The 72089-nt window shown below is 42.4% G+C and overlaps 1 protein-coding gene, 1 long non-coding RNA gene and 1 other non-coding gene across 5 annotated transcripts in view; 1 reads left to right on the top strand and 2 right to left on the bottom strand.

Annotated features, from left to right (window-relative positions):
• Nucleotides 1–32182: 32182 nt before the first annotated feature.
• On the top strand, nucleotides 32183–32309 carry LOC112586304. Its single transcript, XR_003110770.1, has one exon. It is a non-coding gene; the product is annotated as a U6atac minor spliceosomal RNA (small nuclear RNA).
• A 16866-nt stretch (nucleotides 32310–49175) lies between these two features.
• LOC102396469 (serine protease inhibitor Kazal-type 2) lies at nucleotides 49176–58262 on the bottom strand. 3 transcript variants are annotated; one of them, XM_006058360.3, is made up of 4 exons: nucleotides 56429–56579; nucleotides 55556–55599; nucleotides 50907–51016; nucleotides 49176–49500 (listed from the first exon to the last, which is right to left on the bottom strand). In XM_006058360.3, exons 1-4 carry the CDS (start codon nucleotides 56484–56486, stop codon nucleotides 49455–49457), a joined length of 258 nt encoding a protein of 85 aa, XP_006058422.1. In that variant the 5' UTR covers nucleotides 56487–56579; the 3' UTR covers nucleotides 49176–49454. The 3 variants fall into 3 exon arrangements, with proteins under 3 accessions (XP_006058422.1, XP_044801790.2, XP_025145791.1); XM_044945855.2 differs by lacking the exon at nucleotides 56429–56579 and adding an exon at nucleotides 56037–56134; XM_025290006.3 differs by lacking the exon at nucleotides 49176–49500 and having other exon boundaries at nucleotides 50911–51016; nucleotides 56429–58262.
• A 13558-nt stretch (nucleotides 58263–71820) lies between these two features.
• Nucleotides 71821–72089, bottom strand: part of LOC123334555 — a 2278-nt gene continuing 2009 nt past the window's right edge. The window contains exon 2 of the long non-coding RNA XR_006552577.2: nucleotides 71821–71989. This is a non-coding gene — a long non-coding RNA (uncharacterized LOC123334555). The remainder of the gene's footprint in view (nucleotides 71990–72089) is intronic.

Here is a 72089-nt window from a genome sequence, read left to right as displayed (position 1 = left end):
AGTTTTCATTCTTTTGTCTGCTTTGGAGGTGTTAGAATTCAGCATTAAAAGCCTCCTCCTGTCTGAGGTCTGACAAAGCAGAAGAGAAGCACAGAGGAGGTATCACCAGACTCACTACATCTGGAACAGAGATCAAGCCAGCTGCTCTTGAAATTCAAAGTGTCTATTTCCTTTCTTGCCTCCTCTCGATTAACAGCAAAAGTTAAGCAATCAGGAATCGGACTGGTGAATGACACATTCATCAAAAATCTATCTGGGGACATTTTCCTTATTTGCTAAAACTATAATTAACCCTAATTAAAAGCTCACCTATCTCTTCTCCCTTACCCCACCCCTACCCACCTCCACCCACAGAGGAAAACCCAACCCTCTCCCCCACCTGTAACTCAGAAAAATAGAAACTGCTTTATGAAAGCATGTGGACCCAGAGCCCTTTATGGAGTAATCATGTGTGTTTTGTTCCCTATAACACTGGCCTGGACTGCAGGCCATGGAAAACAGGTTGACATCTGGAAGAGATGTAGGAAATTTATCAGTCCCAGCTGGAAAGGTGGGATCCTGGCCCATTTTCCTTCCTACCAAAGATTGTCTTTCTTTGGTTGCTCCAAGGATTCCTGGCTCCTGCTTGACTTCTTTATTTTCTTTCATTTGTCCCATGAATATTTATTGAGCAGTTAATATGTGTCATGCAAAAATGTCTTGCATGAGTTCTTTCTAAAATGACACAGTAAAAAGGAGATGCAAGAGATACAGATTGGATCCCTGGGTCAGGAAGATCCCTTAGAGGAGGAAATGGCGACCCACTCCAGTATTCTTGCCTGGGAAATCCCATGAACAGAGGAACCCAGCAGGCTTACAGTCCATCGGGTTACAAAGAATTGGACATGACTTAGTGACTGAGAACACACACGCACAACAGAAAAAGCATGAATTCTGAAGTTTAAAGACCTCTGTATTGAGTCCAAGAGATTTTACATGCCTGGAGCAAAACACTTTACTTTCCAGAGATTTGATATTGGCTTTGGCAATCTAAAGGCTGCTCTGAGGATCAAATATAGTGATGAATATTAAAGTTCTGTAAATTATATTAATAAAGTGATTCAAAATGATAGTTGGGTTTTGAAGATATTGCATTTTTAACATGGAGCACTTTATGGTCACTCATAACCTCTAGCCAGGGGAAGCTCATGGAGGTTAAGCTTCACTGGTACACGCCCATCCAAAACCCACTAAGGAGCCCTAACACTGTATTCCAATAGTCTCATGCCTTTGTAAAGTTTAGAAAATAGGATATTTTAACAGCAATGGTTTAAGACCACTATGTCTTTCCTCTCTGACTTTCTCACCATCAATCTTTTCCTACTGGATAATTCAGTAGGCATTTTTGGTATCTGGCTAAAGAGAAGTTTTGATAAGGATACATGAAGTTTGGATTGACTGGCATGTATTTCTGTGATTTGTAGTCACTTCCATGTTTGGTTATGTTCTTACCAAGCCTCCTGGTTTAGAAATGACTTCTAGGAATACTACTGATCCTACCATGACAACTCATCTGGCCTATAACATAAAAGTACAGGGACTTCCCTGGAGGTCCAGTGGTTAAAACTTTGAGGTTCCAATGAACAGGGTGAGGGTTCAATCCCTAGTTGGGGAATAAGGTCCCACATTTCATGTAGCATAAGCAAAAGATTTTTTTTTAATGCAGAGCCAAGGCAAAATAGTGGTATGAATGTGTCTTAAGGTGCCACACACCAAAAGTACATGTACCTCACACCAAAAGTACATGTACCTCACACCAAAAGTAGATGTAACGGAGGAGAAATAAGATTTAGAAAACAGGGGACCAAAAAGTTCATTGGAAAGTTCTTCCAATCATCACATGTGTACAGTTTTAAGTGGAAGGCTCAGTTCTCATTGAAACCTACTTAAAAGTTTGCTGCTTCAGAAATATACTTGATGATGCAGTATGCACAATTATTAATGAATCATATATTTTTATTCTTGATAGGAATCTCATAAAACAGAATTGAGTACAACTCCTAGGTTTATAGGGCATATATCTACAGCAGTATTATCAATGGCAAGTACATCTGTGTATGAAGACTTATGCTTAATGCATCAGATCTGATCATCTCTTAGACTATCTGATGCTTTTTGTGCTGACAAGTTCTCTCGGTTGATGAAAACAAACAGAACATTACCACAGACACAGCGAAATGTTCTGAAGAAACAAGCACTGCTGTATTAAAAGTCCCTTACTAAGTCAATGTAAATAATATAAAAATAATTTGATTATGTATTTATGGAGATCAGTACAAGAAGCAATTTTAAATTGCTCTTCTGTGTATCTTAATTTGGGCTTTCTAAGTGGTGCAGTGGTAAAGAATCTACCTGCCAATGCAGGAGACGCAAGTTTGATGCCTGGGTCAGGAAGATCCTCTGGAGTAGGAAGTGGCAACGCACTTCAGTATTCTTGCCTGGAAAATTCCATGGACAGTGGAGCCTGGTGGGCTACAGTTCACGGGGCTGCAAATAGTTGGACATGACTGAGTGACTGAGCACACATGCATATCTTAATTTCAGATTAATTTTGTGTATTTTTTAGAATTACTGAGATATAAAAATGATCCCAAAACATTATAAAGGCACTTCGGGTGGTTAATGAATAAAAATAATATTTTGCTTTTTTCAATTTGATGTTTGTAATGTTTGCCAGGTTCTTTACATTTGAACATTTCTTGGATTTCTTCCCTCGTTCTAAATAGATACTTATTTTGTGTTCTTGATACATACTTAATTTTATATTCTTTTTTTTTAAAGAGGGCCCCCAAATTGTGTATGCTTCAAAGCCTGCATCTACCCTGCCTAATCAGTGCAAAATGTGGCTCCTCCACCATGAGGTAAACGCAAGTGTCACTTCCCCACTCACTGCTCCTCCTTCACCAAGAGCTCCAAGCCCAGCCATAGTAGTAGTGTAGGGTTAGTTGTTCAGTCATGTAAAACTCTTTGCGACCCCGTGAACTGTAGCCTGCCAGGCTCCTCTGTCCATGGGATTCTCCAGGCAACAATACTGGAGTGGGTTGCCACTTCCTTCTCCAGAGGATCTTCCCAACCCAGGGATCGAACCCAGGTCTCCTGCCTTGTAGGCAGATTCTTTACCATCTGAGCTAAAGGAAAGTCTGGTAATTCATCAAACCCCCCCATATATTGAGTATTTCCTGTATACCAGGTACTACATGTTGCTAATCCTAGGACCTTCTACCTAGGACAAGAAGAGCGTCTCAGAGTCTGCCAATGAAAAGATTCTCATTAGTGAGCTCCTGAAAGGAAGGAAGAAATCTGCAGAGGTTATCAAGGCAAATGCCCCTCAGATAAAAGCCATGTAGAGCCAGCTCATGGTGAAGATATTAAAAGATTGTTTACACATCTCAATCTCATCCTGCATGACTATTTCTAACAACCATAACCATAGGGAAATATCTCTGTAGTGAAGAATGCTAGTTGTCTGCCAAAAATCCATCCCCCTGCCCCTCTTCCATAGAAATAGATTTTAGATCAACCATAGGAACACCTGTATGGAGATTCCACTTCCCAGCCTCCATTGCAGCTGGCCTTATGGTTAGGCCAATGGAACAGGAGCTGGAAGATGTGTGTAACTCATGCCTGGTTTGCTTTTTAAAAGAAATTGCTTCCCTGGACTTTCTTCTATCCCCTCCCTGCCAGCTGGAAAGTGACAGGTCTCACCTTTACACATGTGGATGAGAACAATGCCCTGAGCCTGAAGTTCCCAAACTTCCCAGTTCATAGCACTCTTAGTGTCTCAGTAATTTTATTATGGTGCCCCTGGGCCAAAAGAAAGAGCTAATGGTTCTGTTTTTTTAAGTCGTTTTGTCCAAACAACCTAATAAGTACTTGTGGGCTGGCCGCTTAGTGTCAAGAGCTGTCAAGGGTCTGAGATTTTATCCTATTTGTAAACTAAGAGTTAGCCAGCCACACTTTCATGGACGTTGGCAGAAGATGTGAGACTCGGGTCAGAGACCAAGGAATGTGATAGCAACAGTCAGCATGTCACCACTGGCTCTGAGTTCCCGAGCCCCAGTTCCTGTGCAGCTACGTGCAGAGGGCAGTGACACCTACTCAGGCAGCAGGTTGTGTTACAGGAGAGGTAACCTGAATCTTAGGTTACCAAGCTTTGGCAACTTGAATCTTTTATAATGGGTAGTAAGCCTGCCTGATCTTTGCCCTAAAGGGAGATGTTATTTCTATTATACTAGACAGTAAGCAGACCCACTCTTTGTTCCAGAAAGAGCAACTTTCTCTGTCTTACAAGCCTATTAGTTATACAAGCATCCTTGAAAAGATAGTCTAGATCAAAGGCAATCACTGCCTCTGCTTACAATATATGCAAAACCATGAGAGATTCATGGCAAATTGTCTCCCAACATTTAGTTGACATTTGTAAGAAGTAATATGAGTACATTGAAAGACAAATATTTTACTTTAACAACTGCAATCACGTGGTGATAGCCTATGTACACCTATAGGTCACTGCACAACTCCTCAAACCTTGGAATCAGATTGGACACCACTACCCCATCTAGACAGGGATCAAGACCATCCCCAAAGAAAAGAAATGCAAAAAAGCAAAATGGCTGTCTGGGGAGGCCTTACAAATAGCTGTGAAAAGAAGAGAAGTGAAAAGCAAAGGAGAAAAGGATAGATATAAGCATCTGAATGCAGAGTTCCAAAGAATAGCAAGAAGAGATAAGAAAGCCTTCTTCAGTGATCAATGCAAAGAAATAGAGGAAAACAACAAAATGGGAAAGACTAGAGATCTCTTCAAGAAAATTAGAGATACCAAGGGAACATTTCATGCAAAGATGGGCTCGATAAAGGACAGAAATGGTATGGACCTAACAGAAGCAGAAGATATTAAGAAGAGATGGCAAGAATACACAGAAGAACTGTACAAAAAAGATCTTCATGACCCAGATAATCACGATGGTGTGATCAGTCATCTAGAGCCAGACATCCTGGAATGTGAAGTCAAGTGGGCCTTAGAAAGCATCACTACGAACAAAGCTAGTGGAGGTGATGGAATTCCAATTGAGCTATTCCAAATCCTGAAAGATGATGCTGTGAAAGTGTTGCACCAAATATTCCAGCAAATTTGGAAAACTCAGCAGTGGCCACAGGACTGGAAAAGGTCAGTTTTTGTTCCAATCCCAAAGAAAGGCAATGCCAAAGAATGCTCAGACTACCGCACAATTGCACTCATCTCACATGCTAGTAAAGTAATGCTCAAAATTCTCCAAGCCAGGCTTCAGCAATACGTGAACCGTGAAATTGCAGATGTTCAAGCTGGTTTTAGAAAAGGCAGAGGAACCAGAGATCAAATTGCCAACATCAGCTGGATCATCGAAAAAGCAAGAGAGTTTCAGAAAAACATCTATTTCTGCTTTATTGACTATGCCAAAGCCTTTGACTGTGTGGATCATAATAAACTGTGGAAAATTCTTCAAGAGATGGGAATACCAGACCACCTGATCTGCCTCTTGAGAAATCTGTATGCAGATCAGGAAGCAACAGTTAGAACTGGACATGGAACAACAGACTGGTTCCAAATAGGAAAAAGAGTACGTCAAGGCTGTATATTGTTGCCCTGCTTATTTAACTTATATGCAGAGTACATCATGAGAAACTGCTGGGCTGGAAGAAGCACAAGCTGAAATCAAGATTGCCAGGAGAAATATCAATAACCTCAGATATGCAGATGACACCACCCTTATGGCAGAAAGTGAAGAGGAACTCAAAAGCCTCTTGATGAAGGTGAAAGTGGAGAGTGAAAAGTTGGCTTAAAGCTCAACATTCAGAAAATGAAGATCATGGCATTTGGTCCCATCGCTTCATGGGAAATAGATGGGGAAGCAGTGGAAACAGTGTCAGACTATTCTTTTGGGCTCCAAAATCACTGCAGATGGTGACTGCAGCCATGAAATTAAAAGACGCTTACTCCTTGGAAGGAAAGTTATGACCAACCTAGATAGCATAGTCAAAAGCAGAGACATTACTTTGCCAACAAAGATTTGTCTAGTCAAGGCTATGGTTTTTCCAGTGGTCATGTATGCATGTGAGAGTTGGACTGTGAAGAAGGCTGAGCGCTGAAGAATTGGTGCTTTTGAACTGTGGTGTTGGAGAAGACTCTTGAGAGTCCCTTGGACTGCAAGGAGATCCAACCAGTCCATTCTAAAGGAGATCAGCCCTGGGATTTCTTTGGAAGGAATGATGCTAAAGCTGAAACTCCAGTACTTTGGCCACCTCATGCGAAGAGTTGACTCATTGGAAAAGACTCTGATGCTGGAAGGGATTGGGGGCAGGAGGAGAAGGGGACGACAGAGGATGAGATGGCTGGATGGCATCACTGACTCGATGAACGTGGGTCTGGGTGAACTCCGGGAGTTGGTGATGGGCAGGGAGGCCTGGCGTGCTGCGATTCATGGGATCGAAAAGAGTTGGACACGACTAGGTGACTGAACTGAAGTGAACTGAACCCCATCTTCTGTTCCACACTGATTTTCTCAGAGTTCCTGTTTTTTATTACAGCAACCACCAAAAACCTAGATTCAGCGTTATCTCACGTTATCAGAAGGAAAGAGTGCTACCTGATATTGAAATTGTGAATCTCGAGCTAGTGGTTTATGTGGTGTACATTACATGCTGAGGGTGACTGTGTTTTCCTCAAAATGTTGACGCATCCTCTGAGCTCACTGAGGCTCTTTGGGACAACTTGGGAACTGTAGTCCTAAGCAGTGGTGGAAGAAGCTTTGATTCTGAGTGACCTCACAGACTACTGCTGTCTTGGTAGTGTAGACAAAATGGTTGTTATATCAGAGAGAAATAACCTTCTATCCTCTTTCAGCCAGATTTGTGGAAGTCCTGGTTGCCGTGGCAGAGTCTTTGTCCTAACTCGTACAATCTCCTGATAAATGTGACTGTGTCTCATAGTGTGGTATTTGATGACATGTTCTTATATGGTGAGAAACAGTATTCAGTGTGTTTCTTTTGTCTTTCCAACCTCAGTCATTACCTCAGTCCACATGTATTGAGCCCATGCTATGCCCTGGCACTGGGCCAAGCATCCTTTCAAGTTCAAGTCCACTCCTATTGTTCCTCAGTCCCCTCAGCTGCAGACCAGCTGCTCTTGACCATTTAGACACACCTAAGCAAGTCCCCTCCCCATTTAGCAAGTAAGGTCTGGAAGATGTATTGATGCTTTACTCCCAGGAATAACTGGTTTGCCTTCATTGCTGGCTGGGCTTGGACCTGGAACTCAGTGAGAAGAACCTAGGTGATCTGGGGACTTCCCTGATGGTCCAGTGGATAAGCCTTTATGTTCCAAATGCAAGGGGCCTGCGTTCGATCCATGATTGAGAAACTAAGATCCCACATGTTGCAACTAAGCCCATGTGCTGCAACTAGAGAAGCCCACGTGCTGCAACAAAGACTTAACACAGCCAAAATAAATAATAATAGTAAAAAAAAAAACAAAAAAACCTTGGGTGTGATCTGAACTGAAAAGCATGGACCAGTCTGGTTAAGACTAAGAAACTTCAGACCAAAAGCCAATCTGACATATCCAGCAAGCATGTTGGGTAAAATTTGCATCGGGTCATAGTGAATCTTGAAAATTTCTTATCACTCAGAAAATACTAGGTACATATAGTCAGGTGTATATGCTCTTACAGTAATATGTATGTATCAATGTGAAACATACACCTTGCATATATGTTAAAAGTTACAGATAAGAAGGATATTTCAGGATGTTTACATAAAAGAGGGCAAAGGAGAAAAAGGCAAGTGTTGTTGAATTTACATAAGTTAATTGTGTGCAGAGTATAGCGCCCTTTTTTTGTACTTTATGCAATTTAATTTCATACTTTCAGCAACACTGAAAGGTGATCACCATCAGCCTCATTTTGTAGAAAAGTTACAGGCTCAGAAAGGTCAAGTGATGTTCCCAAAGTCATACAGCAAGTAAGCAGTGGAGATAGGAATCTAGACTTTCCTGGCACTAAAGCCAGTTTTTTCTCCCTCAGCACAGTGCCCTGCTTCTTGATCTGTGCACAAACAAAGCTCAGGAGCCCCTCAATTTATGAACATCATGATTTTGCCCTAAATCGCCGTAGATTTGCCCTGGTCTTGTCTATGTGAATGTTAAATATGTATGTTTAACATGAATGTTTAAGTGATATGTAACAGATAACCTCATGTTGTTATTTATAGGGAGACAGAGTGAGAAACAGCCTCTCCAACAAACCCAAATTCACATATCACTTCAAAATTAACATTTAAAAGCAAAATAAAGCCCTTTTAAATATTCCTTTTGAGTTGACTGTTTCTTATTACTTTTTATCCAAAACTTGGATGGATTTCAGGCTCAGTTATAAACTCTAGAAACTAGGTTGCAAACAGAAAATGTGATGACTTTCCCCATGTAGAGCAGGGGAACTGGATTTTAGCCTCTGAATAAACCTTGGAATGTTAAAGAACAGCTCTCTCCATAAATCATGACCTAGAAAATTCTTCCCACTGGTCTGGGGAAGCAGATGTGGCAACTTCTCTTCTGTCTATGACTTTGAGTGTTAGAAATATATATTTTTGTGAGAAATCAAAGTCCAAGACCTGGGCTTTATACCTCCTATGTGCTGCAGGAACTCTAGGCATATAGGGTAATAAATTAGTATAAAAACTGGTCAGGACCATTGAAACTTTCTGGGGTCTGACCAAATCAAATAGGAAATTGCTTAGTAAAGACACTTTCATTATCCAGGGCTCATGAGAAATTCACAGTAAAAATAATTTTTGCTTGAAGATGAGTTTACAACCAAAACCTCATATCACATTCATGTGATTTTTCAGCACTCATAGGAAGAGTTGGCAGCTACAACAAACAGGAGACTTAGTATCTCAGAATTAGAAATAGTCTGAAGGATGGTAAGAATTCGATTATTGCTTCTACATAGAATTTTATTATAGTCTCTTTATGGAGCTAACATATCAGCTCACTGGGTTTCAGTTACTTGTGGTGATCTACCGAGTTAACCAAGTGCAGAAAGAAATCACAGCCCAACTTTCAAAACAGGGGCACTGGAGCCCTCAATCTGAGAGGGCCAGGATAATTTGACTCACATATTTGGAGAGTAGAATTAAGGGTTTATTGAAACCCAGGAATTCTCTTAGAGTCAGAAGCCTAGGTCTCAACCTTTTGGCTACATCATCACTTGCTCCAAACAAATGTGAGGATTATGAGTAGAAAGGAGACAGGAATGGAAGATTTTTCTCTCCATGTTTCTATGTTCTATCAAAGGGAGAGTGAAAGTGTATTTTCCAAATTCATTTTTATTTGATAAAATGAATTAAATTGCAAACAATTTTTTTTTAGAATTTATTTTATTTATGTATTTTTGGTTGCACTGGGTCTTCATTGCTGTTTTCTCTAGTTGAAATGAGCAGGACTTCGCTTCCTTGTGGTACGCGGGCGTCTTCTGTTGCAGAGCACAGGCTCTAGGCGTGCAAGCCTCAGTAGTTTCGCTGCTCGGGCTTAGTTGCTTCATGGCATGTGGCATCTTCCTGCACCAGGGATCAAATCCATGTCCTTTGGATTGGGAGGCGAATTCTTATCCACTGTACCACCAGGGAAGGCCCACAAACCATATTTCTATGAATTGGAAAGAGAAAGACTCTTTGAACTAGAGCTTATTTTTATGTATAAAAGTTAATTTTAATCAAGCTATTAATGTGTGAGCTAAAAAAGTTTTTTAAAACACATTCGTTGTCAATTAATTTGAAGAGCAAGTACTTTGAGACCAACTGACAACATAATTCAGAAATGAACATTTTATTACACGATAATTCTTTGCAGTTAAAGCATAAGCTTGTTATTAAATCACCCAGTTGTTTCCCACACAGAGATCAAAGGATTAGAATATGTTATCAGCGTTACCTGGGACAATTATACTTCATATTCTTGCTGAAATATTTATGACCCAACTACAGAAGAAGAATTCTGACTTGTATTCATTAGCTGGAGGTAGCTTAAATGAATTTCTCTATTCCTAGTTTTTCAATGACAGAACTTGAAAACCATTAGACTTGGCTGGCAGAGCAAATGGCTTTGGAATTGGTCCCGGATAATGGTTCAGTCATGGGATCAGGAGGACTAACTTGTTTTTCAAGCTCTGCACCACCCCTTCCACCCACTTGTCCCCCCATCATATGGGTCATTCACCCTGCTTCTCTGCCCTCATAGCCCCCTCCTATGGGGCATTTGCTAAATCTGGTTTCTCTATAAAACAAATGCATTTAGTATTATAAGTCAATATATTTTTTAAAGATAAAATATTTTTAAAACATATTTTTTCTTTAGAAATTATTTCTCTAATATACTGAGAGTCCTATGAAATTAGTCATTGTTTTACTGGAAGCAAGTATTACTTTTTTATAGAAACTTCTTGGTTTGATACTATTTCTTTTTATTTTATTTTATTTGTTTATTTGCAGCACATCGGATCGTCACTGCATTACGCAGGATCTCCACAGCATACAGGCTCAGTAGTTGTGATATCAGGGCTTACTTGCTCCGTGGCATGTGGGATCTTAGTTCCCAGACCAGGGATCGAAGTTGTGTCCCCTGTATTGCAAGGCTAATTTTTAACCATTGAACCATATGTATTAATTTTAAATATGAATTATTGCTAAATGTCTATGTTAGGGGACAAGTAAAAAGCAAGTTGTTAGTTACTAATACACAAAGAAAGAATAAGGGCACTCACTTTATGGATACGAAAATTTCTCAGAGATATACTGTAAACAAAACAAAAGCAAGTAAACACTGCGTGTAACAATAGAATATCAATTAAACACCAGTGAGAATGACTAAATTATAACTATATCTGTCGATATGGAAGAATCTCACAAACCTATGTTGAAAGACTAATGTTGACTAATGACTAATGAAAGACTATGTTGAAAGACTAAAACCTAATGTTGAAAGAATCTAGGCACAATTATTCATATTGAATAATTTGATTTATACAAGGTATACAGACTGCAAAAGTAACCTGTGTTGTTAAAAGCCAAGGTTGCCTTATTTGTATAAAGTATGAAGATAGCAAAAGTATACTGTTAAAAATCAAAACAGTGGGATCTTGAAGGATGCAGTGATTGGAAAGGACATTGAGGGGGCCATGAGGTTCAGATAGCGATGTTCTTAACTCAGTTCTGGTAACATAAATGTGTCCAGTGTATGAACACTAAGGTGAGCACAATTCTTTATGTCAAAGGACAAATTAAGTTGAAATAAAATAAATTCAATTAAAGAGTTTTTTTAAGTGTTTGTAGAATGCTGCCATTTATGTAGAAAACATCTCTGGAAGTATAATAAGAAACAAACTGCCCCTCTGTTTCCTATGAACAAGCAAACAGTACAGTAAGGAGAGAGACTGGGCAACTAGAGGGCAGAAACAAGAGGACATTTTTATGTTTACACTCTTTTACACTTTTTCACTTGACTATATCACCTATTCAAAAACAACTTTTTCTGACAGTTTTTAAAAATTATTTTTAAGAGTAAGTTTACACTGGCTTGGTGCTCAACATAATCATATTGCTTTGGGAATTCCCTGGTGGTCCAGTGGTTAGGACTCAGTGCTTTCACTGCTGGGCCCAGGTTCAATCCCTGGTTGGAAAACTAAGATCCAGCAGGTTGCATGGCGCAGTCAAAACAAAACAAAACAAATTATGTTGTTTTAATTTTGTACTGAAGTATAGTTGATTTACAATGATGTGCTCGTGTCAGGTGTGCAGCCTAGAGATTCAGTGATGTGTATATTCTTTATATATATATTCTTTTTCAGATTTTTTTCCATTGCAGGTTATTACTAGGTATTGAATATTGTTCCCTGTGTTATACACTAAGACCTTGCTGTTTATCTATTTTATATACTGTATGCATATGTTAATCCCAAGCTCTTAAGTTATCTCCACCCCCCTTTCCATTTTGGTAACCATAAATTTGTTTTCTGGGTCTGTGAGTCTGTTTCTGTTTTGTAAATAAATTCATTTGTATCATCTTTTTAGCTTTAAGTAATATCATATGATACTTGTCTTTCTCTAACTTATTTCACCTAGTATGATAATCTCTAGATCCATTCATGTTGCTGCAGATGGCATTATTTCATTCTTTTTAATTGCTGAATAATGTTCTATTCTGTATGTGTGTGTGTGTGTGTGTAGACAATATGCAGTATACACCACGTCTTTTTAAAAAATCTGTTACTTTTCCCATATGAATTTTTAGTTGATAATCGTATTTTTATTTATTTATTTATTTATTTTTTGACCACATAGCATGTGAGATCTTGGTTCCTTGACCAAGGATTGAACCTGAGCCTGCCGCAGTGAAAGCATGAAGTCTTAACCACTGAACAACCAGGGAAGTCCCCCACACTTTCTTTATCCATTCATCTGACAATGGAGACTTAAGTTGTTTCCATATCTTGGCTACTGTAAATAGTGCTAGTGTGAACATTGGGGTGCATGTACCTTTTCAAATTAGAGTTTTCATTTTTCCTGGGTATATGCCCAGGAGTGGGATTGCTTGACCATATGGCAACTCAATTTTTAGTTTTTTAAAGAACGTCCATTCTGTTCTCCATAGAGGGTGCACCAACTTACATTGCCTCAACGGTATTGGAGGATTTCTTTTTCTCCACACCCTCTCTAGCATTTTTTTATTTGTAGACTTTTTGATGATGGCCACTCTGACTGTGAACTGTGAACTTCCAGATGTTCAAGCTGGTTTTAGAAAAGGCAGAGGAACCAGAGATCAAATTGCCAACATCAGCTGGATCATCAAAAAAGCAAGAGAGTTCCAGAAAAACATCTATTTCTGCTTTGTTGACTATGCCAAAACCTTTGAGTGTGTGGATCACAATAAACTGTGGAAAATTCTTCAAGAGATGGGAATACCAGACCACCTGACCTGCCTTTTGAGAAATCTATATGCAGGTCAGGAAGCAACAGTTAGAACTGGACATGGAACAACAGACTGGTTCCAAATAGGAAAAGGAGTACGTCAAGGCTGTATATTGTTGCCCTGCTTATTTAACTTATATGCAGAGTACATCATGAGAAATGCTGGGCTGGAGGAAGTACAAGCTGGAATCAAGATTGCTAGGAGAAATATCAATAACCTCAGATATGCAGATGACACCACCCTTATGGCAGAAAGTGAAGAGGAACTCAAAAGCCTCTTGATGAAAGTGAAAGAGGAGGGTGAAAAAGTTAGCTTAAAGCTCAACATTCAGAAAACGAAGATCATAGCATCCAGTCCCATCACTTCATGACAAATAGATGGGGAAACAGTGGAAACAGTGTCAGACTTTATTTTTCTGGGCTCCAAAATCACTGCAGATGGTGACTGCAGCCATGAAATTAAAAGATACTTACTCCTTGGAAGGAAAGTTATGACCAACCTAGATAGCATATTCAAAAGCAGAGACATTACTTTGCCAACAAAGGTCCATCTAGTCAAGGCTATGGTTTTTCCAGTGGTCATGTATGGATGCGAGAGATGGACTGTGAAGAAGGCTGAGCGCTGAAGAATTGATGCTTTTGAACTGTGGTGTTGGAGAAAACTCTTGAGAGTCCCTTGGACTGCAAGGAGATCCAACCAGACCATTCTAAAGGAGATCAGTCCTGGGATTTCTTTGGAAGGACTGATACTAAAGCTGAAACTCCAATACTTTGGCCAACTCATGAGAAGAGTTGACTCATTGGAAAAGACTCTGCTTCTGGGAGGGATTGGGGGCAGGAGGAGAAGGGGACGACAGAGGATGAGATGGCTGGATGGCATCACCGACTCGATGGACATGAGTCTGAGCAAACTCTGGGAGTTGGTGATGGACCCCAGGACTGGCGTGCTGTGATTCATGGGGTCGCAAAGAGTCGGACACGACTGAGCAACTGAACTGAACTGAACTGACTCTGACTGTGAGGTCATCACTGTAGTTTTGATTTGCATTTCTCTAATAATTAGCAGTCTTTTCATGTACCTCTTGGTCCTCTGAATATCTTCTTTGAAGAAGTGACTATTAGGTCTTCTGCCCATGTTTTGATTGGGTTGTTTGGTTTTTTTGGTATTGAGTTGTATGAGCTGTTTGTGTATTTTGGAAATTAAGCCCTTGTCAATCACATAGCTTGCTAGTATTTTTTTTTTCCTATTCTGTGGATTGTCTTTTCATTTTGTTTATGGTTTCCTTTGCTGTGCAAAAGCTTATAAGTTTGATTAGGTCTTGTTTGTTTATTTTTGCTTTTATTTCTTTTGCCTTGGGCGACTGACTTAAGAAAACATTGGTGTGATTTACCAGTCAGAATGGCTGCGATCCAAAAGTCTACAAGTAATAAATGCTGGAGAGGGTGTGGAGAAAAGGGAACCCTCTTACACTGTTGGTGGGAATGCAAACTAGTACAGCCACTATGGAGAACAGTGTGGAGATTCCTTAAAAAACTGGAAATAGACCTGCCTTATGATCCAGCAATCCCACTGCTGGGCATACACACTGAGGAAACCAGAAGGGAAAGAGACGCGTGTACCCCAATGTTCATCACAGCACTGTTTATAATAGCCAGGACATGGAAGCAACCTAGATGTCCATCAGCAGATGAATGGATAAGAAAGCTGTGGTACATATACACAATGGAGTATTATTCAGCCATTAAAAAGAATACATTTGAATCAGTTCTAATGAGGTGGATGAAACTGGAGCCTATTATACAGAGTGAAGTAAGCCAGAAAGAAAAACACCAATACAGTATACTAACACATATATATGGAATTTAGAAAGATGGTAACAATAACCCTGTGTACGAGACAGCAAAAGAGACACTGATGTATAGAACAGTCTTATGGACTCTGTGGGAGAGGGAGAGGGTGGGAAGATTTGGGAGAATGGCATTGAAACATGTAAAATATCATGTATGAAACGAGTTGCCAGTCCAGGTTCGATGCACGATACTGGATGCTTGGGGCTGGTGCACTGGGACGACCCAGAGGGATGGAATGGGGAGGGAGGAGGGAGGAGGGTTCAGGATGGGGAACACATGTATACCTGTGGCGGATTCATTTTGATATTTGGCAAAACTAATACAGTTATGTAAAGTTTAAAAATAAAATAAAATTAAAAAAAAAAAAGAAAACATTGGTGTGATTTATGTCAGAGAATGTTTTGCTTAGGGTCTCTTCTAGGAGTTGTGTGGTGTCATGTCTTACATTTAAGTCTTTAAACCATTTTGAGTTTATTTTTGTGAATGGTGTGAGGGAGGGTTCTAACTTCATTGATTTATGTGTGGCTGTCCAGCTTTCCCAACACCACTTGCTGAAGAGACTGTCTTTTCTCCATTGTATATTCTTACTTCCTTTGTTGAGGATTAATAGACCATACGTGTGTGGTTTTATTTCTGGGCTCTCTATTCTGTTCCATTGATCCCATCATGTTGTTTTAAATACAGTCTTTTATTTAGGAATTTTCTGCAGCACCCAAAATTACATCATCATAACCAGTAGCTCAAGGTATCATTATTTAAAAATTGCTGCATTCTGAGATAATTTGTTTTCCAGGTGAAGAATATATTGCAACAAATTGTCAATAGAAAAAAGATTTTCACATGGTCTTCACATCTTGTTGAAGAGAATGTTTGAGACAATGAAGACTGTTTCAAGAAGCTGAAGAGCAATTGGGAGGCAGTGTATTATGGGATTTCATCTTACAGTCTCTAAAAAGACAAGCTTGCCCTGCTCTCTCTGTGCATCTGAATCTGTTAGGAACTGTGGCAGACAAGTTGTCTACATTGTGTGTATGTGAGCCTGTGGATCCATGTTTTTTCCGGTTTGAGTTCGATCTCCGACCATCATGAGGATCTTCACATGCCATCCGTATCAGTTGTTGGGGTGGTCCATCTGACATCTCCATGCCTGCATGAGGGCTGAGGAGTCCCTTGAAGAGGACTCATGCTAAAGGAACAAGGAACCAGACAGAACAAGTTTGTGCAGAAGAGAGTCATGATGTCAAGTCGAGTTTGGTGACTGCCACTCAGTTTGGTGTCAGGATTTCTATGTCTGAGAGCAATGGGAGCAACAGCTGAAAGTGCTTTCAGCTAAAGAACACTCACCTAATTAAATGAAAATAAAAAGTTCTATGGGATGGTGAAAAAATACAAGCAAGACTATTGGTCATAATGCTTCCTGAGACTGCCGCTAAAAATTACCATTTCTGGGTAGATGAACACAAGAGAAATTTCTTGTGTCATAGTTCTGGAGGCCAGAAGTCTGAAATCAAGATGTCAGCAGTACTGCACTCCCACCCAAGACCTTAGGGGACCATCCATTCCTGCCTCTTCCATCTTCTGATGGCTGCCCTAGCATCCCTGGACTTGTAGCCTATTCATTCCAAATCTGTCTTCATGACCCCTCTCCTCTGTATGTCTATCTCTTCTCCTCTGTGTGTTTATTTTATAAGGATGTGTGCATGAGTGCTAAGTCACTTGTGTCTGACTCTTTTGTGACTCTGTGGACTGTAGCCCTCCAGGCTCCACTGTCCATGGGATTCTCCAGGCAAGAATACTGGAGTGGGTTGCCATGCCCTTCTCCAGGGGATCTTCCCAACGCAGGAACTGAACCTGGGTCTCCTGCGTCTCCTGCATTGGCAGGTGTATTCTTTACCACTAGCACCACTTAGGAAGCCCCATATGATTGCAGTTAGGGCCCACTAGGATGAACACCTCTTCTCAAAATTCTTAATTTAATCACATCTGCAAAGACCTTTTTTACCCCCAACAAGAAAACATTCACAGATTCCAGAGATTTAATGTGGATATCTTTGGGGGGCTACTTTTTGGCTTACTCCATGACTCTTAAATATCCTAAAAACAGAGTAAAATTTAAAGTGGAAGAGGAGGTACTCTCCCCCTGCTTTGCCCTGCACTTCAGTGGTGCAGGGGACAGTGCAGGATCCTGGCATCAAAGTCCAGGGACATGCACTGTAACTGAGCTGACTTAATCCTAAGGACCCAAGAGAAGCTCCCAGTGGGCCTCCAGAATTATTTAAGATGAGGAGGGGGCAGAACTTTGCACAGGGCCAAGATCCTGCATTAGCAAGAAAGGCAAGAACACCCTATGACTTTACTCTTTGAACAGGTTTGTACGAAACAAGGCCAGTACATAAAGCCTGGGGCTGTCTTGGAGGAGGTACAGAAGAGGCCCCCCACACTCCCGCCTTTGAAGCTGTTGATCCAACTGGTCAACCTCTTGAAAGGTACTCAACTCCTGGCTTCTAGGCCTGCAGCATGCTCTGCCTCTGGGGGAAGAGCCAGTTTGGTGCTTGTCAAGGCTTCACTGCCCAACCCCAGGCAGCTTGATCCTTCAGGCCAGTCCTGGGGTCTGGATGGTGTGTTCCAGACCCAGCCTGGGGTGAGTTACAAAGGTCTCCCCGGCAGCATCTCAAATCAGCTTGGGCTCTGGGGGATATAGGATGAAAATGGCCAAAGACTCAGGCTGTACACCAAGCCAGAGGGAGAATGGTGGCAGTTTAGAGGTGCATGCAGTGGGAATACACTAAGACATAGACCAGCAGGGTCCTCTGTACCCAGGCCTGCAGGCAGCACCAGCATATCAAACAGTCTGAAAGCTATGGGCAGAAAGGGGAAATTGGTAGGGCTAGTTGGGCTTGACATTGTTGAACACTTAGCTGAGTATCTGGGAAGTTTGGGGATCTCTGAGCAGAACCTGAACTTTATTTTTATTTTGCTTTTAAGAAAGAACAAGTACAATCATGTTATTGTCTTTTTTTCCTGCTGGCCTGCTTGCTGGCCTGTTGCTTAAGAGAATTCAATGCATCTGCCCCAAACACTCAAGTAGCTGAGGAGTGTCCTGGCAGCCAAGCATGCTGTTCCGCCCTGGTAGTGTGAAACCCCTTGTCAGGCCGTCAAGGGGGAGGGACGCAATTGAAATCTCGCATCCCTGGAGCTTTGCATTTGGTCCTGAAGCAGGAAAAACTGTTGCAGTGAAAAGCCCGGGGTAGGGGTTCAGGTACTAAGTGCCAGGGCTTGACTTTCAGTGATAAGATTTGGAGGGGGGTGTATTTAGTGTAAAGAACTGGGTTTTACTTGCTAGGAGCCTGTTCAGCTCTTCAAAGGCTAAACCTAGGTGCTTTTTTTTTTTTTTTAATATGGTTGTTTGTTTTGATCTCCAGCTTCCTGCAGCATCAGTTTCTGTCAGACCAGTTTGTTAAAAAAGCACTTTGAGTAAATACCAGGGGCCAGGATGAAAGTCAAATAGGGAGTCAAAAGTGTTTTGTTTTCATATAACTTGAATTTAATTCTCACTCAGGGTTAAACAAACTTCACTTCAGAATAAAGAATGCCCATTGGCTTGGGCAAAGTTTCGGAGTTGGGGAATAAACAGTGATAGCCCTGGAGTAGAGATCCACCCTATTCCCTGGTGGCTCAGAGGTTAAAGCGTCTGCCTGCAATGCGGGAGACCAGCATTAGATCCCTGGGTCTGGAAGATCCCCTGGAGGAGGAAATGGTAACCCACTCCAGTATTCTTGCCTGGAGAATCCCATGGATGGAGAAGCCTGGTAGGCTACAGTCCAAGGGGTCGCAAAGAGTCAGACACGACTGAGCGACTTCACTTCATTTCACTTCCTATGGTACTGGAGGCATTTGGTTGCAACTGTGGACTTTAAAACACCCAGCAGGGAGTTCCCTGGTGGTCCAGTGCTAAGGACTTCATGTTTCCAATGCAGGGGGCACAGGTTCGATCTCAGTCGAGGAACTAAGATCCCATGTGCCACGTGGCATGACCAAGAAAAAAAAATAGAAAAGAGTCATACCTTTTTTATAAACTACGTTCCTGAAAAGTTTTTAAACTGATTTCTATTCACAATATAATAGATGAGCTCTCCAAAGAAGTTTCAGCAGAAAGTTTCATAAAGCAAGGTGCTGGCAGGGCCAGGGTTAGAGTGAAGTAATGAAGAGGTGGCCCCAAAACTCAGCAATCAAAATCAATAATATGTTAATGCAATATTCTAACAAATCAAAATTAATGCAAAAAATCCATGATGAACAAAATTGGCAAAATTTTAAATGAAGACAGGTCCTGTCTTTGACTTTTTTCCCAACAAGTTAAAAAGATTTCTTACCATTTCAGGTTTCATATGAAGTCCAGAACCCAGGGCTTGTCAAGGGCAATTACATTGTGTCCATGATGCTTTCTTCTCTGAGGTTTCAAGCACCTGCAACTGCTTTAAGTGGAGATAAGATTACTTCTTCTCTGATTGAAAGACAGAGAAAAATGTTCAGGTATCAACTCCCATGATACCCTCATCACTCACTACCTTGATAAAAGTGACCCCATTCTTTTGTCTCCACTGAATGCAAATACCTTAATGACTGTTTATGTATTCAATGATGGTGCCTATGCATTTATCACATGTTCTTAGTATGTCTACCTGTGTTGCTGGATTAATTTGAAAGCCCCCCTGGGATAGACTTTCAACTGAAGTCTACAGTGGACAGTTAGACATATAGACTGGACGACAGTGATGATGATTAGCAACACACTAGTAACCACCAGTAATAGAGTAGAATTGTTTCATGAAACCTACATGAGGACCACTATGTGATGAGCAGTGCAGAGACGCAGGTGGGTGCAGAAGCAGAAAATAAAATAGGTTTTAAATCCACTTTGACCGTATGTGGGAGCCTGGGCTGACATTCTCAAGAAAGTACTACTGGTATTTACTTTTTTCTTTGTTTCCTTTTGCCCAGTGGGTAGAAAGTCCTCTCCTTGGGCAGAGACCTATTGTGCAATGATGAATGGAAGGGTGGTGTGCTGGGCATTTTCCATTCTTTTCTACCAGACGCACTTTCTGTCCCACTCTGTGCTTTAGTTCGGTAGTCTTTATGAACTTTATCCACAAGTATCCCTGGTGCTCTGTCTTCGAGTTGGGTTAGGAGAATGGAAGGCAGCAGCACAAGATAGAGGAGGGAGAAGAGAAAAGTTGGGGTGTTTAGTCTTCTGGCTCTCTTCTTGCTGGGCTTCAGATGGGCTACATTTCTCTACTGAAGGACACTGTGCAGTCCCTCTTCTCAGTTTTCTCTCTGAGTTTTGTAACTACTCCCTCCCCCTATCTCTTTAGACCTGGGATGGGGGTGAGCTAGCCCTGAAAGGTAGCAGCATCCCTTGTTGGTTTTCTTCACCCTACCCACAGCTTTTTAAACAGCCTTATATTAAACCCCCTTCCTCCACTGACCTTTGTTGGTGTGGCCTCTGTCAGTGGCAGGACACCGACTGATGCAAGTCGTAGGTGCCTATCACCCAGCAGAGGTGGGACACAGTCCAGGCCTCGGGACCCTCAGCTCTGGCAGTGCCCTTTCCCCTTAGAGAGTAAAGCAGCCCTGCCTGGCATTTCCTGGTTTTAGATCCTGTGCGTAGTCAAGCACACCTGTGAATCAGTGAGCTGTTGGAAGATTAAAGAACAGAGAATCCCCATTAGCATCATCTCTACATCCTTGAATTTAAAATACTTATTCAAGAATGAGAAGCTTAACCCGATTCCCAAGAATGATGTCCACCCGCCTGCCGGTGACAGGGGAAAGCCCTTAGTCAGCAACAATAAATACAGCTCCAGCAACTCTGTCACTAGTACGTTTTCTGCCATGTTCCAAAGTCGACGTTCCAAGGCCCAGACAAGATGCTCTGTATCTACACAGCTGTGAAGATGACAAGTGATACCAAAGGATGAGGGGACTATTCTGTGCTCACTGAGGTACCATCTGTGCCCTCCTGCATGTTTAACTTGATGCTTCATACCTAATGGCTCCCAGGACACCCCCCAAACCTCTTTTGTACCACCTCTCTCTCCAGGTATGCCTCAACAAGGAAGCATTGTAGCCCTGATGACTTGGGCAGGTAACTTACCACTCTAAGGAAAATCAGCCTTAGGATGAAACTAAAGGCAATGGACTGAAGGAGTGGAAAGAGCCTGAATTCTTGAGGATGTCATCCACCCTGGACTGGAGCCCATCCTTACTCATGACTTACGCTGCAGTGACACTGTGACATCCGTTATGGTTTCATCAATTTAATTAGAGTGTTTTGTTTCTTTCAGTCAAAAGCTATATAACTCAAGAACAGTTACAAAAAGTTCACAGCTAACATCATATTGATTTATTTACTTTTAATTATTTCTGGCTGCACTGGGTCTTCCTTGCTGCAAGCAGCCTTTCTCTAGTTGCAATGCACGGGCTTCACCTTGTGGTGGCGTCTCTTGTTGAGGCTTTTGGGCTCCAGCGCTTGGGCTCAGTACCTGTGGCCCACGGACTCAATGGTTCTACAGTATATGGGATCCTCCCAGACCAGGGACTGAACCCATGTCCCATGCACGGCAAGGCAGATTCTTAACCACTGGACTACCAGGGAAGCCCAATATCATATTTAATGAGGAAAGCTTTCCCTCTAAGATAAGGAACAAGGATGTTTAGTCTCACTACTTCTATTTAATGCAACCCGGACACACACACAAATAGTACTGTTAACATCTCCCTTGCCATAACTGACCCGACACAACCAAATAAATAAATATATATTTAAAAAATCCCTGTCTCAAAATGCTCCTTGTGTGGGTGCTGCAATGCACCCCCTGAGTCTCCTTCTGGAATGAAGGACTTGCCCCTGGCGCTGGAAATGTGACCAAAAGACAGCTCTCAGCTGTCAGCCAAAGACAACTGCCTCTCAGGATAAAAATTGCCTCGCTAAGCCAATCTCTTTCCAAAAGTAGGCCACATACAGTAACTGATCAACAAAGGGGTATAAAATCCCAACCCCTGACTCAGACTTGGGGCACCTCTGCAGAACCATTTCGGACTGAACCTACCTGTGGGGTTGGTTAAAGCCCTTTGTGGGTCTGCAGCATAACTCAGCTTCTCCCTTTGTCCAGCCCTGCTTCCTCTTCTTCCCTTTCAAGGGTGATGGTTTCAAGAGCACTGTGATGCTCTACCCAAACATACACACACACACACACACACACACACACAAACACACACTTTAATATGATGCTCCTCATCCTTGTTGCAAAACATCAAGGGCAGGGCTTCCCTGATGGCTTAGTGGTAAAGAATCTGCCTGCCAGTGCAGAAGACATGGGTTTGATCCCTGGTCCGGGAAGCTCCCACATGCCTTGGAGCAACTAAGCCCCTTGACCACAATGCTAAGTCTGTGCTCTAGAGCCCGGGAGCTGCAACTACATAGCCCAACTACTGAAGACCATGCACTTAGAGCCCGTATGCCACAAGAGAAGTCACTGCAATGAGGGGCCCGTACACCGCCACTGGAGAGTAACCCTCAGACCAGAGAAAAGCCTGAGCAGCAACAAAGACCCAGCACAGCCAAAATAAATAAATTCATTAATTTTAAAAGAAGCATTAAGGGCTGGGGACCTGGGGCTCTAGATTCCTAAGTCAGTGAGACCTATGTTCTTCTTATAGGATTGGCTTTCAGTAATGCACGAGTGTGAGCCATATACACACTGGTTTCTTTACAAATGAATACATTAAATTAAACAAATAAAATGTGCCCACATACTAGAAAAAGGACATATTCAACAATTCTCCTCACCCAGGTTCTCATTTTCTTGGAGGGTACACTTTCCTTATTCTTTGGGAAAGAGTTCTTTCCTCATCTGTAAAAGGGAACAAATAACCTCTTCAAACAGTTGAAGATTCAATGAGTGAGTGCATGTGCCCAGCATGCTGTGAGTGCTATGCCAGAACAGCAAAGAAATGAGAGTACTTCTGAAGAGCAGGTCCCTTTGTTATCCCAGGACTCTCAGACTTAATGGTTAAGGTTCTGCAGTTTCTCTCTGTGGGAGGAAGGTTGTCACTTCGGTCATCTTCACTTGAGACATTTACCTGCATGTGTGGGAGAGGCTCTTTCCTATAAGTTTGCCTCATGAGAATGTATATTACGTTCCCCACGGGACTCATGGCAACATCATCACAGAGGTATGTGCCTTATGAATCTTGAAAGGGTCATTGCGGTACATGATGTCTCTTAGGCATATTTTTCCATGAAATCCACCCTCTCCCTTGATTTCTGAGTCATACCTAGCAACTAAATAGTTTCCAGTAGAACACATTTCTGGAAACTCTTATCTCTTCCATCTGATTCTATTAATTTAGGAGAATATTTTCCCCAAATAACAGTAGGCTGCTAAGTCGTTTCAGTCGTGTCCAACTTTGTGCGACCCCATAGATGGCAGCCCACCAGGCTCCCCCGTCCCTGGGATTCTCCAGGCAAGAACACTGGAGTGGGTTGCCATTTCCTTCTCCAATGCATGAAAGTGAAAAGTGAAAGTGAAGTCGCTCAGTCGTGTCCGACTCTTAGTGACCCCATGGACTGCAGCCCACCAGGCTCTCCATCCATGGGATTTTCCAGGCAAGAGTACTGGAGTGGGGTGCCATTGCCTTCTCCGAACAGTAGGCTAGCCACTACATAGAGCTTGCTGAACTCCAGTTTGCCGTCATGACACTAGTTGGTAGTCACAGCTACTCTTTGTTGAGCACCTGACTTTGTCCTGAGAGCCTTACAGGCATCACCTCTTTCAACTCACTCAATAGTCATTTTAGAGATGGCTCCGGAAAGCCCTGCTGTAAAGATGAGAAAACTGAGGAGCAAGAAGGTTAAACAGCTTGTCACATGGCAAGTAGTGAAGTCAAGATTCAAATCTAGGTCTATCTGACTCAAAAGCCCATAAATTTCAATTTCTGGTTTGAACTATACATAGTGGTATAGAGGTAGCATCTCTCTTCTTCTCTTCATTGAAATCAGCTAAAAGCAACTGAGATAGAGAAACAAAGACACAAAATTCCTTTTCTTAGAAATGTTAATATGTCTCACTATGATTATATTTTTTCTTTTCCCTATTTCTTCTGATTTTTGCTTTATGTATCTTTGTTTCTTTGTTGTTTGGTGTCTAATGGCTTATGATGTCTATCTTCTTTGTGAATTGTACCTTTTATCATTAAAAAATTCGTCTTTGTTTCATTTAAAAATAAATAAATAAGTTTAATTTTAAAAGTCTTTTTTTAGAAAGTAGAAGATACATAAAATCTCAGGTCCCCAGTTATTTGGAAGGGCTGCCAAAACCACTGAAGACCAAGGGGACATGTGGGAACAAGAAGAGAAAAAGACCTATAGTAAGGGGGGCAGAGTGGCTGTGTATCTCAGAAAGAGCTGGATGCCCTTCTCTAAATCAAGGAGCAAAAGCTAACCCTCTTGTTTGCAATTTTGGGGCAAACGTGTCTGATGGTACCAAGAATTTCCCTGCACCCTATTTGGTATCAAAATGAGCTTTCCAAAGAACAGAGACTAGCCACATTTTCGAGAAGCTCTGTCTCTGTGGCAGCAGAGAAGAGTCTTTGAGTCATTAAAACTTCACAGCTGCTCATCTTTGCGTAGGAGAAGCAAAAGCTAAACAAACTCACTTAAAACCCCAAATCAAGAAAAATTCCAGCTAGCCTGACCCTTCTCCTTCACAAACCTTCTGCAAATAGCTCATCAAGGAAAAATTCATATCCTGCAAGGATGAATAACATTAAAAAAAAAAAAAAACCTAGCACAGAAACCTATACAAAAATACTATAAGAGAAAAAAAAAGGTAGAAAAGAGCAGGACACCAGACAGGAGGCAAAGAATACACCTTGTGTGTCACTATGAAAGAGATAATAGTTGTGATCAAATATTTCATCATGAATATTTCAAACTTAATGAAGCAATTGCCTGTATGAAACCAGAACACAAAGCAAACAGTGAAAAAGATCAGGAAGGAAACAGTTAGACTGATGGGATGAAATGAACTGGCAGAGTTCAGATGTCAGCACAAGCCCACAAACAAAGCTCACCCATTTTTCTACATGCAGCACTGCAAGAGCACAAAAAACGATGATGATAGCAAATGGAGACAGGGGAGTTTTCTCCTGTGACCAAAGCATGACTGGCGCTAGATGAGCTTACCAAAAGAAATCCAAGATGGTCTGCTATTGATTTCAGTTCAGCTTCAGGACTCTTGCTACAACTTTCATCAGATAACGACCAATTCATGGAGCTGTAAGGTAGAAACAAGTAGATGGTGTCAAAATCTCTCTTGGCTGTCATATTGTTGCATGGGGAATTAAGTTTAAAAGAATCATGCCGGGGAACTAGATCCCCCATGACGCAACTGAGTTTTCATGCTACAGCTAAAAATTCTACATGCTGCAACTAAAACCCAGCACAGCTAAATAAATAAATGAACATTTTTTTTTTTAAAAAGAGCTGTAACTTAAAAAAAGGAAAAAATAAATTCACAGGAGAAAAAAGTTGTAAAATTGTATTTATTTCAAATGTTAGGACCAGTTTATATAGTTAAGGTTTGAGCTCAAAATAACATCACCTTCTATCCCCTTAGCAGTCTCAGTGTAAACCTGTAATTATGGTCCAGATTCTCTTTCCTCTTTCCATGCTTAACTCCAAAGGTCATGGCCTTTCTCCATTATAGTGAGTTAGTCCAATTAAACAACCTGCTTCTGAAAGAGCATGTGTGTGTGTGTGTGTGTTAAGTTGCTTCAGTCGTGTACAACTTTTTGCGACCCCATGGGCTGCCAGGCTCCTCTGTCCATGGGATTTTCCAGGCAAGAATACTGGAGTGGGTTGCCATTTCCTCATCCAGGGGATCTTCCCAATCCAGGGATCAAACACGCACTGGCAGGTGGGTTCTTTACCACTACCACCAACTGGGATGCTGCTGCTGCTGCTGCTGCTGCTGCTGCTAAGTCACTTCAGTCGTGTCCGACTCTGTGCGACCCATAGACGGCAGCCCACCAGGCTCCCCCGTCCCTGGGATTCTCCAGGCAAGAACACTGGAGTGGGTTGCCATTTTCTTCTCCAATGCATGAAAGGGAAAAGTGAAAGTGAAGTCGCTCAGTCATGTCCGACTCCAGGCGACCCCATGGACTGCAGCCCATCAGGCTCCTCCGTCCATGGGATTTTCCAGGCAAGAGTACTGGAGTGGTTTGCCATTGCCTTCTCTGAACTGGGACACTACATTACATTAAACCTCTGCAAGTATGAAAAAGAAAGATAAGAAACACATACCTATACATATATTGAAAATATTAAGCTAGAGCTATAGAACTGGAATGACAGGTAAATGTACTAGAATGAGGCATATTTAGATTTAAATTAAAATTTTGTTCTAATGTAAATTTACATGGCATTTGGTATAAGACAAGTCCATTTTGGCCAATGCCTAGGGGAATTACTGAGGCAATTGTTACACTGTGTGGCCATGTTATCTAAAGTATGTCCTTGCAACAGAGATCAAGAGGATAGTATTTTATCTCCACTAACCCAATGGCCAATTCTTAATTATCCAAAAGCAATATCCAGCAATTTTCCAAAAATAATATATGTTGCTAACAAGTGATCTTGCGTTTTACAAAGGCTTTCCCAGGTGGCACTAGCGGTAAAGAACTGGCCTGCCAATGCAGGAGATGCAAGAAACACGGGTTGGATCCCTGGGTGGGGAAGATCCCCCAAAGAAGGAAATGGCAACCCACTCCAGTACTCTTGCTTGGAAAATTCCATGGACAGAGGAGCTCGGTGGGCTACAGTCCATGGGGTCCCAAAGAGTCAGAGACAACTAAGCCACAGCCTGCATGCGTGGTCTTGTGTCAGTTAGCTCCCTCTTGTCATTTCCAAGTCCGTTATCTTCATCTTCAGAATGGCCTTCTCCTCCTGGCCCACAATTCACAAGGCCTATAAGAAGACAATTTGTATCCATTCATTCCATCATCCATTCATTTAATAAATGTTCAGTAAGTACTTGGGCTTCCCAAGCGGCTCAGTGGTAAAGAATTTGCCTGCTAATGCAGGAGACACAAGAAACACAGGTTTGATCCCTGGGTTGGTAAGAGACCCTGGAGTAGGAAATGGCAACTCACTTCAGTATTCTTGCCTGGAAATTTTCATGGACAGAGGAGCATGGTGGGCTACAGTCCCTGGAGTTGCAAAGAGTCGGACATAACTGAGAACACACACACACACAATGAGTACTTACTATAGGGTAGATATCCTTCAAAACACTCAAAACAGGGTAAAACCTCAATTCTAGCTGCATATCACTGCTGCAACAATTACAGAACATTTTATGTTTCACAAAGTGTCTTCAAATTACTTCTTTTGCTCTGTGAAATTTGTCACCAAACGCTTCAACTTCTCAAAATGAGACTAATTCCACCCACCCATCTCTAGGTTCACAGGATTTCCAACCCCCTAACTTCAGTACCATTTAATGAGGGTTACTGAGGCCCTGAATTTTCCTAAACGTAAAGAATAATAGTGATAGCTCCACACAGAAAGGCCTAATAGAAATTTCTTATTGATAAGTGGTTGCAAATGTAGGTGATGATGCCATTGTAAAATCACCATTTATAAATAATACAATGCACTTGAAAACTAAGTGCATCTCTGAATAGCATATGACGCAAACTGACATAGAGAAATAAATGACCAGTGAGTTATGATAATAAGTGCTTTATAAATACCTACTGACATCATATTAAACTTGGGTAGAAAATGGGGTTGGGGGAAGCTCTACTTACATGTATCTCTCTTTCTCTTGTTCCTGAATATTTCTCAGGCTTGTCCTTACAAGGTAGGCATTTGGTTTAAAATCCATGTGTTAAAACAATGGCCAAATTTTCTTAGATGGACCTGACACATTATTGAATAAACTCAAGTAAATGATAATACCAAACACTTTATTAAAAGCAAGAAGAACATTTTGAACATGTAGCAACATTTTCTAAAAATAGATGATTCCCAGAAGCTTAAGGCTAAAAAACAAAACTATTCAAATGATAGTGTGAATTTCTCAGATTTTAAAGGTAGACATTAGCATTATATTTGCTAAAATTTTATTGTTTGGTTTAATATGAAAAAATAATTTGAACACATTTGATATGGGTGGCTGAATAATAGTGGTCATTTGAAACTTGTTTCTCAGAGGCCATATCTAGAGGTCAAGAAATTTAAGACCTAGTTTTGTTTTTCAGTACAGAGTGAAGGTAACAAATGTTGAAAGCTATTAATTTTACAGATGATGAAAGTATAATGAGAAAGAAAAATGAGAATATTCTGTTTCCTTATGACTTCAAAGAATCCTATAGATATAACTTCATTCATCTAAGAAAACAACCCTGCTAATTACATTATATGTAATTATATTATTATTTATAATAAGCTAATTTCATAGTTGCCTGTTTTATAGAAAGAGAATTCAGGCCTTGGGAGAAGAGTTGGGCAAAAGTGGAAAAACAATAAAGAAGCCCCTAGATCTTCCAGCTCTTTGGCCCAGAGTAACCCTCCTTGTCAGAGAAGGCAATGGCAACCCACTCCAGTACTCTTGCCTGGAAAATCCCATGTACAGAGGAGCCTGGTAGGCTGTGGTCCATGGGGTCACTAAGAGTCAGACACAACTGAGCGACTTCACTTTCACTTTTCACTTTCATGCATTGGAGAAGGAAATGGCAACCCACTCCAGTGTTCTTGCCTGGAGAATCCCAGGGACAGCGGTGCCTGGTGGGCTCCCGTCTATGGGGTCGCACAGAGCCGGACACGACTGAAGTGACTTAGAAGCAGCAGCAGCAGCAACCCTCCTTGTACACAGAGATGCATTTTCCTTTTGATCTAACTGATTCAGTGGATTGTGAACCCCTCCGTGGTGGGAATGTATCTTCTTCATCTCCCTGGTTTCCATGTCACCTCTCACTCGCCTCAATTCTCTTCCTATCTCTCCAGTCACTTTTCAGTATTTTGTAGGTTTGTCTTGAAAGAGATGGGAATACCAGTCCACCTGATCTGCCTCTTGAGAAATCTGTATGCAGGTCAGGAAGCAACAGTTAGAACTGGACATGGAACGACAGACTGGTTCCAAATAGGAAAAGGAGTACGTCAAGGCTGTACATTGTCACCCTGCTTATTTAACTTATACGTAGAGTACATCATGAGAAATGTGGGTCTGGAAGAAGCACAAGCTGGAATCAAGATTGCTGGGAGAAATATCAATCACCTCAGATATGCAAACGACACCACCCTTATGGCAGAAAGTGAAGAGGAACTGAAAAGCCTCTTGATGAAAGTGAAAGAGGAGAGTGAAAAAGTTGGCTTAAAGCTCAACATTCAGAAAACGAAGATCATAGCATCTGGTCCCATCACTTCATGGGAAATAGATGGGGAAACAGTGGAAACAGTGTCAGACTTTATTTTTCTGGGCTCCAAAATCACTGCAGATGGTGACTGCAGCCATGAAATTAAAAGACGCTTACTCCTTGGAAGGAAAGTTATGACCAACCTAGATAGCATATTCAAAAGCAGAGACATTACTTTGCCAACAAAGTTTCGTCTAGTCAAAGCTATGGTTTTTCCTGTGGTCATGTATGGATGTGAGAGTTGGACTGTGAAGAAGGCTGAGTGCCGAAGAATTGATGCTTTTGAACTGTGGTGTTGGAGAAGACTGTTGAGAGTCCCTTGGACTGCAAGGAGATCCAACCAGTCCATTCTGAAGGAGATCAGCCCTGGGATTTCTTTGGAAGGAATGATGCTAAAGCTGAAACTCCAGTACTTTGGCCACCTCATGCGAAGAGTTGACTTATTGGAAAAGACTCTGATGCTGGGAGGGATTGGGGGCAGGAGGAGAAGGGGATGACAGAGGATGAGATGGCTGGATGACATCACTGACTCGATGGATGTGAGTCTGAGTGAACTCCAGGAGTTGGTGATGGACAGGGAGGCCTGGTGTGCTGCGATTCACGGGGTCACAAAGAGTCAGACACGACTGAGCGACTGAACTGAACTGAACTGATGTACCGCCTACATCTTGCAGCAATTGGTCCTTCCTTGGCCCTTTTTCCTTTTTGATGCTATTCATTCTCCCTAGGTAAACCAGGTCTTCAACTACCAACCATATGCAGATGGGTTTCAGCTTGAATTTCCAATACCAGCTTCTCCTAACTTCCAAGCCTATGTGTCCAACTATCTAGTGAATGTTTCCTGGATTTCAGCATATTCAAAGCTAAGATCCTCGCCTTCCCCTGAAGACATGCTCTTCATTTCTCCCAGTCTCAATGAATGTCACACATCTACTCAAACACTGAAACCGGAGAACTAGGGATCATCTAAGATTCCCTTTTTCCAACAGCATGTGTGTGCTAAGTGACCCTATGGACTGCAGCCTGTTGGGCTCCTCTGTCCATGGGATTCTCCAGGCAAGAATACTGGAGTGCCACCTGGGAAGCCCTTCTCCCACAGACCCTGCATCAAACAATCAAGTCCTGATCATCAGCTCTTGAAATCTTTCTCAAACTTACCTTTCCCTGTCTGTTCTTTTTTTTAATATAAATTTATTTATTTTAATTGGAGGTTAATTACTTTACAATTCCCTGTCTGTTCCTATAGTTTCTGCCCTTTTTCCCCCCAGATTTTCATCATTTCTCTCTTGGATGAACACTATCCTCCTTTACTGGTCTCCCTGACTTCAGATCCAGCTCCTGCCCACCCTTACCATGTACCACAGTGTCTCCAAAGCAGCTCTAGATATTAATTCTCTGCTAACTTTCAATGGATCTTCATCTAGGACAACATAACAGAGTCCTTCTGTATCTAAATCTCCTTTTCTTATACCAACGTCATACTTTCATAAATCCTTCCTTGCTGTATTTGATGCTCTAAGAGCATCAAACTCTTTGTAACTCCTCAAACATGCCTTTGCATGTTCTTTTCTCTCTGCCCCGTCCTGATGTGTAGCTGGCAATGCCCATACGCCCTTTGTGTCCTGGTTCAAGCATTCCCTCCTCTGTGAAAGGTTTCCCTGACTCTCCAAGGCAGATTTTATCCTTCCTTCTTCAATTAAGAGGTGAATAGGTGGAGAAGAAGAGAGTAACATGTACCTGGAGATTGGGATAGGGACTCCATGCATAGAGAAAAAAAATAGAGAAGTCTAGGGTGCAGATTCTTTGTGGGATTTGCCTCGGACCTACTGTACTTGTGCATGAATAGGATTCAGTTCTGGACCTGCGAAGGCTGTGACAAGAGGATAGAGATGTTTTCCCCTCCCCCACTTCCTCACAGTAGTCATTGACACTATGGGAATTACACCTGTCATTGACACCTGGCCTGCTTGGCAGCAGTTTTCTGTCTAGGATTATTTGGTGTTTTTCTAAGTAAAAAGAGATCTGAATTGGACAGCAATAGAAGTAAACCCTGGGGCATGTGCCAACTCACCAAATTGCTTCCTGGCCTTGTGATGCAGAGGACTATGTAATTATGAGACTGTCATACACATATATGTTGGTCTGAAGAAATTAGACACAGACACCCAATTGCCAACAGCAATGAGAAGAGACAGACTTGTTGGAACCGAGTGAATGGTGTGGTTTCCAAAGAAACTTGGAGGCTTGGGTTTTCTGATGAGAAGATACTGCTGAATTAAATCTAATTACCACAGGAAGTAGCCCCCACTTTTCAAAGCAAAGAGCTAGTAATGGCGCTGGCAAGGTTATGAAGGTGTGTCCCAAGATTTCCTAAAAAGATTGACTGCCAGAGCAGCCCATCGTTCTCCTATTTCATTGGGTCTTCTCAAATGGGGTGAAGAAGGTCTATTTCTCTCCAAATTCACCTCAGTTGTGCTTCTGTCCTAGTTATTGAACAAGTGATGTACCCCTTGCTGTAGCTTAGAAACAATGCTACAGTCATTGATTGTAACTTCGGTGTTTTTGGAAACTTAGCACCTCTTCCCCCTTCTTGCCAATGGCTCTGTCGATTTCTCAGCCTAACTAGGATCATGGCATCTGGTCCCATCACTTCATGGCAAATAGATGGAGAAAAAGTGGAAACAGTGGCAGATTTTATTATCTTGGACTCCAAAATCCCTGCAGATCATGATTGCAGCCATGTAATTCAAAGACATCTGCTCCTTGGAAGAGAAGCTATGAAAAACCTACACAGCGTATTAAAAAGCAGAGACATGTGTTTTATGAAAGGAGAGAAGGTTAGCACTCCTCTTGACAAGGATGGAAGAGGCTCTCGGGCCTGACAACATGCATACGATTAAGGCATTGCCTACCTACTTTGTGGCATCTAACCAAATTTTTTTGTGCTTTCCAAAGTAGGGGGATTTTAAAGGATGATTTATCTTCTGAAAAATAAACATTAAATTTGAAACAAAAAATTTTTTTAAATCAAAGACCACTTTGCCAACAAAGGCCTGTATAGTCAAAGCTATGGTTTTTCCAGTATTCATGTATGGATGTGAGAGCTGGACCATAAAGAAGGCTGAACACCAAAAAATTGATGCTGGAGAAGACTGTTTAGAGTCCCTTGGACAGCAAGATCAAACCAGTCAATCCTAAAGGAAATCAGTCTTGAATATTCATTGGAAGGACTGATGCTGAAGCTGAAGCTCCAATACTTTGGCCACCTGATACCAAGAGCCAACTCACTGGAAAAGACCCTGATGCTGAGAAAGATTGAGGGCAGCAGGAGAAGGGGAAGACAGAAGATGAAATGGTTGGATGGCATCATCAACTCAATGGACATGAGTTTGAGCAAATTCTGGGAGATGGTAAAGGACAGGGAAGCCTGGTGCGCTACAGTCCAGGGAGTGGAAAAGAGTCAGACATGACTTAGCGACTGAACAACAAAGTTTTTGCCAAGAGCCAGGAAATGCTTGTTGACTCTATATCAAGAAAACAAGGCAATCACTTGTTCATCTCAGTATAGGGTTGGTGGTGGTTTAGTTGCTAAGTTGTGTCTGACTCCTGTGACACCATGGACTGTGGCCCACCAGGCTCCTCTGTTCATGGGATTTCCCAGGCAAGAATACCAGAGCATTCTTGGGTTGCCATTTCCTTCTGCACAGTATAGCGTTAGCAGGACCTTAGTGCTAAAGCTTGAAATGCAATGGGTACGTAGACGCCCAGGGACTTCTCTTGCAGGTTTCACGAGGGGAGAAAAAAATGGGGAGGTGAAATGTCCCTTCTCTATGCTCGAGAGATAATTGCAGGTACAAGAATAAATAGGTGTGTAAGAATAAATCCACACTAATGTCTAGACAGAAAAAGCATCAAAAAGAAATCAAGAGAAATTTGCCTTGCTGGGATTAGCATCTTAGAACCAGGATAATGAAAACATCAGTAATTGCTCCCAAAGATCACTGTATTAGTCCAAGTTCTCCAGAGACAGAACAAATAAGATAGAGGTAAAGACAGAGTCAGAGCCAGAGATAGAGGCAGAGGTACAGGTAGATTCGTGGAGATTTCTTGTGAGGGATTGGCTCATGTGTTTATGAAGGCTAAAAATGCTGAGAAGATTTGCTGTCTGTAAGCTGGAGACCCAGGAAAGCTAGCAGTGTAATTTAGTGATACTCCCCAAAACACCGAAGTTACAATCAATGACTGTTCATTTGTTTCTAAGCTACAGCAAGGGGTACATCCCTTGTTCAATAACTGGGACTGAAGCTCAGCTGAGATGAACTTGGAGAGAGTTTTCTTGTTATTTATTTTTTAGTTTAGCACTTTGAAGTGTTTCTTTCTTCACTTGGGTTTATGTGGTGAATACAAAATATTCATCAAAAATTTGTTATCTTTAAGTTCGGATTTACTTGACAAACATTTTCATTGAAAAATAACACTGGGGATATTTTTCAAGTGATGGCAAGGAAGAAAATGATGTGAAGGAAACCCTCCTCCTCCTTACTTGTAGTTTATATTCACAAGGTGTCTATCCCTACCCATTTCCTACACTTCCCTTGTTTTTACAGTTATCCCAAGATGAGGTGGCCATATTCCCTCTAGGGTGACAGCACATTTATAGGGAATCTCCCTTGTGGTTACTTTGTATTATCACAGTTCCTAAGGAAGTAGATGCAGACGAGATGGAGCTGAGCCAGCTTCCTCTCTCCAGCCTTCCTGTCTCCTTGCCTCTGTCCCTGCATTGGGGCCCCCAGAGAGCAAGCAGTCTCTGCCACGGGTGACAGAGGTAGCTGGATGTCTGCTGCTGCTGCTGCTGCTAAGTCGCTTCAGTCGTGTCCGACTCTGTGCGACCCAATGGACGGCAGCCCACCAGGCTCCCCCGTCCCTGGGATTCTCCAGGCAAGAACACTGGAGTGGGTTGCCATTTTCTTCTCCAATGCATGAAAGTGAAAAGTGAAAGTGAAGTCGCTCAGTCGTGTCCGACCCTCAGCGACCCCATGGACTGCAGCCTTCCAGGCTCCCCCTTCCATGGGATTTTCCAGGCAAGAGTACTGGAGTGAGGTGCCATTGCCTTCTCCTACCCACAGCCATTTCCCCTGCTTCCCCACTGGTGAACATTTGTCTTACTGCAAATATCAGTATGGTCAGTTCAGTAAGGGTGATCGATTACTTTTCCCAGCCTCTCAGGTTTTCAGGAGCCAGTGGTTCTGGCTGATGAGTTGGGAGCAGAAGTTGTTGAGCAGGATATCTGCAAAGCTGCTCAAAAGTGGGAAACAGGGACTTCCCAAGTGGTCCAATAGCTAAGACTCTGCGCTCCCAGTGCAGGGGGCCCAAGTTAGATCTCCCGACTAAATCCCACATGCTGGAACTAAGACCCAGTTCAATCAAATGAATAAATAAATAAATAAGGGGGAAGAAGCTTAACTGGGTCCCCTTTCTTGCTTATGTATTTTAAGCACAAACACACAACACTCCATCTAGTACAAGGAGGTATGTATATTCAAAAGAATATCCATCACATAGGAGTGGAATGCCTGCAGGGGGCAGGCAGTTGGATGAGTGGCTGGTGTGAATGGAGGGAAGCAAATTTCACAAAAGAGGAGGGCTCTGTACAGTCTGCCCTTGTGAAGGCGTTCTGAGATCGGTGCTTATTCACCTTAACTCTGCACCTGATGTCTCAAAGGAAAGAGATTGGGGATGGGGTGGGGAGGGGAGAGGAGAAAGATGAAAGCAGTGCAGAGAGTGATCGTCAATAATCCTATGAAACTGCAGGATGATACACGGATAAAATTCATTTGGCATCAACAGACCCAGGAATCCAGGACTGCTCTCCTAGGCTCAAATCTTCCCAGGAGTCTGACTTCACCTGGGGAGCTCTCGGATTTCCGGCAGTCAGGCAGCCTCGCGCTGCGGGTGACTGGGGGAATTCTCTGCCCGCGGTACCTCTCCCTGCAGATGTGAACAAGAACCCCGCGGCGCTCCTGCCGGAAGCACACTGGCTGCTGGCCAGCCCTTACGTCTTAAATCCAAACCCTGGATTCCCTTTCCAGATCCTCTGTCCTGGGCTTGGCCCCCACCCAGCCTCAGGGCCTGGGTCAGTCTTTACACAGCTGTCCCTTTTAAGATTCAGCAGACCTAACTTCCTGTTTAGGTTCTGTTCTCCCGGAAAACAGACGGTTGGCTGCCTTCTTCCTCTAAGCAGAGGTGCATACAATTAGATGTTAGGTAAAACGTCGTGGTAAAAGAGAGATTTGACAGAAGAGCCTTGAAATAGAAGCCTCGGGAGGAGCCCGGTAGCCTGCCATGATGGTAGCCCCAGAGGAGCCAGGCCTCTGGCATTCATGTCACATGCAGACCACTGTTCTTGATTCTCAGGGGCTCTGTGGCCTGTTTTAACCCAAAGGATGAGGCAGAAATGGTGATGGGTACGTTTGGGGCCTGGAACTTATGAAGGCCTGGGAACTTCGGCTGTCTGTGCTCTGGGGCAGCCTGCTGCTAAGGAGGAAGGTGGATTCCCCTGAGGCCATCAGGCTGGGAGGCAGCCCACGGCAGGTTTTAGAGAGCTTTGTCCCCCAACACCCATTAACCAAAACAAAGAGCTAAGACAGCCATTGTATTTAGGGTTTAAACATAGACTTTGGAAATCCTTCTACGGAAAATATAAAGGAAAGACTTAGGAGGAAAGGTACTATTTCTTCACTCAAGGGAAAGAGAGTGGTCTTTTGACAAATGGTTTTCCAATCCAAGCTTAAGAGTGTGTGCTTCTGCAGAGCTTTGTGTGAATATGTGTTAAGGCTAACTGCACGCCTCCTTCTCTCCTTCACCTCCTCTAAAGACGCTGTTGCCTGTCCCCTGGATTTGCCTAATGCTGCTCCCACTCCTGTGCCGTACCAACACCTGTATAGGCTCCTCCCATCACTCAGTTCAGTTCAGTTCAGTTCAGTCGCTTAGTCCTGTCCAGTTCTTTGTGACCCCATGGACTGGAGCACATCAGGCCTCCCTGTCCATCACCAACTCCCCGAGTTTGCCCAAACTCATGACTATCGAGTCGGTGACACCATCCAACCATCTCATCCTCTGTCATCCCCTTCTCCTCCTGCCCTCAATCTTTCCCAGCATCAGGGTCTTTTCAAGAGTCAGTTCTGCACATCAGGTGGCCAAAGTATTGGAGTTTCAGCTTCAGCATCAGTCCTTCAAATGAATATTCAGGACTGTTAGGATGGACTGGTTGGATCTCCTTGCAGTCCAAGGGACTCTCAAGAGTCTTCTCCAACATCACTGCTGTGATTCAAAATCCCGCCAGTTCCTGTGAACCACCATGAAGTAGGGCCACTGTATAACTGTTTCCCAGTGAGAGCTCTTCCTTTCCTCTGAGCTCCATTCCCATAGCAACTCTAAAATGGAAAATTGATGGGCTATTAACCATTTTGTATCATCATTTCTCTTATCTTGAACTGACATGTAACTATATTTTGATTTAACTTTTACTGGTTTATTTTTTGTTCCTTAAATCAAATTGTAGCTTATCAACAACGGGAACATGTTCATCTCCCCTCAATAGAAAGTCAGTAAATATTTGTTGATGTCTACTATGCTTTTCAGCTGTCCCCAATCCAAGGGATGCAGTAGCTGCATTTTCTTGCTTTCTTTTTTTTTGGTATGAAACTTGAAATGGTGCTTTTGCAACATGCCGGTTTTAATTTGTTTTTGAAATTGAGATATAATTGACATATAACATTGTGTTTTTTATTGAAGTATAGTTGATTTACAATGTTGTATTAGTTTGTAGTATACAGCAAAGTGACTCAGCTATATATATGTATATAGACATATGTACATATATGAAAAAATATGTGTGTGTATATACATATGTGTATATACATAAATACACATATGTATATATACAAATATATGTAAATGCACATATGTATATATTCTTTCTCATATTTTTTCATAATTTTTTGATATTGAATATAGTTCTCTATGCTATACAGTAGGACCTTGTTATCTATTTTTTGTATAGCATTGAGTTGGCCAAAATGTTCATTCAGGTTTTTCCATCAGATCAGATTAGATCAGATCAGTTGCTCAGTCGTGTCCGACTCTTTGCGACGGACCCCATGAATCACAGCACGCCAGGCCTCCCTGTCCATCACCAACTCCCGGAGTTCACTGAGACTCATGTCTATCGAGTCAGTGATGCCATCCAGCCATCTCATCCTCTGTCGTCCCCTTCTCCTCTTGCCCCCATCCCTCCCAGCATCAGAGTCTTTTCCAATGAGTCAACTCTTCACATGAGGTTTTTCCATAATATCTCTAAATGTTTTGGCCAACCCAATAGTTTGTATCTGCTAATCCCAAACTGCTAATTTATCCCTCCTCCACTCTCTTTCCCCTTTGATAACCATAAGTTTGTTTTCTATGTCTGTGAGTCTGCCTCTGTTTCATAACTAAGTTCATTCTTACCATATTTTAGATTACACATAGAAGTGATATCACATGGTATATGTCTTCCTCTGTCTAGCTTACTTCCCTTAGTATGGTGATTTCTAGACCTATCAATGTTGCTGCAAATGACATCATTTCATTCTTTTTTATGGCTGAGTAATATTTCATTGTAACATTATAGTCATTTTCTATTTTCTTTTTAAAGTTTCCAGTTCCTATTAAAATGGTTGTAATGAGGATTCCCTGATGGCTCAAGAATCCACCTGCTAATGCAGAAGATGCAGGTTTGATCCCTGACCTGGGAAGATCCCACATCAGTTCAGTTCAGTTCAGTAGCTCAGTCGTGTCCGACTCTTTGTGACCCCATGAATCGCAGCACGCCAGGCCTCCCTGTCCATCACCAACTCCCAGAGTTCACTCAGGCTCACATCCATCAAGTCAGTGATGCCATCCAGCCATCTCATCCTCTGTCGTCCCCTTCTCCTCTTGACCCCAATCCCACCCAGCATCAGAGTCTTTTCCAATGAGTCAACTCTTCGCATGAGGTGGCCAAAGTACTGGAGTTTCAACTTTAGCATCATTCCTTCCAAAGAAACCGCAGGGCTGATCTCCTTCAGAAAGGACTGGTTGGATCTCCTTGCAGTCCAAGGGACTCTCAAGAGTCTTCTCCAAAATCACAGTTCAAAAGCATCAATTCTTCGGTGCTCAGCCTTCTTCACAGTCCAACTCTCACATCCATACATGACCACTGGAAAAACCATAGCCTTGACTAGACGGACCTTTGTTGGCAAAGTAATGTCTCTGCTTTTGAATATGCTATCTAGGTTGGTCATAACTTTTCTTCCAAGGAGTAAGTGTCTTTTAATTTCATGGCTGCAGTCACCATCTGCAGTGATTTTGGAGTCCCCAAAAATAAAGTCTGACACTGTTTCCACTGTTTCCCCATCTATTTCCCATGAAGTGATGGGACCAGATGCCATGATCTTCGTTTTCTGAATGTTGAGCTTTAAGCCAACTTTTCACTCTCCACTTTCACTTTCATCAAGAGACTCTTTAGTTCTTCTTCACTTTCTGCCATAAGGGTGGTGTCATCTGCATATCTGAGGTGATTGATATTTCTCCCAGCAATCTTGATTCCAGCTTGTGTTTCTTCCAGTCCAGCATTTCTCATGATGTACTCTGCACAGAAGTTAAATAAGCAGGGTGACAATATACAGCCTTGATGTACTCCTTTTCCTATTTGGAACCAGTCTTGTTCTAACTGTTACTTCCTGACCTGCATACAAATTTCTCAAAAGGCAGGTCAGGTGGTCTGGAGCAACTAAGCCCATGTGCCACAATTGCTGAGTCAGTACTCTAGAACCCTCGAGCTGCAATAAGAGAAACCACTGCAATGAGAAGCCATGTACTGCAGTGAAGAGTAGCCCCCACTCGCTGCAACTGGAGAAAAAGCCCACATAGCAAGAAAAACCCAGCACAGCCAAAAATAAAATTTTAAAATAAAAATTATATTTAAAAATATGATTGTAATGATTTTAACCTCTTGCCTGAGACTGAGGGGGTTCCTGGGAAGTGGGACCTTCACCACTAAAACTGGCAAGGTCACTTGCACACCAAGATGAGTTGTCTACCCTCCTTCTACAAGATACTGCCATATCTAATTCACTTGGTGCCCTACCCAAGTTTCAACTGCAGAAACTGCAGAACAGGTGCCTAATCCTATTTTCACATAAACTGCCTCTGCATACTATAAAGTCCAAGCAAGTGGTCTCCTAAATGAGTTTCAACATCATTTACATTTGATAGGAAGGTTTTTTGAAAACTACTTGTGGTAATTATATGTTAGCATAATGATGGTTGTTTTCATAGCAACACTTATAAAAAGGAAGATTAAAAACTTGCTGGATTTTCTCCAGCGTGGTTCTAGAGAGGGAAGTGATATGGCAAGCACATGCAGTCCAGAGCCCAGAGTTTACTCTAGTCCATTTGGCAGCAAAGCAAGTCCAGCACTTCACTCATACCTTCATTATAGCATTTATTACATCACATTGTATTCATTTCTTAATTTGTCACTCTTTATGCCCCAGTACTATGAGCTTCTTAAGACACAGACAGGTGTATTTATGACAATGTTTAATAAAAATGTATATAATATACCAAATAGTGTTCTCTGCTTTTTACAAATGTTAACTCATTTAATCCTCGTATCTCTCATCAGATAGATACCATTTTATGGATGAGGAAACTGAGGCACAAAGAAGTGAAGTAACTTGCCAAGCTAGTAAGTGACAGAGTTGGCATTTGAATCCAGGCAGTCTGGCTCCAAAATGTGCTTCAACCATGACACAAGCCTGTCTAGCTGTTATTTATTGTTGTATCCACAGCACCTAGACCCACCCCTGACCTAAGACTCAATGAATATGTATTAGAGAATGAATAAATGAACAACTATTATATGTAAGACAATCATATGTCCAGGATATTATTGGAGAGTTCTAATTTTAAACATTCTGCCATATTTTCAAAACATGTACTTGGACCATGCATCAGATGATGTATCTAGATTTAGGGGTCAGAAACTGCGGCACAGTTTCTATAATATTATGAATTCCATTTATTCTAAGTTCAAACTGATATTCTTAGTCCAAAAAATTATGATGCCAGGAATGAGGCACCCTGGATAACAAGTTTCAAATACCAGATATTGGAAAAATATCAAGTGTTCTTTGTTCTTATTTACTGTGATCAAGTTTGAAGTTGAAATAGTAATGAAAATATCCATTCTATATGATTTTGTAAGGATTTGGGTCAAAGAATTTGAGAGAAGATATAAGAAGGCATCTTCTTAGATCTGTTATTATTAGATGTAAAAACTCTTGGAAAATCTTAGAAGGGTTGCCTGGCCAGGAATGTACTTTGTTAAGAAAGGGACTGCTATCTCATGTTTCAATCTGGTCTCCAGAATATTTTCAGCTAAGGACTACCAGGTCCAGAAAATTATCTCCAGCAATGATTCTTAAAGTATGCTCCCTAACCAGCAGAACTTCCAAAAAACTTGCTAGAAACACAAATTCTAGACCCCCCCTAGACCTAAAGAATCAGAAATTCTGGGGTGGGGTGCAGCAACCTGTTTTAACAACAAGCCCTCCAGGTGATTCTGATGCCAGTTAAAGTTTAAGAATTACAGATCTACAGTAACTAAACTCGGTTTGTTTTTAACTTAATTTTTTAAAAAACAAAGATGATTTAAGAATAAGTGAGCCAGTCTTTGAGGTGAACTAAACACAAAATTATTGAGTTAGAAATGTAAACAAACATAGATACTCACACTTGTTGTATGTGACAGTGTGACCCAAGTTTCAAAAGTCCACAAAGGGCTGAGAGGTGTGTTCATCTCACATTTAATCCGAGCCTGCAGCAAAAGCCTTCCATCTGTCTCAATGGGTCCTATTATTTCATACCATCCCACCAAGGGGAAAAGGTTTCCTAAGACTGAACTGGTGGCTCCTAGTACATGGTTCTTTCTTTTCTTTCCTTTATACCATGGCCCCCTCTTCCCAGGAGCAGATTTTGTCCCAGAAGGAGCTGGAAGCCAAGGTGCTTAAGACCAGCCACCCCTAGAACACTGCTTCCTGGGGACAGTCTCAAGTCCCAGTTATCAGTCCAGCTGGCTCTATAGAAGGTCCTACTGTCTCTCTTCTCAGTCTGTTCTTCTAGGCTCACAGTCATACATCCAGTTTCTACATGTCTGAATTGCAGCTCTACTGGATTCCACCTCTTTCTCACAGGGTTTCTGGATCCCATGTAAAATGAGAGGTGTGTTTGGATGTCCATGTTCATCTGTATCCCCGAGTGTGGCAAAATAGTTTAAAAGCTCTCAGAAACGTCTACATAATTCTACCTGGGTACAGTATAAACGCCCCAACCACCCCCCCCCCAGCTTTTCTGTCAATGTAGTCTATATTTTTTGCTTGTACTCTTCAGTGACTACATTATTCTTTTTTGGAAGGAACAATGCAAGACTTCTATGCTGGCCACTGAACATTTGGTCTCAAGTCAAATCTCAGGCCGAGAACAGAACTGAATGGACCTTCACAGCCTTCCCTCCTATTGCTATTATTTATTATAAGCTTCCTTCATTTCCAAGGTGCTTTCTGCAATGTAACAGCTGCAGCTGCTACTCTCTTAAAAGGACTGCTCTCTGCATGATCTTTGCTCTGTTTTTATATGACAGGGGCCACAGGACTGACCTTTGGTAGGAAGAGAACAAATTCATGTTGTTCAAGCAACACCACAACACCTAGAACATCTCCCCCAGTGTGCAGGAGACATTGACCTCATTGTTTTTTTCTGAGTAACACTATAAAACTCCCCTTGGCAGTAGCGCTCAACGTTTTCCATTTAACAATTTCAGGCCCACTATGTGTGGGCTTCACTTGGCTTAGGAACAGAAGAATATCTGTGTGCAAGGCTTGATGAATGAGCTGTTGGGAGATGGATGGTTACCCATTTAGGAAGGTCTGACAATATCCTACTGTTGTAAAGTAAATATTCCCCAAAGTTTTATTTTGTAGATCAGCCACCCTGATGTCTTATTTCTCCTACTAAAATAGTATTGAGCAAAGAGCCTGGGGTGAAGTTGTGATGTAGAATAAGCTTGACGTTAATAGCTCCTCTCATACCCATATAAACCACAGTTTTCCTGCTTCTAGAACCTACCAAGCAGATATTGTATTATCAACCCACTCGATGTACACTGCTAGAACAAGGATGCCAAAGAGGTTTCAGTTTGTGTGCCAACTTCGATAAGCCTGGGTAGGCTGCCAGGCGCAGTGTGTTGAGGATTTGACTCCAGACTCCCCAAGAAAGCATGCACGTCTGCCATAGACTGGGAATGTGCCGGATTTGCCTAGAATTAGCCATTCCTGTGTTAAGAATGTAATATATTACCTTTCAATGGGATATTTGCACATTAAAAGAAGAATGTGAAAGAGAGCAGTTTATTATGACCAATGATAAGTGAATGATCAGGCATTTGTTGAAGGCCAGTGGGATATGTATTTTGGGGAATCCTTAGAAAGAAAGCAGAAGAAAGTGAAAGGGAGATCTGTTGCAAAAGAGAGTCAGTTTGAAAAGGTGCAGAGAAGTTGCTAATCCTAGCCTTGCAAACTACCATTTTATAGACTTATAATTAACTCTAATATTTTGGTTAAGAGTATAAAATGTATACAAGGTGTTTTGATTTGCTTTGCTGCTAATATGGTTTCTATTTAACAGCAACAACTCTCCAAGATTTACATTACACCCTTTGGTCTATTGTTTGTCTTAGTCTCTGTGACATGAGCCAAGGAGCCTGAGAAGGTGGTTTATGGACTGTCCCATATGGCACAGACTGTATCATATGTCATTTGCCTACTGGATCAAGCACAGGCTTGGTGCTCAACAAATAATAAACTACTCGAGTGCTGCCACTGACTCTGTTGTTGTTGGTCAGTTTGTAAGTCGTGTACGGCTCTTTTGCAACCCCACTGACTGTAGCCTACCAGGCTCCTCTGTCCATGGGATTTCCCAGGCAAGAATACTGGAGTGGATTGCCATTTGCTTCTCCAAGGGATCTTCCCGACCCAGGAATAGAACTCAGGTCTCCTGCATAGCAGGTGGATTCTTTACTGTTGAGCCACCAGCAGAGCCCCTATTTAGAGATCAACTTTTTTCCAAACAGGGTCTAAATAAGAAGCTCCTCATTCATCAGCTCTGAAAATATCAAGTGATTTTTGAGCCTTTGTTTTTTATGTTCAAAAATGGAAAACAGTAGCCACCAAATCCACTGCAGAAATACGAAGCAAAAGTGGTCTGGTGATAGCATTTTCTTAACAGAGTGTGCAATTTTCAGAGCACAATGATTAAAATAAAGAATCCCAAATTTAGAGTCAAAAGAAGTGCTGTGCCCTTTAGCTGACCATGACATTTAACCTGTTTCAGATTTTCTCCTAAACCATAAGCATAGAAACACAAAACTTCTAAGTTTCAATCAAATCATTCCTGGTTGACAATCAAAAGAGAAGACATCATGAATTGACCTCTGATTTCCTATAATCATAATGCTACTTCCTGTCACAAAAATTATAAAACTGATAGAAAAATAGAAAAAAAACCTCCAAACATATGTGCATCGATTAAATATGTAAAACCACACAACAGTAAAAACTAGCAAATGCTTCTTTTGTGACACTCTGCATGGCTTAGACTTGTTGCAGTTTATCAAGATACATAGTTTAGGAGACAAGTTTTCCTAATAAATCAACCCTATGCAAACAAAGGATTTCTTCACTCCTCCAAAGACTAACACACCACATCGTAAGTTAGGGTCATCTGTCTCACGAATATTCATTGCCAATTTCATATGCAAGGGTGCCCATGAAAGTCTTTGAGTGGCAAATGCTTCTACAGAGTTGCCCTGCCCTTCCCTTCCTCTTCAGAAAGGAATTCATTCCTGAGCTTCATAAACCAGATTCTGACACTTCCATTCTGCCCACATCACACCCTTTACCCTGCAGCTTGATCTGTAAGGTAAATGCGATGCGATGAGCTTGGCATTTGGTCCCCAGACTTTCTTTGTTTTCTTGGTAATAACTTTGGTCAGTATGATGGAGTCTATCTCCAGTGAGAAAGTTCACTGAAGTGGGGAGTGAAAAGTCAAATAATCTCAAATGGTGTCTAAAAAACATACTTGAAAGAGTTTTATATAGTATGAAAGACTTTGGAAACTGTAAATAGCCAAGCTAATATTGGATATTATGGATTTTTCTGACTTAATAAATATACTCACTAGGGCAGAAGTTTTAGTCAAGATAAAAGACATTGAACCAGACGGGGACAGGGAGGCAGAAAACCTAGAGAAGAAAGGTCGGTGGCTTCTTCATAAACCTGCCCACCACAGAAAAGGAGTCTTCTCTGAGGCCTGTCGGGTCAGAGTTTTTTGTTCAAGTCAGATAAGCTTGCAGCCTCCTCCTCTGGAAGCTTTTCAAATTCCAGCTTTTCCAGCCACAGTCTGAGAGCATTTGCCTAACTCCTATTCAGAGGGTAAAATTGTTTTTATTTGTCATCATTTCACCTAGGTCCTTGACTCCACATTAGCTCCAACTGGACTATTCATTGTTAGTCACAGAAATAGTGTCTTCAAAGAATCAAAGCATTGTTGTAAAGCAATTATCCGCCGATCAAAAATAAATTAAAAAAATTAAAAGTATGAGTCTTTGAAAGCAGTTTTCAAGTCAAATATGACTCCCAGGCCAGTGGCAATGCTCTAGAGAGACATCACTCAGCTGGTTTCAGGCTGGGGGGCGGGATTTGCTGGAAGAGGCAGTTCCCAGGGAGCCACTGCCCCCCTGTGTCTCAGCGCTGGCCAGGAATTGTTCCATGACAGGGAGAACACTTGGCAAAAGTCTGTAAAAGATTATTGGTGGGCTATTTCTGGCTCTTAATTTGTTGGCTCAATTAAGGTTTCCTTTCTTCTCATGGTTTCTTAAACTATAATCTTTCTTTTAAAAAATCAATTTTTAAAAGGCATATTTATCATAATTATCAAAGTAGTATATATTCCTTGAAGATAAATGTGTACAATTGTTTAATTTTGTTAACCTTTTGATGTATCTCTTCCTTGTTTTCTTAAATCCTTTTCCATTTAAGGAAAACTAATTTTGCTTGGGCACAGGAAAAAAACCACAGAACCATCGAATCTAATTTTATCATAAATGTTTTGTAAACATGATCTCTTCTCCACAATAAGAAAAGAGACTTTTGAATATGCTAGAGTACTAAGACACACAATTTCCCTTTTTTTCTTACAAAATTTAAAATTAAACTTAGGGACTTCCCTGGTAAGCTAAGATTCCATGCTCTCAATGCAGGGGGCCCAAGTTTGATCCCTGGTCAGGGAACTAGATTCCACATGCTGCACCTAAGATCCAGTGCAGCCAAATAAATAAATATTTTTAAAAGAATTTAAAATGTAAAGGGTAGCACTTTAGATCATAAAACCTCATATATTTTGCCTATAATTTCAATTCTATGGATTAAGAATACTATGAAAGTGAAAAGTGAATGTTACTCAGTCTGACTATGTGACCCCATGGACTGGAGCCTGCCAGGCTCCACTGTCTATGGGATTTCCCAGGCAAGAATACTGGAGTGGGTAGCCATTCCCTTCTCCAGGGGATGTTCCTGACCCAGAGATCAAACCCAGGTCTCCACATTGCAGGCAGATTCTTTACCATCTGAGCCACCAGGGAAGCCCTAAGAATTCTGTAGTGAATGCAACTATTAGACCCATTGAATATTATCGCATTTTCAAGACAGAAAAATAAAACTTCTTGCTCTAAAGATGGACTGTGGGAGCTATGGTAATTTAGCAGTCTAAATGATCCAGTCATTGGCAAATGCATCAGGTGTGATTTCAGATGTGTTTTCACATGGGATTGGTCACATTTCTATATGTCATAGAGAGATGCTGCTTCTCCCCAACTATGAAGAATGAAGAAACAAAGGCATTATGGGAAGAGCTGAGAATGAGTCATCTGTGCCTCCAAACACCTTTCCTTCTATATCTTGTTTGTTGTCTGTGCCATCTAGATGTGTATATGGCACAACACATAAATACGGGCGGCAGTGTCAGAGACAGTCTGGACAAGATCTAGAATGAGTTGGGAGGAAGCTGACTGTATCTTTAGCTGGTTTATCTGATCCTTTATTTTCTCAAGAGTTAGTTTCTCAAGAGCTTTTTGGACTTCCCTGCTGGTCCACAGGTTAAGAATCTTCCTGGCAATGTAGGGGACATAGGGTTTGATTCTTGGTCCAGTAAAATTCCATGTGCCACAGGGCAACTGAGCCCATGTGCCACAACTACTGAAGCCCACATGCTTAGAGCTTGTACTCAGTAACAAGAGAAGCCACCGCAAAGAAAAAAAAGAAAGAATTCCCAAACTTTTGGATTTGTGAAAAGTGAAAGTGAAGTCACTCAGTCGTGTCCGACTCTTTGAGACCCCATGGACTGTAGCCTACCAGGCTCCTCCATCCATGGAATTTTCTAGGCAAGAGTACTGGAGTGGGTTGCCATTTCCTTCTCCAGGGGATCTTCCCGACCCAGGGATTGAACCCAGGTCTCACGCATTGCGGGCAGACGCTTTACCATCTGACCCACCATAGGAAGTTTCCCACCTACTTCTTGTATATTACCTTAAAATTGTATAGGAATTGATCAGCACTTTCAACGTAGAAAAATAAAACTTCCTAAAAACAAAAACTTCCTTCAGCCTATGTGAATTATGTAATTTGTTCATTTAAACAATCCATTTATTGGCGATTGCAAATGGCTATTATTATGCATACATACAAAACAATGCTGTATAAGAAAACTTTAACAAAAAGTCTATTGAATATCAAGCTATTAATTATAGCACCTCAAAATTTCTTATCATTGTTATGACACATTTCTACATGTTAACATGTAGATAATCTGTGCCCTATTTTTGGTACTCTTATTTCTAAATCCACTTTTATTCTTTGAAACATTAAATTCAAATCCAGACCTAGATGGTAGCAACTATCTATCCCATGTATTTGAGTGGGATTTGCACTTTAAACCAGTCTATGAAGATGATCTGAAGGGCCCAGGGAGATCTACCTGACCAGTCTTTTATAAACATAGTTACACAGGATGCTCTACTCTAGGGCATGCGAGGGCAGAGTAAAAGACGAGGTCCACATTTCTCAAGATGCACGTTTGAGCAGGCCACTCAAGATGACTGTTCTCTTGCTCTCTGTACATCCTCTGCTCAACCAGTCCCGCCCTGCTTCACTCACAGGACTATCCAATTCTCTTAATTACAGGGTTCAGTCAGTAACTACCTGTGTGGCCCCAGCTGCTCGTTGCCCTCATAGCCTGACATCAATTTCCCCTATAAATGGTAGCCTCCTTCTCCCTGGTGCAGTGAAGGTTGCTGCCATGTCCTGCCCGCAGGTCTGCTGTCAACAGTGATGTGTCACCCCAAGACCCTTTAGCTTCTTGACATTTAAGTTCCCCCACATACTTAGGAAGACTGTGTTCCAAAAGGTTAATATTGGTCACCTCTAGAGGCTAGTATGGGCAAGACTTCCATTTTTAAAACATATTTCGGTGTATTTTTAACTTTCTGAAAATCATATACTACTTTTATAAAACTTTTAAGCCAAAAATAACTACAGACATAATGTAGTTGTGGCACATTTATATTATACAACTTCCCACTTTATTGCCTCTACTCCACATAAGAACAGAGGTCTGGGAATTTGGAGACCAGGCTTCTAGTCCACACTGCTTCATAACCTTGGGCAAATTGGTTTGCCTCTGTAGGCCTCAGTTTCTACCTCCTAAGAGGGATACTTGAACTAACAGTAGCTACTATTTCAGTAGTTTCCATGGACCAAGTGCTGTGCTAAGCAGTTTCCTCACAGCAGTTGCATGACTTGAGCATGATCCCTCTTTTCCAGATAAAAATACAGAAGCCCAAGGAAGTGTTGGAATCAGAATTCAAATTCACATTTAGTCCACTTGCCAAAGCCAGGTTTTTTTCTACACACTGTCATCACCCCTTGCCTCTTGTCTCACAGTTTCCTGACCCTAGAATATACTTAAACCTAGGACTTGACTCAAAACCCTCTACCTGGACAACAATTATCTTTCTAAATTAAACTTTGGTCACTTTTATTGCAGCATCTATTCTTTATGTTGCATCCGACTCTTAAGACAGAACATCTCAACCTCAGCACTACTGACATTTTAGACTGAAAATTTCTTGGTTGCTGGGAGGTGTCCTGCTCACTGTAGAATCTCTGGTAGCATCCCTGGCTGCTACCTGCTAGAAGTCAGGAGCACCTACCCTACAAATTGTGATCCCCAAAATGCCTCCCGACATAGCCCCAGCATCATCTAGGGTTCAGAACCTAGGCTCTAGAAAAAGGAAAAGGGCAAGTTTCTGCATTAACTTGAAAGAAAAACTGCATCGGAAGGAATTCTAAAATCTTGTATTTTTATTGCGTATTTTTTTGACTCTATCTGTTCAGGTTAGAGTCAATTTCAGCATCTCACATTATTTGTTCTGTGCACAACACTGTGCCAATTACCATACACTCTACATCAAAGATTCAGGGAAATGGGGAAGGAGAATAAAATTTGATCTGTCAAAAATGACTCTACTTCTCCCTTAGTGAAATTCACCTCCATCTGAGAGGAAAAGAGCCCTGTGAGGCTGAGTGAGAATGGATATTCAACAGGGAACAGTGGTAACTGAACACAATGCTGATTTTATTCCAACTAAATAAAGCAACATATAAGTAATATGGGCGATAAGCTTAACTCAAGGGGCAAATGCCAAGAAACAAGGACTTTTGTTTGTTTGCTTTAATTATCAATCACTGTCCATGGCTCTCTTCCACATCTCATCTCAGAAAATATGGGTTAACAAATCTCACACAAAGAAACACAGAAAAAGAGAAACGGGGAAAATAAAATCCATCTAGTATGCAGGGGTGTTTCTCCAATTTCTCTTCTGTGAACTGCTCCATCAGCAGGGTCCACTTCGGATTACTTTAATATCACGACCATCTTCCCTGAAAATTGACCAATCATAAAAACACATTTATTGAAACTGTCCCACAATTTGTATTAAAAAGACCCACGTCATTATACATTAGATTCTTTCCCAGTTGACAATCATTTTTAAAGCTAAATCTAGGGCCTTCCCTGGTGGCTCAGTGGTAAAGAATCTGCCTGCCAATGTAGGAGGCATGGGTTCTATCATTGATCCAGAAAGATCCCATGTGCTGTGAAGCAACTGAGCCTTTGTGCCACAGCTGCTGAGCCTGTGCTCTAAGTCCAGGAACCACAACTAGTGAAGCCCTTGCACCCTGGAGCCCAGGCTCTGCAACAGGAGAAGCCTCTACACTGAGAAGCCTGCACACTACAATTAGGTAAAGCCCAAGCAGCAACGAAGACCTAGCACAGCCTAAAGTCATTAAATAATTTTTTTTTTAAAGCTAAATCTAGGAAACAATGAAGCTGAAAACCTAACTCTGCCATTTTTTCCCAAACCTTAGGGCACATGGAACTACTCCCCACAAATCACTCTGAGAAGACCTGGTAATTTACTGAAGACTAAGTTCAGAGACTGAACCCCTGAAATACAAAGCAGTGTATCTGGAGGTGGACTCATGGTCACCTAAGCTGGCCAGGTGTCTTACACAGGGGGCATCAGTATAATACACTTATTAGTGAGCATTCTAACAGGCAGAGTTACTAAGACCGGTTTTCTGACCAGTAGTGCAGAGTGTGTAGATCACCTGTACATGGCTCCTGAATTCAACAGAATATTCACTATTCCAGAGTTTAACTACTAAATATATTCTTTTTCTAATTTTTTTTTTTTGGCTGCTCTGGGTCTTCTTTGCTGCACACAGGCTCTCTCTAGCTGCAGAGAGCAGGGACTGCTCTATAGTTGTGGTGCTTGGGCTTCTCACTGGGGTGACTTCTCTTATTGTGGGGCACAGGCTTTAAGTGCACGAGCTTCAGTAGTTGCAGCACATGGGCTCAGTAGTTGTGACTCTTGGGCTCTAGAGCGTGGGCTCAGTAGCTGTGGTGCATGAGCTTAGTTGCTCCACAGTATGTGGGATCTTCCTGGACCAGGGATTGAACTCTTATCCCCTGCACTGGCAGGTGGATTTTTAACCACTGGTCTACCAGGGAAGTCGTAAATATATTTTTAATTTTGGGAAACTACCCATCCCTGGATAGTAACATCACTTAATTATCTGGTCTATAATTGATTAATCACACGCCTCTTTTTCTAACCTTGACCTAGAAAATGCACTGATTCCGTGTCTTTTTAAATATGTCTTAAAACAGAGCTACTTATGTCATATTTGATTATGTCCAAGAAAAGAGCCAAACTTCCTAAGTAATCAAAATGCAAGAGAAGAACTAAAGAATATGTGCCTAGTTTATATTGAAAAATTGCTACCTGATTTTCATACACAGAGTACACTCATTGGGATAAGTGGACAAATCACTTCCACACACGGGGTTGAAGTCCCGGGGACATCCTGGTAATGTATACTGATGGCAGTTTGGCTAGAAAAGAGAAAGGAAGACAGAAATTGGTGAATAACTTGAGACATTTTTATCGTAAGAGGAGGGCCAAGTTCCACCATTAGTCAGTCGTGTCCGACTCTTTGGGAACCCACGGACTGCAGCCCACCAGGCTCCTCTGTCCATGGGATTCTCCAGGCAAGAATACTGGAGTGGGTAGCAATTCCCTTCTCCAGCAGATCTTCCAGACCCAAGGATTGAACCCAGGTCTCCTGCACTGTAGGTAGATTCTTCACCATCTAGCCACCAGAGAAGAATTTGAGCAAAATCCCAAGTTTCCCTATATCTTCTAGAAATTTCCTACAGAAAAATTTCTATTTTACACACACACACATACAGACACACAGGTTTTTCTAAGCATCAGATGTAGTGTTGAAGCAATGGGTCAATACCTGCTATGTATGATAAGGACCTCAGCGGAAGGTTTATGCTGGCTGATTTTTAAATTAAAGTCCAAGATATGCCACCAACGTACTTTACTATCCTCCAGCTTCATAACCTGTTCTTCACGAGCAACTCCATGAGAATGTCCTGTTACATTCCACCTAATTCCGTGGCATAATGCCCAGACGCACTCGGAAATGTAATCTTTTGTCTGGACTTGTAAGATACTAGCATTTAAGCAACAGCATTAAGAAAAGCAGTAGGTTCAGAATTAGACCTCAGGGCTTGTTATGGGCTTAACTGCATCCACCCAGAAAGATATGTTAAAGTCCTAACTCCTAGCACTTCAGAATATGACCTTATGTGGGATTAGTAGGGTCTTCTTATAGGAAATGATCTTAAAGTAAAAAGTTTAGGAGAATAGGCCCTAATCCAATATGACTGGTGTGGTTATAAAAAGGGAAAACTGGGGGACTACCCTGGTGGTGAAATTCCCATTCAGGAATTCTTCCCTGGTGGCTCAGATGGTAAAGAATCCACCTGCAATACAGGAGACCTGGGTTCGACCCCTGGTTCGGGAAGATCCCCTGGAGAAGGGAATGGCAACCCAATCCAGTATTCTTGCCTGGTGAATCCCATGGACAGAGGAGCCTGGTGGGCTACAGTCCATGGGGTAACAAAGAGTCAGACACGACTGAGTTAGCTAACACTTTTCTTTTCACTCAGGTGGTGCAGCAGATTAGAATCCACCTGCAAATGCAGGGGACACAGGTTTGATCCCTGGTCTGGGAAGATTCCACATGCTGCAGGGAAACTAAGCCCATGAGCCACAACTACTGAGCCCAAGTACTGCAGCTCTGAAGCCCATGTGCCCAGAGCCTGTGCTCTGTAATGAGAAGCCACCGCAATGAGAAGCCCAAGCACCAAAAGGAAGAGCAGCCCCTGCTCACTACAAGTAAAGAAAGCCTGCACAAAAAATAAATAAATATTTTTTTTAAACAAAAGGCAAGTTTGGACACAGAGTCGCACACAGAGGCAAGATCATGTGAAGAAACCAAGAGAATGCCATTTACAAGCCAAGAAATGCCTGGGGCTACGAGATACTATGAGAGAGGACTGGAACAGATTCTTTCTTACAGCCTTCGGAAGGAACCAACCCTGCCAACACCTTGAGTTTGAACATCCAGCCTTGAGAACTGTGAGACAATCCATCTCTGTTGTTTAAGTCACTCAGTTTGTGGCTTTATTACAGCAGCCCTAACAAACTGATATTGGATCATGGAACTCAACTTTCAGATTCGACGGAATTGAGGCCAGAGAGGTAATATGTCTTGCTCATAGCCACTAGTCTCCAGCAGAACCAGGACTAGAACTGGTCACAGTGGTCACACCATAGCGTGCAGAGGCTCACTCTAGTAACAGGTTGAATATATGATCTGCTGTATTTGTTGTGTTTTAGTAATAGTGATCGTCTTTCCTCACTTTAGAGTAAGTGTTTAGTACTCTGAATAAATGAAATATACCTTTTCCTTCATATTATGTGGATTCATAGAGACCTAAGTAGGACAGGGCATTGGCCAAACTCTGAACTAAAGAGAAACTTTTGACCCTTTCCATCCTGCGTTCAGCCTTCTATCTCCATTTAGGAGCCTGATGTGTTCTTCCTGTTCTAGGCTCACTAAGATGATGGCTTCTAGGACAGCTTTCACAGGAGACTAGATAGTCTCTTTCCAATGAGACTGGGACAACTGGTAATTGGCCATTTAATTGAAAAAGTCGATTTAAGTAGGGAAACAGTAACAAAAATTATAACATACCCTAAACATTTTCTCTTAAAACATATAAATGAAAATAAAATTGCCAATCTTTTGATGGAAAGACAATGAGGCACAGGGCCAGTTGTAATGCTACCTACCCTAAGACAACCTCCTTGCAGCTAGGTATGACCACACATCAAGGCCAGGCCAATGGGATGCAAGTGGAATTACTGCATGCAGTTGCTTCTGTGTTTGTGTTAGTCACTCAGTTGTTCCGACTCTTTTCAACCCCATGGACTATAGCTCGCCAGGCTCCTCTGTCCATGGAATTCTCCAGGCAAGAATACTGGAGTGGGTTGCCATTCTCCAGATTCTCCAGGCCGGAGAGTCTCCCTTCAATCCCCCACCCAGGGATTGAACCTGGGTCTCCTGCATTGCAGACTGATTCTTTACCACCTGCTAGGAACCTCCTCTAAAAGGAAGTTGGGGTTTGTCCTCTGCTTCCCCCAATTTTTATTCTTTGTCCATTCCTCCATCCTGCTCCTGGGTGCATGGAACTCTACGCTTTACAGACCAGGATGACAAAGTCCACATCCTAATACGGCAGTTCTGTGAGCTGTTGAGTCCTTGTTATCTGCAGCTGAATCTAATCCTGACACAAGACTTTTCCTACGAAATGTTTCAACTAATTAGAGTTCTGTGTGCTGTCACTGCAAAAATCACACCCATAATAAATCATCCATGATTTCTTCTTTTGTTTTAAATGGGATTTCTCAACTGCATTCGTATTTTGGACCAGCTAATTACTTGTTGTGTGAGGCTGTCTCGTGCATGGTAGGGTGTTTAGTAACATCATTGTTCTCTATCCACTAGATGCTAGTTACAACTTCCTGGTCATGACAATCAAAATGACAATCTGTCTCCTGAGGGGTAAACCTGCCCCCTTTTTAAAATATGGTGAGAATTTAAAGACACTGGCACAGCAAGGTAATATACAGCTAAAAAGTAATTCCCCAATTATTTACTGTTGTTTTACTATACCTAATTCAATTTTTTAGAATTTGTCTTTTAGCAAGTTTTTCAAAAGCATCTGACAGTTTCCATATAAACATTTTCATTTCTTTACCCTCATGTTCATGCTGTCTCTACATTTTTTATAAATTAAGACTGTGGCTGGCATAATAGGCTTGTGAACACAGATACTTGAGTCTTGGTAAGAATACAGTTCCACTCATGGGAAACAAACTCTATGATTTACAGGGGAATAGTTAAACAAGAGGGTGGTCTGTCTCTAATCAGTGAGTAATTGACCTGCTGTGGGAATGGTTAGAGAGAAAGCAGAGAGTCATATGTGATTTGCTTAAATAGAAGGTGGCTGAAGGTCTGTCTAGTCAAGGCTATGGTTTTTCCAGTGGTCATGTATATCCATACGTGAGAGTTGGACTGTGAAGAAAGCTGAGCGCCGAAGAATTGATGCTTTTGAACTGTGGTGTTGAAGAAGACTCTTGAGAGTCCCTTGGACTGCAAGGAGATCCAACCAGTCCATTCTGAAGATCAGCCCTGGGATTTCTTTGGAAGGAATGATGCTAAAGCTTAAACTCCAGTACTTTAGCCACCTCATGCAAAGAGTTGACTCATTGGAAAAGACTCTGATGCTGGGAGGGATTGGGGGCAGGAGGAGAAGGGGATGACAGAGGATGAGATGGCTGGATGGCATCACTGACTCGATGGACGTGAGTCTGAGTGAACTCAGGGAGTTGGTGATGGACAGGGAGGCCTGGTGTGCTGCAATTCATGGGGTCGGACACGACTGAGCGACTGAACTGAACTGATCCAAATATGCCCTCCTAACCATTCACATAGGATGCCTGCCTTTAGTTCCCACCTCTAGCCTCCCCATGCCAACAGCCTCAATCAGGACACACCTGATGCCTTCCCTTTTCCCCGTTACAAAGCTTCCCACTCCTTTGCCTTTGAGTCTCAGCTAAAACACAAGTGACATGGCTGACTCACTTGCTACATTAAGCAGTGAATAACTAGTTTTTGCTTGCTTTCATCTGGTTGGCCTTTGCTTGCTTCCACAACTTAATTTGAGAATATACATAAAATATCTAGTACAACATGTAACTACTGGGCATAGGATCTTCTAAATCATCAAAGGAGATATTAAAAGGAAACAAAGCCCTGAGGCCTTCAAGGCCTGAGCAATTTTTAACCAAAGTTTATACTGTGATCTGTGTCAAAAAGCCTGCCTGAGAATCTGGTTTCTAAAGAAGCAGTCAACTGTCTCCAAAGTGGCAGACCTGAAAACCAGCCCCCACCCAAACCACTGTGGGCGTCACTGTATTAGTAGAAACAATACAAGTGGTTTCCTACTTACTGTACTGTATTCTGAAGGTTGACCAAACTGAGCATTGGAAGAGGCTGCAAAAAGGAAACAGACATTTTAAAGGACGTGATTAAGGTTAGTGCTTATTCATAAGGGTGTTTTTTTTGTTGTTGTTTTTTTTTTTTTTTAATTCAGCTTGTGATTTAGACAGGCTACATGTCTCCCTCTCCCTCACATGTGTAGCTTCTTTGACTCCTTCCTCAAAAGTCGATTCAAGTGTGTTCTGGCACCTCTCCTAGCAGGCACACAGAAAACACTCGGTACCGGTTCTGTATCTGACCACCCTAATAGGATTGCTTGGGAAACTCTGGAGCTACCGAATAAAGGTTAGAGAAGTAACTCAATAGTTCACGATATTGTTTTCCTATGTGGTCGAGATAATAAGTGCAAAATTTGACATTGGGTGTTATCACTTTAACTCGACTTAAATAGACATCAAGTCTGGCTGGACTGAAGCCGCTTTCTCACGAACCCCACGGTGCTTGGCATATTCGGCGTTCACAGTTTCTGATTCCTGTACGTCTGCTGCTGAGGTTCTGCAAGCAAGGCCCCAGGTACATAAAAACCTGACTCCTAACCTTGGATTCCAGAAAATCCACTTTAAGGAAGAAAGAGCAGCCTGGGAAGAAGCCCAAGCAGGAACTAAAGACGGTTGCTGGCTCCACAATGCCACCCCCCAACCCCGGACATCCCCAAGTTCGTGTCCCTAGGCAACTGCGGGGCGGGCCGGAACCGCCAGTAACGGGTGCGTGGAGGGACACAAAGGACCCCCAGGCCTCGGGGAGGGATAGTAGCGGGCAAGACCCCCTTCTCGGTAACTCCTTGGCTGGTCCTCCAGGGACCAGAGAGACTGGTGAGCGTTACCGGCCGAGTCCCACCAGACCAGGAACAAAACCAAACGCAGCGCCTTGAGCGCCATCATGCCTCCGCGGCCGGCCGTCGGGTCTCTGCGCTCCAGCGTCTGCGCGACCAGGACGGCTCCCACGCGACAGGGCGGGATGAAGGAGGGGGATAGGGGAGGTGGCGGGGAGGAAGAATGGAGCAGGAAGGGGCGGGGGAGGAAGTGGGGAGGAGAAGACAGAAGAAGGGTGGTTGCTAGTCCCTCTCTGGCTAGAATGAGAGCAAGCGATTGAAGAAGCCATCTCTCCCTGCAACAGACAAAGAACCTCATAAGAGCCGTGGATAATCTCGTGGGCTGTCAGTCAATCTCTTGTTTCTTCAGCATCTGCTCTCTACCAGGCAGTGTGTGGGGCTGAAAACAAAGGAGGTACCCGCTCTCTAGAAGCTTTCTGGTGTACGTGTTGGGGATGAGGTTACACATGGAACTCCACAACGGATGAATACAGTGATTTCTGAACGTGCTAGAGAGTGGTGGGGTAGGGGAAGACTTTGGGAGATCAGGAAAGGCCTCACCGAGGTGACCTTTAAGCTAAAAGCTGAAGGATGAGAAAGAAGCCTAGGGACGACCGTGAGGACAAATATTCCAGGCTCAAGGAAAAGCAAGTGCAGAGACCTGGAGACTGGAGCCAACTCAGTGTGCTCAGCTGGGCCCTAGGTGAGGGAGGGGGCCCGAGAGGCAGTTGGAACCACAAGGCCTTGAACACACCTGGTGTTGTAGGCCCCTGATAAGGGATTGGATTTGTTCTGATTGCAGTGGAGGATTTTAGGCAAGGTCATGGCCCTGACATGACTTATCTTTTAAGATAATGGATGAAGAATGAAGGGGACAGGTAAGAGTGGAGGCAGGGAAAGAAATCAGGCAGCTTGTGCAGTAATCTGGGCAAGGGATGATGGCAACTGGAGTTAGTGGGTAACAGGGGTCTGCTGAGAAGTGGTCAGATTCAGGGTTTCGTTTGGAGGCAGAGCCAACTGGAATAAAGATAAGATCCAAGGATGCTTCCTGGGATTTTGTCCTGAACAGGTGGTGCCATTTCTGTGAGGAAGAACATGTGGAGAAGATGCCTATTAGAACTCCAAGTAGACACATGGACTAGGCATTTGGAATTACAAATTTGGAGCTAGAGATATAAACTCAGAAGTCATCAGCATATCTACAGTATTGAAAACCGTGGACCCAAAGCCCAGGGGAAGAGTACAGCAGAGGTCAGAGGTTAGAGGTCAGAGTCCTGGGGCACTACTATATGCAGAACTTTGACAGATATGGAAAAGAAGCCTGTGAAGAAGGAAGAAAACCAGGCTAGAGTCAGGGATTGCTGAATCGTGGAGCAGTGCTGCAACCATGTCAGTTGTTGCTGTGAGGTTGGGAAGTAGGAGGACTGAGCATTGTTACAAACTTTGATGAGATATAGTCCCTGATGACCTTGATAAGAACTTTTGCAGAGAAGTGATGGCATCCAGAGCCCAAATGGTCTGGGTTGAAGGAATGAGGTGAGAAAGTGGTGACAGATGTTGACGGCTCTCATGAGTTTGGCTATGAGAGTGAAGCCAAATGTGGGCAATAAATGGCCCATGAAACCTGCATGTCTTCTGGGGATCATGTCAAAACCCCTCCAATATCTTCCCATCTCCACTGTCTTAGGAAGAGGCCATTTCTTGCTATGGCCTCCAAGGCCTCTGCTGGTCTCTTACTGCTTTCCCCTGACTGACTCTTCCCCAACCCCAGTGGCCTTCTTGCTCCACCCGAGCACTTTGCACTTGCCTTTCCCTCTGCCTTGTTGTTGTTGTTCAGTCGCTCAGTCATGTCCGACTCTTTGCAGACACCACGGACTGCAGCACGCCAAGTTTCCCTGTCCTTCATCATCTCCTGGAGCTTGTTCAAACTCATGTCCGTTGAGTCAGCGATACCATCCAACCATCTCGTCTTCTGTCATCCCCTTCTCCTCCTGCCTTCTATCTTTCCCAGCATCAGGGTCTTTTCCAATGAGTTGGCCCTTTGCATCAGGTGGCCAAAGTATTGGAGCTTCAGCAACAGTCCTTCCAATGAATATTCAAGACTAAGTTCCTTTATAATTGACTGGTTTGATCTCCTTGCAGTCCAAGGGACTCTCAAGAGTCTTCCCCAGTACCACAGTTCAAAAGCATCAATTTTTCAGTGCTCAGCCTTCTTTATGGTCCAACTCTCACATCCATACATGACTACTGGAAAAACCATGGCTTTGGCTATATGGATCTTTGTCAGCAAAGTAATGTCTCTGCTTTTCAATAAACTGTCCAGGTTTGTCATAGATTTTCTTCCAAGGAGCAAGTGTCATTTAATTTCATGGCTGTAGTCACCATCTATAGAGATTTTGGAGCCCAAGAAAATAAAATCTGTCACTATTTCCATTGTTTCCCCATCTATTTGCCATGAAGTGATGGGCCCAGATGCCATGATCTTAAGTTTTTTGACTGTTGAGTTTAGGCTAGCCTTTTCACTCTCCTCTTTCACCTTCTTCAAGAGGCTATTTAGTTACTCTTTGCTTTCTGCCATAAAGGTGGTATCATTGCATATCTGAGGTTATTGATATTTCTCCCAGCAATCTTGATTCCAGCTTGTGATTCATCCAGACTGGCATTTCGCATGATGTACTCTGCATGTAAGTTAAATAAGCAGGGTGACAATACACAGCCTTGATGTACTCCTCTCCCAATTTTAAACTACTACATTGTTCCATGTCCAGGTCTAACCATTGCTTCTTGACCGGCATACAGGTTTCACAGGAGACAGGTAAGGTGGTCCCATCTTTAAGAATTTTCCATGGTTTGTTGTGATCCACACAGTCAAAGCCTTGTGAAGTCAATAAGCAGAAGTAGATGTTTTTCTGGAATTCTCTTGCTTTTTCTATGATCCAGTGAATGTTGACAATTTGATCTCTGGTTCCTCTGCCTTTCCTAAATCCAACTTGAACATCTGAAAGTTCTTGGTTCACATACTGTTGAAGCCTAGCTTGAAGGATTTTGAGCATGATCTTGCTAGCATGTGAAATGAATTCAATTGTGTCGTAGTTTGAACATTCTTTGGCATTGCCCTTCTTTGAGATTGACCTTTTCCAGTCCTATGGCGACTGCTGAGTTTTCCAAATTTGCTGGCGTATTGAATGCAACACTTTCACAGCATCATCTTTTAGGATTTGAAATAGCTCAGTTGGAATTCCATCACCTCCACTAGCTTAGTTTGCAGCAATGCTTCCTAAGGCCCACTTGACTTTGCACTCCAGGATGTCTGGCTCTAGGTGAGTGATCACACCATCGTGGTTATTGGAGTCATTATACCTTTTCCCTCTGCCTATGTGTCTCCTTCCCTTTCTTCTGTTGTAGCTCAAATTTCCCCATATCAGAAATGCCTTCCCTGACCGTCCTATAAAACCATAGTACCTCTCTTTTCTCTTCTCCTGGGCCTGCCTTGTTTTCCTTCTCCCATAGGATTTATCTCAACTTGACTTTTAAAAAAATTTATTTATGACACTCTCATGTCAGTTCCTATAGGGGAGTAATTCTTTTTTGATTCATGCTATATTTCCAGCACCTAGAAGAGTGCATCTCAACAAATATTTGTTAAATGAATAAATTAATTTCTAGGGGGTCGAGACCTTAGCTTACCTAAAAGTGTGGTCCACAGAATAAAACAAACCACTAGTATGCCTAAACAAAATGATGGGGACTTCCATGGCAGTTCAGTGATTAAGACTTATAGTTCCCTGATCAGGGATGGAACCCGCACTCCCTGCAGTGGAAGCACAGAGTCTTAACCAGGTACCTGCCCTGAACTCATATCATATCACACTGGCCATTGTGTTGTTACAGAGCTGGACATCATCAGCCTAGAAGCAGTGACGTTTTCTATTCCTCTTCTGTATTCCTAGTGCCTAGCACTGTGCCAGACACAAGCTCAATAATGTTTGCTGACTTTCCTGGTGGTCCAGTGGTTAAGATTCCATGCTCCCAATGCAAAAGGCACAGGTTCAATCCCTGGTCAGGGTATTAAGATCCCACATGCCAAATGATGTTGCCAAAAAAAAAATGTTTGCTGAATAAGTAAATGTTTGAAATTTTAAACTGACATTACAGCAAGAAAGTAGACCAAGAAGAGGAAGAAGATGACATAGAATACAGAAAACAGAAATTCCAACCCAAGGGAGAAGCAAAGAGAATTAGTAGGCAGCAGTATGACAGTCCTAGGGTTCAGCCAATCCAGAATGGAACAAGCAAGAGGCCCCCGGAGGCAGATTCCAGAGGATGACACAGATAGAATAAGATATGTGTCTTACCATAATTGAGATGAGATTGACATCAAAGGGGTAAAGTTTAGAGATTGAGGTACAACAAGTACATAGAAAACTAAACAAAAAAAAAATTGGCTTCTGGAAAAACAAACTTGTTCAACAATGTAAATATCAATCATTGATCTCACCAAAATTATGATTCACTATTTTGGGAGAATGGGGAGAGAGGAAGTCTATATGGGTGGTGGGAGTGATGGGAGGTGAGAAAGAGGTACATCTTTCACGGTAAAAATCAAAGGATCAGAACTTCCCTGGTGGTCCAATGGTTGAGAATCCGCCTGCCAATGCAGGGGACACCGGTTCCATCCCTGATCATGGAAGCTCCTACATGCCTCGGAGCAACAGAGTCCGTGACCACGACTACTGAGCCCACACTCTAAAGCCCACGGGCTGCAACTACTTAAATCCAGGCTCCACAAGAGAAGCCACTGCAGTGGGAAGTCTGAGCCCCACAATGAGGAGTAGACTCCGCTCGCCACAACTAGGGAAAGTGCAGGAGCAACAAAGAAGACCCAGATCAGCCAAAGGTACATAAATAAATAATTTATTTTAAAAAATAAAGGGATGAAGTCTAAACCTGAAAAAACAATGAGGCATTATATACATGTTATTTATAGGTGTGAGGTTAACTACTCAAATAATTAGCTGAAAGAGTATAAATTGGAGGACTTCCCTGGTGGTCCAGTGGCTAAGACCCTGCAATTCCAAAGTAGGGGACCCGGTTTCAATCCCTGGTCAGGGAACTAGATCCCTGCATGCCTCAGCTAAAGATCTTGCCTGACACAACTAAGACTCCTGTGCAGCCAAATAAACAAATGCTAAAAAAAAAAAAAAAAAGAGTACAAGTTGGATTCTTCCAGAAATTGGAAAATGAAGCAGGAGGGATGGAGTAGGAGTAGTCCACTGCTATTCTTCTTAACAAACTGTGCCTGTGTTATGGGCTGAATTGGGTCCTCCCCACCCAACATTATGTACCTCAGTATGTAACATCGGTACCTTAGAATGCGACCGTATTTTGAGATGTAATTAAGTTAAAATAGGGTCACTGAGTGGACTCCCAAGATGACGGGCGTCCTTTTAAAAAGATATTAGGACACAGACAACACAGAAAGATAACCATGCGAGGACACAGAAAGAAGATGGCTATCTGAAAGACAAGGACAGAGGCATCAGAAGAAAAGAGACCTTAACCTTAGACATCTAGCCTCTGAGACTGTGAAAAAATATGTTTCTGTTGTTTAAGTCACCTGGTCTGTGGTATTTTATTAGGGCAGCCCCAACAAACGTATACAGTATGTACAAGTGTTAAAAGATTTAAAATGTCATTTTTTTATTAAAAGAAGAAAATTTTAAGAAATCTAACAAATAAAAGATAAGTTACTCTGAGGCACAGCCATCAATGACCTCTAACAGTACCTCATCTAATATGAGGACATTTATTTACTGATTTTTTATTCCCTTGAGAAACTTTGACATACTGACTGATTCATACAAATTTTGATGGCACTTCAGCAAACCTTGATGAAAGGTTTACAGGAGAGAAATAATTTGGCCAAAGAGGCAAAAGTCAGCACGTTGGCAGATCTGTTTCTTCCTCTCATATCTGTGTGTTGATCTGTCAATCTGTGACATACTCTCAGGTTCAGTCTGGGTCTAGTCTTGAAAACACAGTCTACATCCAACAAAAAGATTCCTGAGCCCAAGCACGGAATTCACTCATTTGAAATAATATATGTTATGCTCTCCAGTCCCATTCCGGCATCATCACAGAAGTGGGACGAGCCCAAATAAGTGTGCAAAGGAAAGTGTCTAGTAGTAGTCTTTTTCTCCCTCAGCGATTTGTTTAGGTGAGCTCAGAAGGCAATGGCAACCCACTCCAGTACTCTTGCCTGAAAAATCCCATGGACGGAGGAGCTGGGTAGGCCGAAGTCCATGGGGTCCCACAGAGTCGGACACGACTGAAGCGACTTAGCAGCAGCAGCAGCAGCTGTATTTGGTGATGTCTACTGCCATCTAGCGAAAACGAATTGAACTACTGCTTCATTTTTTTGGTACTTTAGTTTTCAAAGCCGAGAAGGCAATGGCACCCCACTCCAGTACTCTTGCCTGGAAAATCCCATGAACAGAGGAGCCTGGTAGGCTGCAGTTCATGGGGTCGCTAAGAGTCGGACACGACTGAGCGACTTCACTTTCACTTTTCACTTTCATGCATTGGAGAAGGAAATGGCAACCCACGCCAGTGTCCTTGCCTGGAGAATCCCAGGGACCGGGGAGCCTGGTGGGCTGCTGTCTATGGGGTCCCACAGAGTCGGACACGACAGAAGAGACTTAGCAGCAGTTTTCAAAGGGCTCTCGATTTATCTTCACAGCAATCTCTAAAGTAGACATTGCTGCCCCAGTTTGTGTTAACTTTTTAGAAATAATATCATTGAGCTTATTGTGATCCAGGCACTATACACAAATGATCTTATGTACTCCCCTTATCAATTTTGTGTGATCTGTGAATATTGCCTGTATTTTTATTCCATTTACAGATGAGAAAGCTAAGGCTTAGAGAATTTAAGAAACATGCCCAAATCCCAACAGCTAATCCGGGTCCAAACCCAGAGAGGCAATGATCACTAACACAAACCTTATCTCCCTTCTCCTCCTCCCCCTCCTCCTTCATCTTCATTATCAAACCATGGTGATTATGTGCCAGGCATTTTCCTAAGCCCTTTATAGCTATTATATAACTTAATCCTCATGACAACTCTTTTTTTTTTTTTCACAACTCTTATCAGTTAAGCATAATTACTATTCCCGTTTCCTAGATGAGGCAATCTAGGCACAGAGCAGTTTAAAAAGTTATCCAAGATCATAAGCTAGGGAAAGCATAGCCAGAATCAGAATCCAGAGAGTTTGTGGTTTTGCTCTAATATTTTTAAAGATTTAAATAAACTTTGCTTCTCTGAAATCTGTGAAGTGAATCTTCTCTTCCTCATATCTTACTCTTTGTTTTCCAGGTTTATTAAGGTGACACTGGCGTATAGCATTGTGAAGTTTAAGTATACAATACAATGATTCGATACACGTAGAGTGCGTGAAAGGATTGCCACAATAAAGTTAGTTAACACATCCGTCACCTCACGTAATCACAAACAATATGTGTGATGAGAGCATTTAAAATTTACTCTCTCAGCAACTTTCAAGTACAAAATACAGTATTGTTAGTCACCATGCTGTGCATTAGGTCCCCAGAACTTGTTCATCTTAAATATAACTGGAAGTTTATACCCTTTGACCAACATCTCCTGATTTCCCCCACCCACACAGCACCTGGCAACATTCAAACTTTTTCCCTATTTCTATGAGGGTTTTTTTTTAAGATTCCACATGTAAGTGAGATCATGTAGCCTGTCTTTCTCTGATTTATTTCACTCACTACAGTGCCCTCAGGGGAACCCAGGGAGTATTATTCCAGGCCCCATGCTCACAACTAGTTCAACTAGTATGCAGTTTGAGAAATAGTTTTGTTCTCATTACAAAATCAATACATATTTAGAAAAGCAGAAAGAAAAAAATCACTGTCTCCCCAAAAATATTCTTCCAAACAATCAAAATTAATATTTGCTTCCTTACTTCTAGCTATAATTTTAAGCTACTTTGATTTTAATATAGGTGTGATCATATTATAAAAACCATTTTGTGTTCTTTTATTTAATATTTTAATATAAGCATTTTTTATATCACCCAACTATTCATAATTATTACTGTGAATAGGTCCTTAACTGACATTATAACTTGTGGACAGTAATGCCTATAATGGATCAGGTATTGGTGTAAGGAATTTCTATCTATTTATTCTTTTAATCTCTACAACATACCACATAGGATGGAGAGCATTTTTAGCCACAGCTGGTAAGTGACAGAGCTCAGATACGAATCTCCACAGTTTCCTAGTTCACAAGATGAGGAAAGGAAGCCAGAGAGGGATAATTTGTACACGATCACAACACCAATAAGTTATGAAGAAATTTGCCCACAGATTTTTTCACTGTAACCTTAAGATCTCATCTGCATGCTAAACTCTAGAACTGCCTTTTCTAAAACTGTAGCCACTGGTCCTGTGGCTACTGAACACTTGAAATGTGACTGGTGTGATGTGAGGTGTGCTATAAGGGTAAAATACACACTGAATTTCAAACACTTAACGAATGAGTATAAAGTATTTCAATGATTTTTATATGGGTTACACATTGAAATTATAACAGTTTGTATTTATTGAGTTCAATTACGCTATATGATGACAATTAATTTCACATGTTTCTTTTCATGTTTTTAAATGTGGCTACAAGAAATTTCAAAATACACGTGGTGTGCATTGTATTTCTTTCTTAGTGCTGCCATAGATCAGAAACTCTTAAATCTTAATGTGCAGATGAGTCACTCGGGGATCTGAATTAAAATGCAGCTTCTGATACAAGAAGTCCAGGATAGACCTAAGAGTCTGCCTTTCTAACAGGCTCTCAAGGAAGCCAATCCTACTTGTCCAGAAAGACCACATTGAGGAGCAAGGTTCTAGATGGAAGGGAGGCAGTGGGATCAGCATCAGAACACTTAGCAACTCCTATGTTTGGGGGACTTAAAGGAGGCTCTGACATGAGGAAGGGGTTTAGTGGTCTGAGAAGCTCCTTGCAAAACCAGGACAGAGTGCTGTTGGGGAGGCCTAGATGGCAGCATGTCAGGTGAAATAATCAACAGCCGTGCCTGTGAAGAGACTCTACGGGGCCCAGCTGCTTTCTCAATGAAGAAGCTACTGATGAATGCGGCAAGGACAGTTTCTATGAGTGAGGAAGACTGAAAGCAGACTTCATACTGTTGGGGAATAGGAGAGGTGGACTGGGTCACTGCCTTTTTTCCTAGAAAGAGAAAAAACAGAGGCTAAGGCTGATGTTAGGGGCAAGTGAGCAAAAGTGGGATGAGGCGTGGAGTGGATTATGGGGACACTTGCTTGCTTTGGTTTTGCAGAGGGAGATTTATGCATGTCTATGATTTGTGCAGAAAGGGAAAGGTGTGAGGGGGAAGGTGGCCCAGAGAACACGGGCAACTTCCCTCCTCAGTAAAGCAACAGGGTCACTGAACATCAGCTGTCAAGCCGCTTGAGAAGTAAATATGACACAGCCTCTAGGTTCAAGGATCTCAGAGTCATAGTGTCATGGTCTGTGCGCAGGTTGGAAAAGAATTTCCAGACAGGAGGCAGAATGAAAGGAGAATCGAGTTTATTAGATTGGGGGAGGAGGTTGTCTGCCAGTATAGTGAGTGGGACAAGGAGCAGGGTAGGGGTCTGGAGAGTCATTTGCTGCTTGGATAGGTATGTATACTGGGCAGGAGAAGAGTAAGGCAAACATCTTTTCCTTATATGGGGTGAGAGGGGAGATAGGCAATACTACTCAGGAGGACTCAAAAATTCCACAAGGGTTACAACATGTTGGGGAAGGGTATCGAGGGTCTGATTTTTTCTGTTCCTGTATTCCAAGACCATTCTTGTTCACCTTGTTCTTTCATCCTTGGGGCACCACACTGCGTACTAAGAAAACTGTGTGCCTCTTGGTGTAACCTGAGAAGGCAGTACAAGCTGGCATGGATGAGCAATCTTTTCCACATGAGGCCCAACTCAAGAAAGATGTATATGATCCCCAATTTCCTCACAGTTACATTTAAGCACTCTGCTATCCAAGATGGCTGTTCTCTTGCTCTCTATACATCTGCCTCACGCCCCCCCCACCAACCCCTGCCAACTCGATCAGGGCCTGCTTCACCTACACCTTACTCATTTGACTGACCTTCGTACATACTTGTCCCAGGCCCATTGTTCTTATCTAATGGGCATTAAGGGGTGGTCCCCACTTCTGGTTTCCCTGGTAACTGATGAGTCAAGCTGATGTAAGTGCCCCCATAACTGGTAATCTCCCCCTGCTCCTAGGAGTGAAGCCCCTGCCAGGCCTGCCTGCTGTCTGCCGGACACCATGGGGTGTGCTCCAAGACTTTGCTTTGGACACATAAGCCTCCTCATTCATTAAACCACTGAGTCTCTGTCCCTGACTCCAGGCTCTTCCTTTGGTCTAGAAGGTGGGCAAGCACTGGGCTTGTAGGGCTGCAGGCTGCAGCCCAACCTTCTTCATCAAAACAAAATGAAGGCCTCTATTTGTAGGCTCAAATTTCACAAACAGCTTCTCTAGCAGCGCCTACTACAGTGACCCAGGTGACAACACCACCTCTTTGAAGAGGTGCTGAGTGAGCGGACACCACGTGGGGGTGGTGAGGCGGTTACAGCAGACTCGGGGCAAATATCTGGCTTCAGTATACAGTCACAGACTAGGAACAACCAAAAACCTCTGGCCCCTCAGAAAAGTCTACATTTGGTGGCAACTGTGGGGTGGGGGTTCTGTCCTTTCAGTGGGAGCACATGGGGAGTGGGGAGTAAGGTGGAGTGTGCAGGGGGAGGAGAAGGGGATGCTGTGCAGGTGCAAAGGAGAAACTTCACCCTCCCTTATCTCATCAGCCTGGAGAAGGCAATGGCACCCCACTCCGGTACTCTTGCCTGGAGAATCCCCTGGATGGAGGAGCCTGGTAGGTTGCAGTCCATGGGGTCGCTAAGGGTCGGACACGACTGAGCGACTGAGCGACTTCACTTTTCACTTTCATGCACTGGAGAAGGAAATGGCAACCCACTCCAGTATTCTTGCCTTGGAGAATCCCAGGGATGGGGGAACCTGGTGCGCTGCCGTCTATGGGGTCGCACAGAGTCAGACACGACTGAAGCGACTCAGCAGCAGCAGCAGCAGCAGCAGCATCTAATCAGCCTAAAAACCTCAGCCTCAAAGAGTAACCCACATCAGGCCCCACCCAGCTCATCTTCTGACTAAGGTCTGCCGTCCATTCAGTGGCCTTTGAGATTCCCAGATGAGTTAAAGGTCAATCCTTCAATTCTGGAAATCAGCCCACCTGGGGAATCACATTCTTATGCAAATATTCTGAAGCTAAGAAATCAAAGAACCAGTCCCGAGAAGTAAACAAGCTCTAAACATACAATGAAGATGCCATCACACCCTCCCCTTTCTTCATTTAAGAGGGCCTGCAGAGTACCCTTTGGCCACCTGACGCAAACAGCAGACCCATCAGAAAACACCCTGATGCTGGGAAAGACTGAAGGCAGAAGAAGGGAGCGACAGAGAACGAGATGGTTGGATGGCGTCATCGACTCAATGGACATGAGTTTGAGCAAACTCCAGGAGACAGTGAAGGACTAGGAAGTCTGGTGTGCTGTTTTCCATGGGGTCACAAAAAGTCAGACATGACTGAGCGACTGAACAACAAGAGCATAAAATCCTGTAACTCTTTGGAGACTCACCTCGAGCATCTTAGCTTCCTGAGGGTTCAATTGCCTCCTAGCCCTGGGCCAACCCTTCTCTGCCAGCTCTCTGGGTCCTTCTTTCTCCGCTAGACAGTCTGAGCCACTTTAAAGCGGTCTGGCTCAAATAAAGGAGAGCCATTCCAGTTCTTTCCCTCAAGGATGAGTGTTTACACAGTGTTTAGAAGTGGCTCGTTAAACACATCTCTGGACAATGATCTTCTATTTCTGTAATGACTAGCCCAATACATCAAAGAAGTTTAGCCACTTACACACCTTCAACAGTTTTCTGACACCTTAATAGCTGAGATCCATGCACTTCACCAAGGTGGCTAAAAAAAAAAACAAAACTTCCTGTTTTCTTGAAACTTCCCTATTTAAAGCCACTGTCTCTCACCCTGGTTAAGCTTCCTCCTTTCAGCCTTCTCCCCAGCCTCCTAAGCACACCATCTCCAAAAACCAGTCTCCAGTGCCAGCATGTAAAAGCCTTGCCAAGCGTTGACCCTTCCATGAAGCATGTCTGAAATTTCAACATTTTCCAAAAGGCACACCTCACCCTCATGAATGACTTCTTTCTCTTCACTCCTGTGGTTATTTTGTAAAATGTCCTCACTCACACTGGTTAATTCAGAAAATATTTATAAAGGCTTACTGCATGCCAGGAATTTTTTAAGTTCCACTAACAATTCTAAGATGTATAGGGTAGGCAATGCAACTCATTTCAGTATTCTTGCCTGGGAAATCCCATGGACAGATGAACCTGGCGGGCTACAGTCCATGGGGTCGCAAAAGAGTTGGACACGACTGAGCGATTAAATAACAACGTAGAGCAGGCAGCCCTATTCCCGAGGAGCCTGAAGCTCAGTGAGGGAGCACGACGCCTACTGTATGGTAGGTGCTATGTTTGGGATATTCCCCAAGAATATCCCAAAAATAAAAAAAAGATTGAAAAACCATCTCAGACTTGCTGATGCTAAGTCACTTCAGTCGTGTCCGACTCTGTGCGACCCTATAGACGGCAGCCCACCAGGCTCCCCCATCCCTGGGATTCTCCAGGCAAGAACACTGGAGTGGGTCGCCATTTCCTTCTCCAATGAGTAAAAGTGAAAAGTGAAAGTGAAGTCGCTCAGTTGTGTCCGACTCTTCGCGACCCCATGGACTGCAGCCTACCAGGCTCCTCCATCCATGGGATTTTCCAGGCAAGAGTACTGGAGTGGGGTGCCATTGCCATTTCAGACTTGGGGACCCTAAAAGGGCTTTCTAGAAAAAGAAATGGGGAAGAGCATCCCAAGCAGTAAGCAGACAGGCACAAGTCCAGACATTGGGTCAGCTAGGCCAGAGTGCAAGTTCAGGCAGGGCAAGGGGAGGTGGGAGGAGGCGGGAGTGGAGCCCAGGGTCTAAAGCATGAAGAATCTTTTCAGTCACTCTCAGAAGGTTGGTCTTGATCCCTGAGGCAGATGGGCCATTTAAGAAAATTGCTTTGTGGTGAGCTGAATGCATTAGATGGGGCAAAGGAGCTGCAAGAGTGAAGCTACGGCATGTGGGATCTGATCCACATAGGAACCAGATGAGGGTTTCTTCCTTGAGGAGGCAACTGGAAGGCTTCAAGGTTCCCCAGATGAGATGGGACCAAGGCCTGAGTTCAGCAGAAGACTGTCGTCCCAGTATTTACCTCTCCATTCCTGTGTGTATGCACGTCTTCTCTTTCCTTGGAATGGAAGTCCTGAGTTGGCAACAAGAGAAGCCACCACAATGAGAAGCCCAAGCACCACAACTAAGAAAGCCTGCACACAGCAACAAAGACCCAGCTCAGCCATAAATAAATAAATATTTAAAAAGAAAGAATTTCTCCTGAAGTTTCTCCTAAGGAGAAAATACATGTGATGGATGAGCTTTACTTGGGCATGAGTTAAAGTGCTGTTGAACATCAGTTCAGTGTTAATCAACCAAAAATGTGTTAAGTAAGGTGTTTTTAAACATAAACAGCCATAAAACAAAGTTATTTATTCACAGTTTGATAAAAATAATGTGACAGAGCTTCATAGGAAGCTAACCCTGAATTTTCTCTAGAATTATGGTTCAGTATTCACTAATGGTGTGTTTGTGGCCACTTTATAGAATATACTGTAAGTAATGTGAATTGGCTGTGTGAGTGTTTGTATTTAAGACTATGATTTTCTTCTGAGCTGGGTTTTTTATGCATCTCAGAATTCCACTATGTGGAGTGTGCCTGTTACTAAACTTATATCCGTCAAATCAAACCCAGAAAGAATTGCTTTCCAAATACCTTGGGTCCTGTGTGTTTGTGGTTTTGAAACCTTCATGCTGAGCTTTCTGATGGTGAGACTAGAACTCTACAGCCTACATTCATTCTGTGTCAGCAGGCTGCTGTCAGGTTCTTCCAGTAGGGGGCGCTGTGTGTTAGTCGCTCAGTTGTGTCCCACTCTGTGACCCCATGGACTGCAGCCCGCCAGGCTTCTCCATCCATGGAATTCTCCAGGCAAGAATACTGGAGGGGGTTGCCATTCTCTTCTCCAGGGGATCTTCTTGACTCAGGAATCAAACCCACACCTCTTATGTCTCCTGCATTGACAGGTGGGTTCTTTACCACCTGAGCTACCAGGGAAGCCCAGGGGCACTAGAGGGAGACTTTAAGGCAGGAGGAGGAAGGATGGACTTTGGCTCACAGTGCCCCCTTTATCTTTGCCTGCAGAATCCCTTGGACAGAGGAGCCTGGCGGGCTACCGTACATAGGGTCACACGACTGGACACGACTGAAGAGTCGTAGCACGCATGCACGGCCGTTTACCCTGACAGTAGTAGCAGCTGATTTCAGACTTTTTTCCAGCTCTCTGAACTATTATAGCCCTCAGAGGTCTGAGTCTCAGCTCTGTGGAGCCCCTCCTACAACATGGCTCATGGTACCCGCAGGCTCTACCTCAGTTACCTCAGGGTCCCTTTGCTTTTTTCAGACCTTTAACATCTGTATAACTAATTTAATTTCCAAGTTAAATTCTCTCTGCTGAGCTACTTATTATAGTTTCTATAGAGGTTTCTTTAACTTTTTATTAAAAATAATTTTATACTTACAGAAAATACAGAATAATACAGAAATGCAGAGTAATACAGAAAAATTCTAGACACCCTTTATACCTTCACTCAAATCCATTATATATTTTTTTCCATTGAGGTGAAACTCACATAATATAAAATTAACTATTTTAAAGTGAACAAATCAGTAGCAATCAGTACATTACAATGAATCTATCAACTTTTATCATTTTCCCACATTTGTTTTATAATTCACTATTTCTATAAATACATATATGTGGATGCTTCATTATGCATAATATTAATTATTTTTCCTGAACTATTTGTAGATTACATACAACATACTCCTTTACCTCTTAGTACAATTATAGGTATTTTAGAATACATTTGAATATAACTATTGGTTGAACTTTACTGGTGACTCAGACAGTAAAGAATATGCCTGCAATGCAGGAGACATGAGTTTGATCCCTGAGTCGAAAAGATCTCCTAAAGAAAGGGAGAGTTTCCCACTCCAGTATTCTTTCTTGGAGAATTCCATGGACAGAAGAGCCTGGTGGGATCATAAAGAGTCAGACATGACTGAGCGATTAACACTTTGACTTCACTTTCACTTTGAATTATAACCATTGGTACATTACTTTAATCTTTAATCCATATTCCATTTTTGCAAAAAGATTCCACAGAGAATGTATCAATTTACTGGGAATACATTTTAGCACTGTTGTTTCTTTATCTTCTTTGCATTCTATGTAATGGCTGTAAGAAAGATAAATTTGAAAATAGTGTTAACCCAAGTAGATTCAAAAGATGTGGCTTTTTCAAAAATGATACACTCAATATTGCAAAATATAATTCT

The sequence above is a fragment of the Bubalus bubalis genome, chromosome 7, assembly GCF_019923935.1.
Source record: "Bubalus bubalis isolate 160015118507 breed Murrah chromosome 7, NDDB_SH_1, whole genome shotgun sequence".
Classification (NCBI taxonomy): Eukaryota; Metazoa; Chordata; class Mammalia; order Artiodactyla; family Bovidae; genus Bubalus; species Bubalus bubalis.
Note: the sequence above shows the minus strand (reverse complement) of the source record. Positions and strands in the feature narration are given on the sequence as shown.

What these genes read in the sequence shown, in the direction of transcription:
- LOC102396469 (XM_025290006.3), bottom strand. Translation starts at nt 56,706, where the DNA reads ATGGCTTCTTCAATCGCTTGCTCTCATTCTAGCCAGAGAGGGACTAGC. An exon ending in GGTCTGGTGGGACTCGGCCG is followed by an intron (nt 55,600 to 56,428) that starts GTAACGCTCACC and finishes TCCTTTTTGCAG; the next exon opens with CCTCTTCCAATGCTCAGTTT. An exon ending in AACCTTCAGAATACAGTACA is followed by an intron (nt 51,017 to 55,555) that starts GTAAGTAGGAAA and finishes TCTCTTTTCTAG; the next exon opens with CCAAACTGCCATCAGTATAC.